The sequence below is a fragment of the Aplidium turbinatum genome, chromosome 3, assembly GCF_918807975.1.
Source record: "Aplidium turbinatum chromosome 3, kaAplTurb1.1, whole genome shotgun sequence".
In the NCBI taxonomy this organism is placed as follows: domain Eukaryota; kingdom Metazoa; phylum Chordata; class Ascidiacea; order Aplousobranchia; family Polyclinidae; genus Aplidium; species Aplidium turbinatum.
The window spans coordinates 37302533-37363480 of NC_137474.1; the positions used below are offsets into that span (position 1 = coordinate 37302533).

At 37.4% G+C, this 60948-nt stretch overlaps 2 protein-coding genes across 4 annotated transcripts; one reads left to right on the plus strand and one right to left on the minus strand.

Moving 5' to 3' along the window:
• Positions 1-11176: 11176 nt before the first annotated feature.
• On the minus strand, positions 11177-27055 carry LOC145765983 (cullin-5-like). The gene is made up of 17 exons (XM_082577634.1): positions 26982-27055; positions 25039-25134; positions 24231-24344; positions 22849-23013; positions 22261-22402; positions 21307-21452; positions 20781-20943; positions 20151-20281; positions 19300-19472; positions 18674-18806; positions 17103-17237; positions 16570-16681; positions 15737-15909; positions 15262-15423; positions 14203-14321; positions 13724-13847; positions 11177-13329 (listed from the first exon to the last, which is right to left on the minus strand). Exons 1-17 carry the CDS (start codon positions 26994-26996, stop codon positions 13135-13137), a joined length of 2298 nt encoding a protein of 765 aa, XP_082433760.1. The 5' UTR covers positions 26997-27055; the 3' UTR covers positions 11177-13134.
• Positions 27056-40967: 13912 nt separating this feature from the next.
• Positions 40968-58278, plus strand: LOC145766296 (uncharacterized). 3 transcript variants are annotated; one of them, XM_082577973.1, is made up of 18 exons: positions 40968-41270; positions 42390-42584; positions 43082-43260; positions 44076-44188; positions 44492-44631; positions 45754-45843; positions 46490-46606; positions 49538-49624; positions 49945-50076; positions 50731-51386; positions 52104-52167; positions 52639-52798; positions 53136-53265; positions 53720-53804; positions 54088-54122; positions 54996-55135; positions 56339-56421; positions 56534-58278. In XM_082577973.1, the coding sequence occupies exons 1-18, from the start codon at positions 41103-41105 to the stop codon at positions 56591-56593; spliced, it is 2634 nt and encodes an 877-aa protein (XP_082434099.1). In that variant the 5' UTR covers positions 40968-41102; the 3' UTR covers positions 56594-58278. The 3 variants fall into 3 exon arrangements, 2 of the variants coding, with proteins under 2 accessions (XP_082434099.1, XP_082434100.1); XM_082577974.1 differs by lacking the exon at positions 56534-58278 and having other exon boundaries at positions 56278-56399; XR_014288703.1 differs by lacking the exons at positions 54996-55135; positions 56339-56421; positions 56534-58278 and having other exon boundaries at positions 53645-53804; positions 54088-54105.
• The last annotated feature ends 2670 nt before the right edge of the window (positions 58279-60948 follow it).

Genomic DNA, 60948 nt, shown 5'->3' on the forward strand with positions numbered 1-60948 from the left:
GAATGTAGAACTTGGTCCAAGGAAAGGGTAGCGAAACTTTTTGATTGATTGGGTAAAAGAGTAAATTATAGACTTTACGAGACCGTTGTATGATGTAGCCTATATCGGTTGCAAGTCTTACGGTTTATTACGTGTAATTAGCCTAGTAGTTGCCCATCAAGTTAACCAAGGTCCGCAAGTAGGCTACACTTAAGCTATCTACTGAAACAAAAACATGAGCAGGCTTCCTTTCTGCTAAAGAAATTATCAGCCTACAATTGCTAAAACACAACTTTCATTACAAAAACAGAAAGATCTGCATGGAAATCCTTTGTTCGTTCCACCACCTCCTCCTCCAGAGGAAGAGTGTAAGTTGTAAGACAATTCTTCTTGTGTTTGATGCTCTGTCTAAATCACTCCACTAAACAATTTGACCCGCAACCTTTCTATTGAAGGGATAAAAGCAAAAGTTGGTCATCAAAGCACGGATAAAATAGTTGGAACAAGTAATTGCGCCTAAAGATTCACCATAAAGCTTTAGTTCGATTAAAGTTTAGTAAGATTAATTTGTGGCTTAGCATCAGCCAATATTAGGCTATTCCACAACAATAAAATTTTGTAACCAAAACTTCTGGTAAAACATTAAAGTTTATTGTTGTTAAATTTGCCAGTTTTTAACTCCAGTTGCAACTCAACATTAAATCACATTTTTAGCTACAAAATATCGTGTAGGGTAGGCTGTCCAACCTATAACTTTAACATAAAACACATCGGATCGACAACGTTCTCTAAAGCTCCGGAACTTGTAGGTTTGGTGTAGACATTAAACCATAAGCTAGCTTAGCAAACATTACTTTGCAGGCCTACTGTATAAACTAATTTACAATAATTAAGTTTAATGAGCTGTATTTTTAGTAAGAAATGGAGATGACAATACTAAAGTGATAGAAGATGCCTTGTTTTTGCACGACCAGGATGCGTTGTCCAAAGCAATAGCTGACCTTACTAACCTAATCTGATGCAAACATAAAACAATGAATCATCGAAATACGTAGTGGCATAACTAGGCCTAAAGGTTTGTGCCAGAGAAGACGCACTGTCGCGAAAGTGGACTTACTGACAACAGTTTTGAAAAAAAAATGTATTTTTTATGCAAAATATGAGCTCAATTAAGATGTTTCACTTCCCAGACAGTTACTTTACTCTGTACAATTCTTACCCCACTAGATAATGATTTGTACTGTATGCTTCTTTGGATTCAGATTACGTTGTTTTTCCAGTGCTGGCCTACGTAATGTTTGGATTCTTTGATTGCCTCCCGCGCCTTTGCATTCCAGACGAGAGCTGGAGGCCTTTATTTTCAGTGGCTGTTTTTAATTTTTTTATTATTTTGACTCAGTTGCAAGACGATCGTATGATTCTCGTTTTTTTTCTACCAGTTCTGGTTGTATCCTTTGCTCTATCTGCAGTGTTGTACGTTGACGCCGTCAATTTGACGGCGTCATTTGACGGCGTCAACTTTTTGTTGACGCTGAGGCTAGCGCCGTCAATTTATTTTTCAGTTGACGGAAGTGATAGCGCCGTCAACTATTTTGCCGATTTTAAGCGTCAAGCGCTATGCGTCATTTTTTATTTTCATGGAAAAAAAATGAAAATTCTCGTTTCACAATTAGAGTTTCACATATGGTTTCACAATGTATTCTGGCCAGCGCGACTCATCCGAATTACCGGCTTTTGCGTTGGTTGGAATGGCTCCCTGGAATACACGCGGAAAAAGTTCGCAAAATGGTGATCAGTCTAGAGCCATTTTTATTTTGACCTAAAAAAAAATTTTTTGACTTTATTTTTATCAAATTTTGACTTTATTTTGACCTAACGAAATTGCTTATTTGTAAAGGTCACATTTCTTCTTTGAATTGATACTAGTTATCCAAACATAATATTTTGTCGATTTCAGACCCAAACGTAATATTTTGTCGAAAAGTCAAGGTTTTTATGGATTATAAAAAGTGCGTCGTGTTTTTCGGCGATAGGAAAATCTCCACAAATCTGTCTAAATTTTGCTGAAGACAATTTAGCTTGGCTATTCCTAAAATCCAAACTGTTGATTTTCGAAAAGACTACGTTTGTGAAGATGGAGCTTTTTATAAAAAATATTTAAATACGTAACAATGAATAAACAATGGGCAATTTGCGATAAAAGGTACTGCTGATCCGTCAGCATTGTGACATATTTCCTGCTTTTATGGGTTAATATGGTTTAATTGTGTCGCAGTTCCTGATTTACAATGCTTCCACGAGGATTTTGACAAAAATTACTTTCAAGAAACACAAAAAGTTTGTCAAAAGCCATAATTTGACAAATTTTGACTTTATTGAAAATTTTGACTTTATTGTCAATTTTGACTTTATTTTGACCTATAAACTTCTTAGAAATAGTCCCCTAGGTGCTAAAAATAACTTTATTCTTGGATTCGTGGATAGACGAGGTCCTTAAAAATTTTTGACTTTATTGACTTTTGCGGGCCCTAGTGATCACCCATGTATTGAGAACGAGAGATCAGAGACAGAAAGCGAAAAATCCATGATCGGCTTCGCGGAACGTTGAAGATAAGGTACTCTTCCCAAATAAGGCCCGTGCCTAAATAAGGCCCACCCTTTCATATCTGGAAAACCAAAGCAAGCAAGGAACAGCTGTAGTAATCTAATTGGCTGCGATAATCATGTGAATGAACAGAAAAGTAATTTGGTTTCCTAGAAGAAACCACATGCCAGCAGAGTTAGTTGTAAATTTCTGAAAGCTATCTTGCAGGAGTAAAATTTTGTTTAGTTCTTAATCTATTGGCGTGTTTCGTAAGTGGTGTTTGTTTTCTACCTTTGTTAGAGGTTTAGAATATGCTAAAGGGTCTAAAGTTTCAACATGTATTGACGTATTGACCTTTCTTGGATAGTGTATTTAGATAGTTTACGTTAAACTGATTGTGAAGAGTTGCCCTAACAAGGCCCATAAAAATCAGCCATGGGCCTTATTAGGGCAGGTACCTTTGGCATTCAATTGTGGGCTGTTAAGGAGAAAGATAGTGCAGTTGATACTCCCTTACTGGCAGCTAACAAGCACAACTTCTGATCAAAACACCACCACCATGTGGTTAGGGCACAAAATAACTTACCTGTTTCGCGAAAATTGGGTTTCGCTTTTATTAGGATTTGGAATTTTTCCATTTGATAACAAGACTACTACTGACCATGTCTTTGCTCCAAGTGGCGTTACCAACATTGACCATACAGTCGGTGACCAATCTCAGCTGCCATCACCGAGTCATGACATGTTTTCACAGCCACCAACAAGTTGTGGGATGTCTCTACAACCGTAACCGTCAACAAGTCATGATTGTCTCCACAAATATCAACAAGTTGTAAGATGTCTCAACAACCGTTAACAAGTCATGAGATGTCTCCACAAATATAAACAAGTTATGGGATCTCTCCTCAACCATCAACAAGTCATGGGATTTCAACACAGCCCCCCATGGGCCATATCAACACGTCATAGCATTATGGCTACACCATCAGCAAATATCCTAAGCAAGAAGCGGGGGCAAAGAAAAAGGAGCATTAATTATCGAGCAACAACTGTATCGAAGTCTCTGTTTGACACGTATAGAAAAGGGAGAGAAAAGGCAAAACGAAAAGGGAAACAGTAAATATGCAAAGTCGTCCAAGTGTAGGAGATTGGTGTTGCTCGGTAGGCCTATGTGACATGAGGCAACGTGAAAGTTGTAAAATATGATAGGCAAACATGAAGACTGTGTTGGTTTAACAAAAGATGATGATGAATTTATATGCCCTGATTGTGATATGTAAATGTTTTACTGTTGAAAAAGAATTTCATTGAAGAAATTTATTTGAACTTGTAATTGAAAAAAAACTTGTTTGCGCGAACTCACAATTGATTGGAAAAGAACTTACATGAACTCACTACGTGAAGTCTAACATTTCTTTCTGTGATAAACAATGGTAACTAGGCTACATTGTTTTTGGGATTTTTCACTGTTTTGATGGTGTGTATTGTTTTTTTCCCTCAATTTATGGTTCAAAAAATTGAGTTTAGAAGGCTGGCCTTATTAAGGCAATGGTGCCCTTTTAAGGCCCACTCAGAAGCAATTAGCAAATCAACTATAACTTTAAAACTGTGGTCAATATGTTATTGAAATCATTCTAAAAAAGTGCTTTAATGATGTTAAAACACAATAAAACATACATTGGTACCCGATTTTTTCATTTTATGATCAAATTGCGACAAAATCAAAAAGGCGGGCCTTATTAGGGAAGGGTACCTTACTTTATTTCAAGAGCTTTATGCCTCTGAAAAGAGCGATGTTGGTGCAGTGAACCTGGTTAAAAGATTTATACATGCTAAACTATCACAGCACGTTAGGAACAGTGATACCTTTCCGAGTAAACGTTTTCAATTTATTTTTGAAATACAACACACCAATACCAACCAGCGCTGCTGTGGAACGCATGTTTTCACTTGGAAAGGACAATAGCCTAGGCTATGCGTCCCAAACGCAGCAAATTGTCAGACAAACGTTTTGAAATGCTTGCTTTTTCTGTAAGGAAATAACTAATAGGCTAAGCAGCTAATTACAATACAGTCTCAAAACATAATATCTGCTCTTTATTTTTAGCTATTGTTAGCCTAAACTTGGTTGAAATATTTCCGTTTTATGAGACGCTGGCAAAAAATAGCGCTAGAAATTAGCGCTGACGCCGTCAATTTCTTTAAGAGCTTACGCAGTACTTTACACCGTAAAGTTTTTAGGCAATTCGCGCTGACGCCGTCAATTTATTTCAATGACGCGTACAACACTGTCTATCCGAAATAAAAGTTTCACCGTCGATGATTAGACGAGTAGGGCTTTTGGATGCAAATAAAGGTCTTATGCACTGATTACTCCTTGCCACTACAACCCAGAGGTGTCGTCTTTTTAGCCTACCAGACGACCTTCATAAATATGAGCGGGTAGCTTAGTCTTTATAGCGTCCGCTACAGTACCAAATAAATTGTCTTCGTTCGGCTCTAGGCTGCCAGAAAAGACGGTTCTTCTCTTCAGTTACGCCTCTGAATAAAGAATTGCCACACTTTAATATTCTGCTGGAGTTGTTATTGATTTTATTTTCTGCTTTGTTTTTCAACTTAGTTTCAAATACTTTTCACTGTGTTGTATCTTATATTATTTGTTGACATCGTAAGCTGAAAACAAAGTGTTAACTTTTCACTCTCGGTTTGTTTTTGTTGCGTCGGCTTGAAGACATTATCCCCGCCACCAGTGGCGGCTCGTCATGAGGGACTGCAGCCCCCCCAACATTTTTGTGCATATGTGAATTATATTACATATAGGGGACCGTTCAAATATTACGTATCGAGTATTACGTAACGCTATCGAGGGGGAGGGTTTATGAAAAGCGTTACGTTAGCGTCACATCGGGGGGGAGGGGGTTCAAGCAAAACGTTACGTAACGCTTACGAGTACGGTAGTTTATTTGTGCTGGCTGGTATCGTCGTTTGGATACTAAATTGAGCTGAAATCATATCCAACAGCACCTATTCAGCACCAACAAAATCTCTATCAAGCATCAACTACGGTACTGTAATTCCATACAGGTTCTAAGTCAGTGGTTCCCAACCTTTTTTTTGTCACGGACCCCTTCAGACAAATTATTAATTCTGCGGACCCCTACCTAAATTTTGCCTGAAACTCAATTAACATACTATTGACCTGTAGTGGGCAAAGTTGTTCAAAGAAAGAGCCACTTGCGGATAAACCATAAATACCGGCGAGCTGCAAAATCAGTTGACACAAAATAACATAACAGCAATAAAAACAATGATTGTTTATCCATATCAGTTTTGTACTTGACTCGTTATAATCTCTGAAAATTTGGACGATAAGTTGTTAATCCTGTGCGAATTAATTCTTCCAAGCGTGCATTTGTCAAGGTTGCGCGATGTTTTGATTTTACGAAGTTAGAAATTCTTAGAAAAATGAATAAGTAAATTCTGGTGTACTTCTAAGCTTCAACTAATCGCTGCTTAGCGACTTTATGAAACTTCCAATTGTTGTGTGCTGAACGCAAAATGAGCCGGGAGAGGCACAATTTTGCTTTTGCAACGTCACAATTCCATTGTCTAACAATGGCTACAGTAAAAGAGAGACTCCTTTTTGATCTTGTATTGGGTGCAAATTAAATTTTGAAGAAAGTGTAGGCCTAAGTAACAAATTTTAATTCTTACCAAATGATTTTCGCGCCCCTGTTAATGTGGCGCCCATGGCTCGAGCCATGCCTGCCATACCCTAGGTACGCCACTGCTTGGTTGACAGCTCGAGATATTTATAATACATATTTATAAAGCATAATCTTAATTTTTTTGTAATATTACGATTCAATACAAGAGCCACAAAATTTATGCTGACGAGCCACATGCGGCTCGCGAGCCGCAATTTGCCCACCGTTGAGTATGCTACTCAACTACTGTACTGTGTCATATTGCATTGCCGCTATGACTCCTGCGGCAAAGATAAGGTTAAACAGTTGCTCAAATAAAAGGAATGAATTGTTCAAGAAATGTCAGCAGTATTTGAATATTAAGGTGACCCAAAGTGTCATGCCGAAACTTTTTCAACGTAAGCAAATTTAATGAGAGGGCTGTTGTTGCCTTTCCTGAATAAAACGACTGAACTGTGGTTGAGTTTTTGACAATGCAACACGCATGTCATCTTCAACGTCCAGGTGATTTCGATGTTTAGTTTTTATTGTAACAAGAGCTGAGAATCCTGCCTCGCAAAGGTAAGATGTACGGTAGTAGATGTATTGTGGTAGATGTAGTTTAAGGTCAATGTACACACTGTAGGCAGCAGCATAGATTTATTTTAATGCATACCCGTACAGTTTATTCTTGCGGGCTTTAGCTTGACACATTTGCATTTAAAGAGAGATATGAAAGTAAAAAGATCTTCGTTTTCATCAAGGTAATCACGGACCCTCAAATGCTTTCTCACGGACCCCCAAGGCGTCCGCGAACCCCAGGTTGGGAACCACTGTTCTAAGTGCTTAAAACCTCGCATTGCGAAATTGCAAGGCAGCATTCTTACATCACAAAGCTTCCAATATATAGAAACATTTTTGAAGCATTGATGATGATGGCGTATGAGCGATCTTTCCAGGCTAGATTGGAGGGCAGGAAATCTTCAGCCACTCGGCAGTCTCGTCGTCCAGGATTCTCAGACCATGCGCACCGTGTGGAGGCCGGTGGGTTAGGCAGTGGTGGATGACATGGTCTGCGGTCTGTTCCGTGGCACCACACTCGCATTCTGATGAAGGAGCCAGGCCCCATTTGTGCATGTCCGAACGAAAGCGGCCGACGCCAGTTCGCAGGCGGTTAAGCCTGACCCACGCAAGCCTTGCGAGGGACATCCCTGGTGGACGGGGATCGGCGTTGGGTATGAAGTCACGGAGCGTGGAGGTGTGATTTTGCCACTCCGTGTTCCACATGTGGTTCGTCCAGTGTGCCGCACTTAAACTAAGTTCTTCTGCGTTCTTAAGGAGTTGTTGTGCGGCAGGCACAAAGGGGCGTCTTGATTTCAAGCGCTGCTTTATAGGTGGTGGTCTCTTGAGTGTTGCATGGAGGAGATGGTCGGGGTCCAAAGCGCGGCGAGCGAGAGAAATCGTGGCTCCTTTACGGCGTAGCTCAGCGGGTTGGATGCCTGCTAGGATGGGTAGGCAGTCCGTTGGAGTGGGACGCAGGCATCCAGTCACAGTACGCAGTGCGTCGTTAATGGCGGTATCAATCTGGTGGGTGTGAGAACTACGACACCAGACCGGCGCGCAGTACTCAGCGGTGGAATGAACAAGGGCTAGGGTAGCTGTACGAAGAAGCATTGATGACCCCATTCGAAGATGCTTAGCTTTCCTTGCGGTTTCTTTTGCGCTTTTGTGATGTTTCTTTCAATGCATAACCAAACAATGAAAGGTTTGGATCGAAACATTTTGCACGGTGGGCTACTAAACGTTTTCAGTAGGTACATAACGTTTTAATTCCAAAAAAAGAATATAGCTAAAATTTCATGTCTCAAACGTAAGCTTTAGGTGCATACAAACCAAGATATTTTATCAGCACGTGTTTCCACGTCATAATTTTGATATAAACTGGCAAAACGGGCTTTGTAATGGAAAAGCGTCACGTGGGGGAGGGGGGGTTGACAAAAACGTTACGTTGGCGTCACATGGGGGAGGGGGGGGTCAAAAATTCGGAAAAGCAGCGTTACGTAATATTTGAACGCTCCCTAGATACTTTTGCCATGTTTTTTTAATTTATTTTGCTTGAAGAATTAAAAAACTCTTAATATTAATTTTTTTTTGTACAGTAGAATTCGCCTATAACGGCACCCCTAGAGGATTTGCAAAAACTGACGTTATAGCCGAATTGACGTTATAGACGAACTACCGCAAACTATACCAAAACTGTCTTTTGATTTAAAGAAAGAGGTGTATAATCCAGTCAGGTTTACTGTATAGCCTACCACCAAACTGACAAAAGTCACGCAGAAAATACAGTAAACAAAGAAATTGTTTAAAAAAAGTAACCCACAGCGAAAGGTACAGGAAATTTGCGCAATACAGCTCGTTACATACAGTAGTAGAAAAGTTCATTATTTGTTAGCAAAAAAGGCATTGATCTTCAGCTGTTTCGGTTTTGACACAGTCGTTTGAATGTAAAGGTATGCGTGTGAACATCAAAAAGACAAAGGTCGTAATAAGCGGAACGGAAGGGGAAATCACAATGAGCAAAATTGACCCATGTGGCGTCTGCGGAAGAAGAGTGATGGCAAATTCTGTTACATGTACGAAATGCAAGAAATGGGTGCATGGAAGATGTGCAAAGATGAAGAGAGTGACATGCAGATCTGGAGATGGTTTTGAATGTGAAAGATGCAAGAAGATTGAGGAAGGAATGATTGGTCCTGTTGAAAAGCTGAATGACGAAGTTGAATCAGTAAATGCCTTTTGCTATCTAGGAGATAGATTGAATGCCAGTGGTGGTTGTGAAGCGGCAGTGACTGCAAGAGGAAGGTTTGGTTGGGTGAAATTCAGAGAGTGTCGAGAGTTGTTATGTGGTAGAAGATTTCCGTTGAAAATGAGAGGAAGAATTTATATTAGTTGTGTGAGATCTGCAATGCTGTACGGAAGTGAGACATGGTGCTTACGGGAAAACGAATTGGCGATTTTAAGAAGAACTGAGAGAGCGATGGTGAGAGCAATGTGTGGTGTAAAGCTGATGGACAAAAGGAATACCGAAGAACTTATGAGCTTGCTTGGGTTGAATGAGAGTGTTGATAAGTTGGCAAAAGCGAATGGAGTGAGGTGGTATGGGCATGTTTTGAGAAGGGATGAAGATGATGTTTTGAGAAGAGCGCTGGAGTTGCGAGTGGAGGGTCATAGAAAACAAGGAAGACCAAAGAAAACATGGAAAAAGCAAGTTGAGGAAGAAAGCAGCAAGGTGGGCTTGACAAGAGAGGACGCGCTAGACAGATCGATGTGGAGGCAGGGTGTGAAGACGATTGCGGCACTTGGAGGTGAATCCGGCCACCCTCGGTAACGGGGACATCACCGGATTAAAACTGGACTACTACTACTACTTCTCTACCACATAGGCTAGCGTTCAGCTTTTGCTAAATAATGTAGGATTTGCTCGCTATCGTCGTGACTTCGGATAGTTTTTCACGCGGGAAAAAAAGTTAATTCAGTTAATTAGTTTATACAGTACTGCACGTACAACTGTTGCTTTGAGTTATTTGAAGGTCAGCTGTAGAGCTGCTTTTTACAGGTGGTAGTTTTTCACGCGGGAAAAAAGTTAATTCAGTTAATTAAAGTCCCTGCTGCAAATGACGTAGCAAAATAAAGGGAAAACATTTTGCAAACAGCAGCGCAAACTGCATTAAAAGACTGACTGTTCGTGGTGAAGGTGATGGCTTAAAGTGACTTATAAACGAAAAAAAGACGTCTGGGGACCAATAAAGGGTGCTGTTACATGCGAATTGACGCTATAGGCGATGCTGTGGCCGAGTGGTTAGCGCGTGGCCGGCAGCAGTGGCCGAGTGGTTAGCGCGTTGGGCTCGCAGTCGAGAGCCTGCATGTTCGACTCCAGCCACTCGCACTTGCTGTTGTTTCTCTGGGCAAGAAACTTTACGATAATTGCCTCTACCCAGTGATCGATTTCGAGCAATGGGTAGTACCAAATTTAAGTCATAAGTAAAGTAGACAACAGGAAACAGACATTGCCGTCGGCTGCAGCGTGGGTCAGGTGTACGTCGGAAGGCGTATACCGATGCATAGCGCTCAAGTCCGCTTTCCCGCAATGCAGGATAAAGATAATAAACAAACAAAAGCTGTTGTAGCCGAACTACAATGTACGTAAAAGATAGGAATTCTGCCGGGACCAAGCGAAATGTGACGTAATAGGCGAATTGACGTTATAAACGAAGCCGTTATAGGCGAATTCTACTGTAAAAAAAAAATTTGTATTACAAAAATTAATTGGCAATTCTGGGTCTGCAAATTTTGCAGGTCCGGTGTTGCTTGTTCTTTTTTTTTATCAGAAAAAAGTTTTTTAGCATCATTGAACAAGCGCTGTAGGGACTGCAAATAGAACAGACCCTGGTCAGGGATTCCAACTTTGGTTCTCGTAAATCTTTAGGGTAAGCGTGTGGAAGCTATCGGTGATTAGGTAAAGGGATCGTAGGTTACTTTACTTGATCTGTGTTTTGAGAAGTCACTGAGACAGACTAGTTTTGATGTGAAGTAAAGCCAGTTACTGTAATTGATTTGATTGATTGATATGATTGATTAAATATTATTTTTAATCATTTCAGACCAGTAGAAGCATGAGATGTATTGTTCACGCTTGTCTTGAAAAGAATTATTAGGCTGTGATATTTTCAAGTAGCCTAAGAATTATCGGTAGGCATGATTTAGATGTTAACTGTATCCATTTTGGTGCTGTTTCGCAATTCGCCCTGTTGGTCAACTGGATGGTGACGTCATCAACGCCACACACGTTGGAATGGACTATTACAAAGGAGAAAGTACAGAGTGGCAATGCACTGAAAAACACCTGAAGGAAATTGTCTCCCATTTATTCATTTGTTGTTCAATTTCAACAAATTTGCTATCGTTGGAAAGCACAAGCATAGATCTAACCAACTAAGTTAATACCAAGTCCCACAATAGTACTAGCTCCATCTGGTGGCCACCTAAACTTGACCAAATTCAAGCCATTATCAAAAGTTTACTTTAAATGATAAATACATTAAACGACAGCCAATTAAAAGAACATGTTACTGTGTACTGTGTTACTAACCCTAACTCAGTGCATTTATAACTCAGTCCGGTACAGGTTTATAATTATTTGTATTAGGTTACTGGTTGATGCAGCCCCCCATGTTTTAAGACCACGAGCCGCCACTGCCCGCCACAAAAGTTTCTTTCAAGCTGTTATCAGTGAAGCTACAATCGCACTACTGTATCTATGCTTGATAATTTGGAAGGACAGTGAGGTTGATAACTTTAAAAATATTTAGGCTGCTGTGGAGCATACTAGCCTGCTATCTATGTATTGACATTGACAACTATGTGAATGAAAACAACTGTAGGAAGACTTGAGCATTAAGGACATAAATATTCAAGAATTTGGTTGAATAAAAAACATTTTAAAGCATAGAAAGCATTGAAAAATTCAGAGGTTTACGACTTAGCGTTGTCTGCATACTAAAACAAAGTGTGTTTCAGGAATAGAAACAGTTATTTTAGGATAGCACGAGACTTTACACTCAATAAATATACTGGACGAAGACCACCCACTCAAGGCAACCTGCAGATTATTGGCAATAACAATCCGTGAATTCACTTCCGTGAATAAAAATATTTACATTCAAAAGTTTTTAAATTGCAACAAACGTTGAAGGAAAGCTTCAAAAAACATAATTTAAACACAGATAGCTTTTGCTTATTGCTTTTCCAGTTCGCCACGAGGTCGATCCGCCATCAACATTGAAAAACAATATATGCCAAACAACGTATATTAAGAAATAAAGTAAAACTTGATTGGCATCCACGCATCGCACACCCAGACAGCAAAATCGGTTATTTTTACATTGATTCAACGTCTGCAGACGTTAAATCAATGTAAAAATGACTGATTTTGCTGTCTGGGCAAAGAATTAAAGAACGTTTACACTTATCCAAAGCCAACCTGTGGTTGATTGGTTTAACAAAGTGCGAAGAAAGCTTAAAAATACGCAATTCAAGCAAAAATAACTTAATGGATCGTCATGCACTGAAAGAGAAAATTTTCCAGCAGCGTGAGAAAAGTTGCACAGCAGCACTGAAGATGATGACGTAGAACGCCAAACGAGAGTTGGAAAAAACCTGAGGCAAAGTTTGCTGCTCGAAGTTGCAGCGACTACTTTAGCAAGTGATAATCATATCACGTAAGCAAGACCCATAGTGCGGGAAGGAAGACACAAAGATTGGCTTCCTTGCCTTCCCATTCATTTCACCTTAAGCTTCATCAGCAACCTACAGACATTGGCCTGGTTGCGACAGAGATTTCACGTTTATCGAATAACACTGTTGAAGATTTTCTGTATCATTTACGTTTAACACTTCAGCTGATGCTACGATGAAACGGTTGCTAGAACATTTCTGTAAACCTAAAACGCACCTCGCAAAACGCTAGGTTCAGCTACAAATGTAGGCACGTACACCCAGATACCAAAGTTGCCATTTTTTACATCGTTTGAACGTCGTCAGACATTGAAAACGGTGAAAATGGCAAACTTCAGCGAACTGGGTTTAAGCAGTCTTAAGCTTATGTTCCGAACAAGTTATTTTTGAAAAAGTGTTTTCTCCCGATAAGTTGAAACTGCATAATGTCCCAAACAGCAAAATCCGTTATTTTTGACGGATTGACAAACATGACGGATTTCGCTGTGTGGTGTTCTGGTATCAACTCAACATCACTGATATTGTTAAAATTGAATCAAAAATATAAAAAAACGACAAGTTCTGCCTCTCAGGCACCGATGTTGACGATTAAGTAGTGTAAATAAACGTGTTTAAATCGCCTTCATCACGAGCAATATATTTCCTTTCAATAAGCCATTCAATTTGCTGTTTAATGAGTTTTTTCTGAGGTAAGAACATGTTCTTTAACATTTCAACAAGTTCGGTTTGAAGCTGAGCGTTTCCAATTCGTTTGCGCATCTTCATGATCTTGATGATGGCCTCCTGTGCAAAACGTTTAATGCAGTTTGCATCGAAATAACGTTAACTATTGTTACAATCACACAGGTCAGACATACGACGCGACGCAAATGAACGCAGCTAAATCCGTCATTTTTACATTGATTCTACGTCTGCAGATGTTTCGTTTCGCGCACCATGACAATGCGCATCTTCAGAGCAAATAACATACAAAGTGTCATGGTGCGCGAAACGTCAGTAAAGCAATAAACCAACCTGTTTGTGTTTATTGTTGCTTTTACTTTCAATTTCATTAGTAGAACGTTGCAACTAGTGCTAGAAACGATCCTGATGAACACCCAAACTTTTCAGTATTCACTATTCAGTCTTGAAAATTGATAACAAAAGCAAAAAGCTTTCTTCGATTCAAAGACTCTACCTGTGTGCGTAAGATCCTCAGCTGTGTGATGCCTTCGTTGTCATCCTCACGTGACTTGTCGCTGGCTAACTGCAAGCGACCAATCAGATTCACTTTTCCACGCTTGAGTGCGTTCCCGCCTTTCCTGTTTGCATAACAACGAAGTAATTGGTGTTGCATGTGTGCCACAACAAAGCATGTTGACGAAAAGTTCGTTGAAATAGTCGAGAAATTTCAATACGCGCCGCCAAAAACGATGAAATATTTTGAAAGCTTGAAAAAAACGTAGCAACAAAATCCCTCGAAGTGATAAAAAATCAATTCTCCATTGCAAATACAGGTTAAAACGTTGATACCCGAAAATAAATTGCTCAACTGCCTTTATTTTAAGGTTATTTTTCATTGGAAACGTTTACGCATCCATTTACTGGAGGGCAGACAGCAGGTACAATAAAATCAAAAATATAAGACTTAAAAACAAAAATTCACATAAAACTTACACTAATCCAAACTTGTGATTGATTGTAAACGTTGTGAAGTTGGTGAAATCTTTCGGTGACGTAACATTTGGTTCGTAGAGCAAAACCTGCCGCTTCAACTTCGAATTTGCCACCAGCGACTGCGAAAACAATGTAGTCAGAGAAAAGCAAATCCACATTCTCATCAATCGTCATCTTCAAATTTTGTATCACCACTCAACTTTTCCTATATAGAACTTTGATGCGACAGCTAGTTCAACAATTTTTCTTCACCGAGCATTACGGCGTCATCGATTGATATGACATTGACGCGTCGACGACGTATTGATGTGATATGACGTCATATCGCAGACGATACTGAAACCTTTCCGAATTGCTGAACACGAAAAAATTCCGTACTTGAAATACATTTAAATCAAAGAGTTTTCTGCATCAAACCATAAATGCCGCAACCACCCGTTTTAGCATAATTCATCGGGCCTTCAGAAATTGGCCAATACCGGTAACTTTGAATTCATATAAACATCGTTGCAGGTAACCCAGAGTTTCTCAAACAATTAAAGTGGGTCGCGTCCCAAATGTGAGTAGTCAAAATTTTGCTGATGTTTCGTAAAAGGTTGTATCTACAGTTACTTTTATCCAAACGTACATTTAATTTAGATTACATAATTTTCACAAATAAAATGGCAACACTTGTTGTGTCAGTAACTTTCAGACATTAAGTTAAGCCAAAGGCATCGATGCATTATATTACCTCAAACAGTATCACATTGTTTAATTACAGAAATTTCAACTGTTTTAGTTCATAGCGCTTTTTAGCCCCACTGTAGGTAAGCAAACCAGGTTAGCGGTTCTTCTAGGCGGGGTTGACCTGACCAAGGTATTTTTCTAAAATGTGAGGGTTGTACTGTGCCGTTGAGCCAAAATCTCGAAAACAAAGGTTTTTTTAAAAAAAATGCTCTTTTTGGTTGCTTTAACGTGCGCTAACTCAAAATATTTGGGTCGCAGTCATTTCTACACACATTGTGACTTAAACGATATGGGTGGCAGAATAAACAAAACGAAAAACGCTCAACTCACCCATAAGCTTCTTCTTAGCTCGGTGTCGGGAAGCTGAGTGGCCAGCCTCAAGCTCTCAAACGAAAGTGACTCTTTTGGACGCGCGTTCCAAACGTAGAGGATCGACATCTGGCAGGTCGTAAGCTCCAAATCGTACTGGCCAACTTCGGTCTTGAACGTCACCTGACACAAAAAGAAAGTGAATCACAGGCAAAAGAATTACGATATTCAAAGAACGTGATCGGCTGAAATAGGAAGGTTGCATTACGGGACGCGAAGCTCCGCTTTTCCGGCCACATTAGAACGGAAAAGCTTCGCGTCGCAATATTTTTATGCTTCGCTACAAGCTTGTTTCCATTATATTTTTAACAATAACAACTTTTCTCATAAAAATTACAAGTTTTATTAAACAAATGAAAGTTCAGCTTTTCCGAATTGTCTTTGTACAAGTGATATTATCATTTTTAGTAACTTTTGGAAGAAGCTGAGATCTTACAATTCCGTTGGACATCAAATGGTTCCAGTTGAGCTTTCTTCCAGTGTGTTGGCTCTTGTAAAACTCTTCCACTTCTGGGATCAGATCCTCCAAAAGAGGAGGAAGAGACACAGGCAACTTTTCCGTTCTTCTCAACCAAGCTCCAGCATTTAAAATCTTGATGTTGACAATATCTAAAACAGAGAACGTGTTTGAATAATTGGAAACACTTTCACTAAAATTGAAGTAATGTTGACCCAGAGAGCAAAATCCGTCATTTTTACATTGAATTAACAGACGTTAAATCAACGTAAAAATGTCAAATTTTTGCTGTCTAAGTATAAAATAAAGTTGTAGAACAGAAACCGTCACAATTTGTTCGCATGATGCGAAGTACTTGAAGATAGCAGTTAACGGCAGCGAGCAGAAATGAAAAAGGAGATACTGTAGATATGATACTTCGATGTTTGGATGCAATAAAAATGACACTAAAAATGTTAACCGAGATGAAAGAGAGCTGTGAAGGTTTAAAAGATGTGAAATCGACGCAATTTCGAGTTTTCCTGATTTTAAACATCTTCTTAGGGTGCTTGAAGTGTTTGTAAATATATCTCACACTATTGAACGTACCATAACCACGACAATGATATACTGAAAACAAAACAGTAGACAGGAGAGAGTAAAGAAAGTAATTCGATACTGTACTTAAAATAGCATTGAGTAAAAACAAAAACTTGTAACAAAAAAGAATGAAAGATTAGTGAAAAATTAGCAAAACGAGCACAAAGTTTGAGAGAACGAGTAGAAAATTGTATCAAATTATCGTGTTTGAAGATTGGACCCATGTCCACCACCTGCTAGCTTGTCCTTCCTGGATTCTCTGAAAAGTTGATTCAAATCTTGGCTGACTTTGATGTCTTGGAACATTCTAGCTAGCTTGTTCACTACATCGGCTGGCATCCCGACCTGTTGAAGCGCAAATAAATTGTTAGACATTTCAAAACAGACTGCACTGCGAGTACTTCGATGTTTCAGACTGTTTTGGACACATTAGAAGAAGTAGCTGATTGGAGAATGTAACGTTGATTGGGATGGCGCAAGACAAACGAGCTAAAGAACGACAAAAAATAAAAATAATATCAAGCAAACCACAGGAATGAAAAACACGCCGGAATTACTAATAAATCAAGAGAGCAAAACGAAAGAAGTTCAAAACAGATCAAGCATGGTCAATCGGTTGAAGAAAAATATGCAGGTGCAGATAAGTCGCATGATAAACGCAGCATTAAACGTAGCATTGTTGATAATTTTACAATGATTCTACGGTTGTAGACGAAAAATCTACGTCAAAAAACTGAGACGAATAATCCGAAGCAAGCTTAGTTACCTCGCGCAACGCCTCGACCACAAATTCTTCCTTCTCGCTGTCGTAGGAAGTGCCGAGAATCAGTCTCCTGGTCAAGTGAGCTTTGTGGTAACGCATGAAGACGTCCTTATTACGCACGTACTTCAACAAGAGCATCTTAAACATGAGGTATGTGTGATTTATTTTTAGATTGGGCTAGGAAATCCTTTACCATATACTCCAAACCCAACTTACCATGGAGTAAAACTTGACCGACAGTTGACCTACAGACCCCACATCGAGTCACTCCGTGCCAAAGTTACCTCGAGAAATAACCTCTTGAGAAGCCTTGCAGGAACAGGATGGGGAGCCCGAGCATCAACCTTGCGTACAAGTGCACTAGCCTTGGTCTACAGCTCAGCCGAATATGCCACAGCTGTGTGGAACCGTAGCAGACACACAAAAAAGATGGACATATGCATTAACGACACCTTGCGCATCATCACTGGCTGTCTCCGCCCAACACCTACTGCTTATCTGCCAACTTTGGCTGGCATTGCTCCTGCTCATGTCCGTAGGGAAGAAGCCTCTCACAAACTGGCTTTGCATGCAAGACTCGATCCTCAACACCTTCTCCACAGTCACTCCCACAGATATGGACCAGTCAGACCCCAACGCCTGTCATCAAGGCGCCTATTCCATCGATATGCTACACAGCTTGTGGATAAGAACTTCAGCTGCATGGAGACATGGGCCCAGGAATGGAACGAGCTGCCACATATCCCTCCCCAGTTTTCAGTTATACCAGCACTCTCCATCCCTCCTGGAGCAGACTTCTCAAGAAAGGCATGGGTCACATGGAACAGGATCAGATGTGACGTTGGCTGCACTGGAGCTAATCTATTTAGGTGGGGGTTGCATAATACGCCGATATGTGTCTGCGGAGCGGTAGAACAAACAATGCAACACATACTCCACGAATGCCCCATCTTACGGCCCCCAAGTGGAATCATTGGTATTCGCAAACTGGACCCAACTACCGTATCATGGCTGCACGATGAGGCATTGCCAATCTAAGCTACTACAAGTCAAACGAGAGAAGAAGAAGAAGATTTTTAGATAGAATAGAAATTGTCGTCTCAGAAGTCAATTTTGTAGTGGTCGAAATTCTCTGCATCAACACTGAATAGAAAAAATATCAGAATCTGCCCCGAGCAAGCTTTAATTTCAGCAGGAGCTGATACCAGAACTTACAGTTTGAATCCAGTTGTAACCAGATTGAACAGGTTCGACGGTTGTCAAGCCAAGCAAAGTTAAGTAATTCTAAACTGAACATTTTTATGCAATTCTTGTACACAAAATGCGATGAGATAAACAATACTTCTAGTGTATCATTGTTTTTTTTTTGGAAGTTGTAGCGTTAACAGGGGAATACAAAGAGTACTTGTAAAATCGGGAGGATTTTAGTTTCCAAAGGGCCAAGCGTATTCTTTGGAAATAATGCGTTTTTATTTGATATGTCTTGATTTGGGGCCCAAGGATCTCACTGGTACCGGCCCAAATTAATCTTTCAACGGCCCCTGCTTGCAAGATTCATAAAAGTTTCAACTCACCACATTGGCTAACTTTTTGTCGATCTCTTCAGGCGTCAACTTCTTTGTCAAGGCTGTCTTTCTGAGCAACATGTCGCAGAAGTTGGCGAGCAGCTCTGGACATCTGGACTCGGTCTGAAGCTTGATCGGGTTTCTGTGGAAATGCAAGTTTAAAATTTTTTCTTCGCCTGTGCAATGTTGTACACTTTTGTGACGATCACTCAGTTGAATAGTTTTGACTTCTCTCAGCAGTCTAAACTAACGACAATCCACAAACCAAAAAAGAGATAGTTAGAGTTGGTGAGAAAAGACATCAGTGTAAGGAACCGGAATAGAATCAACCCCCAACAACCGGGAAGCATGGCGAAAGGAAAGACAAAACTGGCGGATCCCTGCTAGCGGGAACAAACACCAGGTCATTTACCAAAGGATAAACAGACGATAAATCCACAAACAAAACGTCATTGATATGGCAGTGCAAAGTCTGCGCTTGATACTGATAATAATCATCGTGCACAAACGGAGAAAGATTCTTTAAACTGTTACCAGAATAATTTTTCTTGCAATTCCTCGCAAACTGCTTGCGTCATCGTTTTACCGTCACGCAACGTACATTGCGTAACGCTACACAATATCAGACAACGTACACTTTCGCTTTGGTTTGCAGTTGGAGAGCAAACACAGAATGATCGTTGACAACGTGTTCAAACGCTTTGTCCCTGGATGTTAGAAAGCGATAGTCGTCGTCAAAAGACTCGTTCACCATCGTTGTGAAGTGGTTGTAGAGTTTCAACAGAAGATCTATGTATTTTTCACAATCCTGTGAAGACGATAATCATGAAATGAATAATAAAAATAAAGTGGCTGTTCCAACTGACAAAAGTTGCCGTTTTTACAACGTCTAGCGACGTTAAAACGATGTAAAAAAGGCAAATTTTGTCGGCAGGAGTAGTCATTTTAACAAGTTACGTAGAACTTTAGATCAAGTTTTCCGTCAGAACATAGCAAATAAAAGCGATTTGTTTTGTTGATTTAACGTCTGCAGACGTAAAATCAGTGCAAGAAATCTGGTCTTACTTGCTGGGACCACGTGATCAAATAAACAGTATTTTTTAATTCGTTGCATCGCGTTCAATGCCTTTGATAGGCATGGGTTTGGGAAGGTCTCGTCTATAACAACGTTTAATTCAAAGAACAATTGACCGTAATAATGGTGCAAATACAGTTACTGTCGTTAAAAAACCTGGCTTAATTCGCTCCTCAGAAAGCAAATCAGTCGTCTTTTAGATTGATTCAACGTCAACAGAAGCGTCAATGTAAAAATGACTGATTTTGCTGTCAGGGGAATGACTGCCTTTTCCTTTTGTTAGTTTTGTTACTGTATTTCTTTTTCTCAATATCATTTTTTTTTGCATTCTGACAAAGAAAAATAAATTGAATTGAATTGAATTGACTGCTTACCAGGCTAGTAAAATGAAGAAAGTAGCCAAAAACATACCGTAGAAACGACGTCAGAAAACTGTTTCATTTCCGAAAGACCTTGTTGAATAATGTGCTCCTGCATACACTCCAACATCGGTTCTATGCCGCGAGGCAATCGGTTGAACAAACTCAGCATCAAGTTCAATTCTGCAAAATAAACTTGAGCAGGGAACCGAATAGACGAATGAGGAAATTATGCCAAAAGCACCTAAGCGAAAGCCGTCCTTTTTACATTGATTCAACTTCTGCAGTCGTTGAATCAATACGAAAAGAACTGATTCTGTTAGCTGGACACTTTTGTTCGGAAACAGTTTTTAAAATATGATAAATTACTTGAAAAACCTATATCTGTTTTAGACTATTACTAGAATTAGTAATGTTTTAAACGTATTCTTATGTTCCAAGCACTAAGTGACTGATATGTTGGAAGATTGCTATTTTTGATTAATTACTTAAGGCTGTCTACAAAGCTTGAAACCAATGTCGCTTTCTTATCAAAACCAAGTGAAGCTTGTGATCATAAGGGAAACTTTTTGACAGATGACACAAAGCATGTTCGTTATGAAATAAAAACGATGCAACACGTCACTTTACGTCAAAAATACATAAAAACGATAGTTCTTCCACAAATTTTCAAACCACGTACCTTTGGATTCATTATTTCTTATCATTATTCTGCACTCAGAGGTAATGACTTCTGAAAACTGAGCTACCAAGACATTAACGCACTCTTCCACAAGAGAGGGTACTGAGGAAGACTCGAGATATCTCGTGGCACGGTTCGTTTCTTCTGTGAGTTTCTGATGCGCCTGGCAGTGAATAATAATTTGCACTTTGAAGATTGCAGAATGCAGTGATTTCAAAACCAAACGCTTTGAACAGTTTTTTGCAGTCATTATATTAGTTACTATTTGATAGGTGTAAAAATTGACTAAATATTGTTCCGAGAGGGCAATTTCCTTAGAATACTATTGTCGTGTGAACACAGAAAATGTAACAAACTGCACAATATTTCTATGAAATAAAGTAGATTTATATTTTCTTCAATTCTGTAGTTTTCTGACAGAATTCTTATTGCGACAAATACATCTGCTAGCGTAAGTAAGTTAAAAATTTAACCTTTCTGTAGTCAGAATGTCCTAAATCACTTGCACACAGTAAAAAAAACTTACGTATTTCATGTATTCTCGCACGCCGTGTTCGGCTAGAAAGCTTTCAGCTTCCAACTGATAATAATTTTTAGTGCATTGAATGTAGGTTGATTCAAAATGTTGGCGATAAATTTGAAGGGTATCGTTCTCACTATAACAAAGATTAACTGAAAGAAACAAAGCAATGTTATAAAGATACTTGTATGTTGTACTTGCAAGTTGCAACCACGGTATACGAACAAGACTTCGCAACGGTAGTCGCCACTCAGCACTATATAAATTCAAAGTAAAAAATACTATTCTTATTATTGTTTTCCAAGCGTAGAAACCGAAAGAGTTTTCAAACCTATGAAACACTGATTATTTTTTCATTGATAATAATAAAGGTTCGGACGGTGGCCTAACTGTATTGGAGGCTTAATTCTGACAATTTCGTTTAAGGTACGACCACCAAGACAGTCCAAGTGAAGATTCGACCCTTAGTTGAAGTGCTGCTGTGCAAGGCCTGTACACTACTTCAGTTGCAAGGAAAAACATCTTAATAAGCGCCTAATTAAGATGCCTAGGTTACAACAAAAGATAAAACATCGTAGCTGGATGTTACAATTTTTAGTTTACAAAAATTATATTCGTTGAGCTATTAGTATTAGAGAGCAAATAAAATTTATTCAAAACGTTAAAAATAGCTGTGCTCTTTCAAAAAGGGTTTATACGAATGAGCAGTCAGTAGCCTATCCTTTACGCCTACCGGACCCATTTTGCATCACAGCAACATCATAGTAGTCGATATTCACAAGTAACATAAACAAACACTGTATACTCAGCTTCACAGTAAAATTATGTAAATAAAATAAAATTAAACAATAAATAAGAATAAGAGTATCAACAAATAATTCTCAGGTTGACGTTATTACAACGTCCTTGAAAAATACCTAAGTTTAACCGTAAAATATCAAAATAAATCTGTAATCATACCAAACGACTGACGGACGCCTATGATAAGCTGGGGGTCGAGAACAGCACCACCTCTTTCTTGCTCAATTAAATCCATAGTTTTGTCCTTGAGGACTTCTTGAATATCTTCAAAAATATTTTCATTCCATGTGGCAAGCATCATCTGAAAAAGCGAGCCTACAGATGAGTCGACATTTTGAGGGTGCCCGGACACAAACTAATTTTTTTTTCAATACTTAGCTATCTACGGTATGTAGTCTACCGATAGTTCTGTCTTATTTAAAACTTATTACGTAGAGTATATTAGATGCTTTGACATCCAAAGAAAAAAAACTGAACAAATGATTAGATTATATATACTTCATTCTACAATACATTACAACATCATAATATCCATGCATTTAAATAATCCAATGAATAGACATTTCAAATGCCTTCTTTTATCTTGGTTCAAATATACAATTTTGTAAGCTTTAAAAATATTGGAACCGACGCATGAATCCATAAAATAATCAGAAACATCAAGAAATATCAAAAATGTTTGTGCTTGATTAAAATAAGAAAATAGACGAAGCAAAACTATAGTTTTGACTTTTGATTGAATCTCACCTTTCGTACATGACAGTAATTGTGTTCAGAATCCATGTTACCGTAGTCCTTGTTTAGAGTCTTTTCAAATGGTTTCGGAAAATAAGTACATTGATCAAAAAACTTTTGCCATTCGACTATGTATGCCCGCAACAAAGCATTTCCTTCATGATGAGTTTTCACACGCTTAAAAAAACATGAATACAATGTAACGTTCAAGAAGGGGTCAAGAACCAAGATAGTGATAGACGAGTACCCTTTCACTGCTCTGTCTCTTAGCAGAGTAGCCTACACAACAAAATATATCACTAAGGTACATGCTCGATTGCTTGCACATGGCAGATTTTTTATTAAAAGGTACCGGCCCCATATGGGAAAATATTTTTGCTAGTACCAATCCAGTAATGACAAAAAAGAAAATATTTCAGCAAGGATCAGTTCAAACTGAAAAAATTTAAATACCATCGACACTCCTCATGGTTCTCTTACAAGTGAAACAGAATAGAGTTCAAAGAAACATTAAATATAAGTTGATGGGAAGATGCTATATCCTTCAGCCAAGAATATGTTTTGTACATCAATTACTTTGCATACGTTTTAAGCTTAGCCAACATTTCTGTCATTGAAAAAAATATTATTAAAAAATACCATGGCACTGTTTGAGTAAGATACTGATTAAGCCTCCTCCATGTCAAAGGGAATTTTTTAAAAATAAATTATATATATATACAATACCAGCATTACTGATAGCTAATGAAATTGGTTGATCTTAACAAAAAATAAAGAGCCCAAAATGTAGATACTAAACTCATGGCAGGAAACGTTTCGAAAACTATACTGTGTTCATCTTCAGTGTTATCAATGTAAGCTGTATGTTAAGCTGCTTGCTTACATTTATAGCACTGAAGATGAAGACAGTATAGCCTAGGCTATATAGTTTTCAAACGTTTGCTGAACACCAGTTTAGTTTCTAAATTTTGAGTTCTTTATATTTTAATTAAACTTAAAGATTAACCAGGCAATCCAATCATTTTGCTCCTAAATTGGTTGATCTCATTATCAAATACAATTTCGGCAATAAGGTGACTTTCTTCAACCATAGACAGATAAAACTAAGCAACCACACAGCATTTAACATCATACATGATTAAAGTGAACATAAAGCTATAAACTACGAACGTTTTCGGCCATACACACGTTAGCCCTTTTCAAGTAACGAAAAGGGCTAACATGTGTATGGCCGAAAACGTTCGTAGTTTATAATTCATGTTCACTTTAATGTATAATGTTAAATGCCGTGTGGTTGCTTGGTTCTATCTGTCTTATTACTAAAGTAGTTAAACCATTGAGTATAGACTAAAGATTACACAGAATAAAAAGTTAAGAAAACAAACTATTAATACTTGCTGAGCCTCTTTAACAAACTGGGATATAATTTTTTGCAATGCAGTATGGACGTCATTGACACCGTCTACATGATCCCACAAACATACAGTGTTTACATCCCAGAATAGATCCTACAAAAACACATAACTACATAATGAAACTTGCAGAAAGCAGGCACAACAAAAAATGTTTTTCCTGCACAAAATACACAGTGGATAAATAGTATCTTCTTCAATTATTTTTTATAAACCAATAACAATAATCCTGTTATTTTACACAACATGAATCAGTGATGGGACATGTAGAGTTGTAGACACTAGACACCAAGTCAGTTGTTCAAGGCACTGATGGGTGATGGCCTCAGATGAATAGTTGGTCTAACTTTTCCTTGTGTACCGGTATATGACTTACGAATAATAATTATTTCAGCTTTGTAATTTAATGGGCTATTAAAATTGAACAATCTACAAATAATTATAATTTTACTAAGTTTAATTTTTTTAAATAAAGTAAACAATATCACACCAAATCAGAAGAATTTAATTTTAATTAAAATTTTAATTTAATAATAAAATTTAATAAAATAAAATATAAAATTAAATAAAATATAATATAAATTTAATAAAATTTTAATTAATATTAATTTAAATTTTAATTTTTTTCTTTGCTTTTAAACCATCATGAACCTAATATTTAGCCTTTTCATTGCTGTTTTTAAAAATCAAAGTCATTTTTCGATCTGAGCAAGCCAACTTATCTAGGTTGCCACCCTTTAAAGTTATAAAACATTGAGGTTATGACGCATTATATAGGCAACAATCTCACCTGCCATTCTTGCTTAGTCACCGATTGCTGACTCAACAATTTCAGAATAACAGGTTGCATTAAGGGCCATTTCTTACTGAATGTTTGCTGATGAGGCTGAGAAAAAAGTTTGAAAATAATTTACATGATATATAGATAAAATACAAGCCATTTTTTTTTAAATATATTAGTTCCTGCTTATTAAGCTCATGAATAATAGGTCCATTCGCTTATTAAGCCCAATTTGATCCAGTCTAGAATTACTGAATAATGAATAGGGGTGGCAAAAAATCGTCTTCTCAAATTCGTCCGGTCCCGGGGTGGGCTTAATAAGTGGGGAGTGCTGAATGTATTTATATGTGACACATATGACATACATTCACAGCCATAGTTTCCTTGTACTTAAGACAGACTTTATAAAAAAAAGACTGCTGTGTTGCCTACTGATTATGGTAACTATCATACTGGGAATGTTCTCTTGGCACAAATAAACAAAGGCTAAAATAAGAAGAACAACTTATGTATGTCATCTAAATGGAGCATTTGGAAGCAATATCATTACAAAATAGTAGCTGTTGCGTAGCAACCAAATTGCAAAAAAAAAACTAGTTTTATTTTATAAACATAATAATTAAGATAAAATTGCTGAAAAAAATTCTTGACTTTCAATAGAGATTCTTGAAACACTTTTTTTGTTAAAAAATAATCTTGATGAAAGGTTTTGAACATGAAATAACACTTTTCACAAAGAAGCTGAGTTTACAACAAAATAAAATCAGGATGAGGCAGTCAGTCATCTTAAGTTAAGTGACATGTTTTGCATTCTGAAATTAAGTTGCAAAACTGCCTTCATATAGTTTTTACTAGGTTAGCCTAGCCCTAGAATAATAAATACAGTAAATTAATTATACATTATACTGCGTAAGTTTGATAATTATACAATGTATAATATACATACCCTCAGTGGCGTACGCAGGGGGGGGCATTGGGCCATGCCCCCCCCCCCCCCCCCCCCCTTAAAATGTTTTAGTAGTTAACGACGTAGATTAAGGCATTTAATATGTTTTGCATTGCTCTGTCAAAGCAATTACTGTAACAATGTTGTTTTATAGACTAAGCCAATACGAAATACATGGCCCAATCCACCTACCCCACCCCAGGTATGCCAATGTAGCATAGTGTTCTGTAAGCCTATTATAGTGATTAGCGAGAGAGAAATGGATAAAGTCTAAACTAAAACTATACTGAGATATCATGAAGACGTCTGAGATATCAATGGCCAGTGGCATAGCCAAAGGGGGGGGGTTGGGCCTTGGGGGTTACAACCCCACTTTGGCACGCGTGTGACGTCGCGATATTGAGAATGATGCTTTCAGTTTCTTTATGCTTGGGAATGATGGTTTCAGTCTAAAAAAAACTTGCCTAATTTTAAACAAAACTGCATTAAAAGAGCGAGTTTTGCCAATACCAAACACTCAAACATCTCAGCCAGAAATTAACAACAAGAAAACATAGAGACTTAGCTTTATTTTCGAAAAATGCCGAAGAAAACATGATCTTATCCTTTTGCTATGCCACCTGACAGCACCATTTTACAGGAATATTCATACCCACATTTTTGTTGAAAATGCTCTCAGAATGCACCAAATTCAAAGTAATGTTTCAAAATTTTCTGGGGGAGGCGGCCCAGACTCCCCGCCGCTGGGTGTCGTCTTAAGCAAAAACGCCATCAGGCTTTGCCCGCCGGTCGTCAAAACCCTCCCTTTCAAAATTCCTGGCTACGCTACTCTCAATGGCCCCCCCTTGAGAAAATCCTGCGTACGCCACTGCATACCCTGTGAATATCCAAATGCACATTGTGCAAAAGTAAAGATGATAGATTTTGTTTTGGTCATACTTATTGAACTATAATAGAATATAATCACTTCCTAATTGTTCGACAAATAATATGAAGCATTTCTTACCGTAAGCATTGCCATACTGAAATACTAATGATTAGCCTTTAGAAGCAATATTTTCAGATTTTATTTTGCTTTACTTTTAGTGAAAACCTGAAGAAAACAAAGTATGTTACACTTGCATAATACATTAATACAAAAATGATGTATCGAACACAGTAGCCTGTATTGTATAGTGTATAGTATATGTATAGTCCAGGGGTGGGGAACCTTTTTAGTATTGCGGGCCACATAAAATGAGAAATAACACAGGCGTGCCACTAAAAGTTTTGTTCAATCTTTCTGGAACATTCTGCTTTCATCACCAATCTTTCTTTTCTTTCCAGAAGCCATTATACAACATAAAATTTTGCTAATTTAAGAAGTAGGCTACTAACTCTGCAAAACACTTTTCACAAATGGCAAAACTGACCAATTAACAATAGCCTACACATTGTTGTTACAAATGGCCTTTTATGATGGATTACTAGTCATGGAAAACGATTTGTAATATACCGAGAATGAAGAACCTACTCTTTTTTGAGCTGTTGTTTCAATATATTTTGGGTAAAGAAATTTTGACGCAGGCCACATGGAACAGTCACGCAGGCCGCAGGTTCCCCACCCCTGATATAGTCCATGCATGAATATCCAGATTTTTTAAGCACGTCTGAAAATCATATTTTTTAACTTAAACGAGTACAGTAGAATTCGCCTATAGTGACACCTGAAGGTGCCGCGGAAAAAGTGTCACTATAGACCAGGGGTGGGGAACCTGCGGCCCAAATGCGGCCTGCGTGACTGTTCCATGTGGCCCGCGTCAAAATTTCTTTACCCAAAATATATTGAAACAACAGCTCAAAAAAGAGTAGGCTTTGCATTCTCCTCGGTATATTGCGAATGGCCTACTATGACTAGTTAATCCATCATAGAAGGCCATTAGTAACAACAATGTGTACATCAAAATGTGACCGTCACAATGTGACCAGTTATTGTTAATCGGACACTTATGGCATTCGTGAAAGCTGTTTTGCAGAATAGCCTACTTTTCAAATTAGCAAAATTTTACGTTGTATAATAGCTTCTGGAAAGAAAAGAAAGATTGGTGATGAAGGCAGAATGTTCCAGAAAAATTGGCCAAAATTTCGAAATTTTTAGTGGCCCGCCTGTGTTATTTCTCATTTTATGTGGCCCGCAATACTAAAAAGGTCCCCCACCCCTGCTATAGACGAAGTCAAAGTAAAATGGCCGCAGATGACTACAGTAGAACCCGCATATAACAGACCAGTCGGGACCAGCGAAATTTGTCCGTTATATGCGATATCCGTTATGTACGACAAAAGATTTGTGCTAGATCGACAAACTACACAATGACAATCAACCTGGCTTATGCAGAGAGAACTGAGATCACAACTCACAAGAACAAAAGCCTGGAGCTAGCCTAGCAGCCACTTTGCCTATGCTTTTATTACATCACAACTATGAAGCCTGCTCATAAACCTTTTTCATCATCTTGCTTGCGCATGGATAAAGTATATATTATTGCATCACAAACTAACGAGTGTCTTTATACAGAAATTTTTGAGCCCAAGGGACAGAAATGTGGTGTCACTGTAAGCAAAGTGTCCTTATACACGAAGTCACTATAGGCAAAGTCATTTCTATGCAAAACATATGGTTTGCAAACGGGACTTTGCAACAGGTCTTACTATAGGCCAGAGGTCGGCAACCTGCGGCTCCGGAGCCACATGCGGCTCTTTCAGCCCTCTGCTCTGGCCCCCGTGACTTTAAGCACTGCGAGCTTGGACAATACAAAAAAATTTGTTGTAAATTAATAACTGCTCCAGGCTATAGTTTAAACTAGTTTTGTTGAAAATTATGACTTACAAATCCGTTTAGTATGTTTTTTTCACTAAGATTTAATGCTTTTATCTTGCTAAGGAAAAAACCATTTAGGACTGTTAGGAATAATGGCGGCTCCTCACGACTTACAATGCATGTATTGTATGGGGACAGATTCTGATTTGCCCGCCCCGTCTGTGAAACGATAAAGAGCATATTGTTACGTGATTTACTGCACAATTAATGTTAGCATTATCTTATACCTGGCAGTGTCACAGTGCAGTTTGTAGTAGCCTGTAGTATTTTGTAAGCAGTTAAGAGTGTCAGATACTCTTTGTTAAATATGTAAATCGCCATTACTTATTAATCAGTAACTTTGGCAAATTTGCCAAATTATTGCCAGTATACCAGCGTTATCTTTACTAGTAAGCCTAGTTTCCGTAGTCTAGAGCAGCATCTAACTGAAAATCTTTTATTTAGTAAAGAGTTTAAAAACGATATTACAACAAAACAGTATAGTCTTGTATCGATTATATAATTAGCAATGAAAAAGTGTAAGAAGAGAAAAGTTGCAAACGAAAAAAGAATGTTCAACCCCTCATGGACAGATTCATTTGCTTTCATTGCTAGCGAAACTTGCAAAATTGAAAGAAATTCTACATGAAGTGTAGGCTATAATTACCTTTGGTTTTAGTGGCCAAATCGACAGTTACATGTTATGGCTCCGTATATGTCTTAATTTGAAGAAACTTGGGAACATTGGCTCTTTTAATGCTAAAGGTTGCCGACCTCTGCTTTAGGCAAAGTGTCACTATAGCCAAAGTCACTATAGGCGAATTCTACTGTATTTCTTTTTTATTAGAAAGATATTTTCATACTCTAAAGCCTGTAATAATGTGGTGGTATCGTTTTGAGAAAATCAGTGTATTTTGTGATTGCCATTTTACGGTCGAATTCCATCCAAATGGTTTAACTTCAAACGCACGAAAATGGCGGAATTATTATCATTCCAGTTAGGAAGCCATTTTCTCTTTTTTTTAAAAGGAAATTTTTTCTTAAAGTGACATAGTCAGCGCAAAAGGATACAATTCGTCCAAGTTGTGAAATCATTATTCATAAATGAACTTTTAATTTTTTTTCTGTCAAATCCTTTTCAATTGCAAAATATTTGCAAATTTGTGAGGGTTGAACTTGCCACCAAGGTCAGAAACTCATGGACTATATAATGCATTGCATTATACAAAAAATGAAGAAATGTACTTAGACCAAGTAATAGTACCAAAGCGAAGCCTATATAGCTTCATATATCTTTGCTATTAGGCTCAAACATGATATATCTCCCTATACCCTGCCAGTTCTTTTTTCATGTATTAACAAATGGTTGAATGTGGGAATTGTTGCCAAACTGTAAATCTTATGTGGAACTTTAATCCTGGCTGTTGTTTGCAGTCTAGTTATTGGCCTTGACAGAATAACTTAGACTCAGTCACTGAACTTCAGTGCTGTCACAATCGAAAACTGAAGTGAAAAATTCAGTGACTGAAGGCAACAAATTGAAGTTTCTGCTTGTTGCCTGCAGATTATTCTATTCACATAGGTGTCACTGAATGAACAGCTACTCCAGTTAAGTGTGCTGCTCAACTGAAAGCTACGGTACATACTAACAATTGAACAATGATGGATTGATAGTCATCTTTTGGTCACCAGGACAAGACCCACCAGGACAAGAAACAATAACTTAAACTGGATATCAAACCTCAATCGTCTTAGGCTACTGTGTGATGTGCAGTCTAACCATAGAAAGAGCTCAACAACTGCTCTCCTGGGCCACATTGAAACAGGCTTTTGCCTGAGGATGGGTTTCTTTTATGTCCGGTTTTCTTTCTCCATCCTATTATTATTATTATGACTGCTCATCCACATCAATATTGGAACTGGCAAATTCAATCCACAACACTTTTCATTAGGCTGTCATTCATTACTACATGTGTGCTTCTCTCTGTTTTTGTTTTATTTTTTGCTATTTGTTTTTTTTTTGGGGTTTCGTGGCCGTGCTAACTACTAATATATAGTCTAGTACATAATTTTTCATTCAGGCACGTTTTAAACCTTTCAAGGTTTTGCCACCTTTTCCCATTCTTTAACGTGCTGATAGGTTTATATTGATATTTGTAGTTAGTATCTTTTTTGTCCAGGACGCGTTAATGACGAAAAATAAAATGATTGATTGATATAAATAGTAGGCCTAGCTCTGACTTGTGTTCTAAATTACAAACTGGTCTGAAATTAGCAACACTTTTCTAATGACAACCAACACCTTTTTTAGAAATATTCTTTGCATAAGTTTGCAAAAAAAAATATATTTCTTCTTTGGAACTTATCCTTACAATCGCATTCTTATTCAGATTGATACCTATTTCTAATAGCTATTGTTCATTTGACTTAATTATCAATACAATGTCAACAAAAAACAATAGCCTAGTAACAGCCATCTGCAAAATAACAATTAAAACTTTAAAATGTAGCTAAATTTCTTTGAACTAAGAAAGTAAAACTTAACATGGCTTGATCTTGTCTGACCAAATAAATAATCAGGGTTGTCAGACAGCTTTTGAGAAAAAGAGCCAAACAATGTCGAAAAAAGGGCCAAACTGGGTAAAAAAGAGCCAAATTGTTCAATAATGTTAATAACGTTACTAATAAAACATAATAACGTTAACAACGTCAATAACGTTACAACATCACAACAACACAGTCTACACTCTAGCCTACATTCTACAAGAACGATTTCCAAATCTTCATCTTCTACAGTGTTTCCACTCGAATCTTCGGCATTGGCATAAACATTGTCAGCTAATCACTGTCTAAAAAATCGTAATAACACTTTTCAGACTCAATTTCCGAAAGACATTTATTTAAAAAGCTAGTTTGATAGTATGTGCCAACTGCTTCCAAAAAGAGCCAAATATTGAAAACAAAGGACCAAGGGGCCAAACAATTTTTTTGGGGGCCAACTACCTCTAAAAAGGGCCAAATTTCACAAATTTGGCCCCAAAAGGGCCAATCTGGCAAGCCTGTAAATAATAATAATGAGTGTTGAGCTCAGTGCTTCCACTTCTGACAATTGATAAATCCTCTTCAGTTTCCTTTTTTGTCCTGAAAAATCCCTTTTTTCTCGGTCGGAAATCCTTCAAAATTTCCTACATAGGCGAGGTTATTTTTGACGTTATAAAACTTAAAAAAGGTGCTAATACAACTTTAAAGGTATTATAATCTCAGTTAAAGCTATTTCAATCTCGATTTTTTTTCAGTAGCACCGGTATGTCGAAGAAACGTTGTTTTATTAGAACAGTAGGCAGCACAAAAGCAGCACATATTTTACAATAACATGGTTTACTTCCTTTGTTCACTGTACAGCCAAAAAACTGCTTGTCAGTTAGGCGGTTCTGGGACATTTACCAGCTGGAGTCGTGGACATCATTTACCACTCTCATCTTTCCTACCCGGACTCCAACTAACCTATCCCTAACACCGAAAATGTACAGGTCGTAAATGTCCAGTAATGAATTATCCATCCATTAACAAATTTATTTTTGTGTTTAGTTCAGTTTTCCTTGTTGCGCTAACTTAACACTATAGGCTAGGCTAGTAGCCTATGTCTTTTTTCTCCTTACTCAGGAACGTCTTCACAATCATCGGAGACTGATGAAAAACTTCAGGATACTAGGCCTATTCATGATACTGACTCAGTGTAACTGTGTACATTACCGGCATGTTGTATACACATAAACAGCCTAGCTAGCTCTATTATTATGACACCATAATAGGTTAGCATAACTAACTAAATTCTAAACCGGAAGGATATCACTAGCCTAAGCTTATCATACCTAACTGTACGTCGAAGCCAGGGATTGGTCGAAGCTCAGTGAACTTTGTCATTGCTACTCAAGTTCAATTGTAAATCAACGGATTACCTAATTTTAACTAAAAGAATTGAGACGTTCAAAAGGTCCAATTTCCAAAATGGCGAGAATAGAAATTAGGCTACAGAAAGGCGAGAATGGGAAAGAGTGAGAGGGAGGGGGTTCCGGATGGCGAGTGACGACGAAAACCTGCTGATCATCGTTATTCCAGTCGTTTTTAGAACTTTTGAATAGGAATACAGTCAAACTTCGATACTATGCCACCCTTCGGGACCAAGAGAAAGTGGCATAGTAGCGAGGGTGGCATAGTAGCGAGAGTTTGTAAAAACAGCCTTGTGACGTGACCATGTAATGCCACGTTGTGTTGTACGCAGTGTTGGACGCGATAACTCATTTTTCAGTTAAGCGATAACGATAATCGATAAACGAAAAATGCCTAAAGCGATAACGATAAACGATAAATCAAAAAAAGTTAAGCGATAACGATAAACGATAAATTATCGCCGATAATGTCCGATAACGATAATTCATTTTTTCTTGATTAGCGCTAAATCGAACATAATACACTGTAAAGGGACAAAACTTTTTGTAAGTTATGCATGAATAGAGTCGCAAAAGCGGCAGTAGGTATCGAATCTTTAACCTCTTGATCCAGAATCAAACCACTGAGGTAACCACCGTGCTTATAATTATACCTTCAGATACCAGTTGGATGCTTTTATCAATTGAGTTACACTGCCGCTTACGTGCAGTAGGCAAAATAATTAAATCAAATGAAAATATCATAAAAAATTTCAAACTTTGTATTTTGCTTTCTGCAGGGCTGTTTACAGCAAAGTCAGCAATAATTGAAAAAATTCCAAAAAACGCAAAATGCTTGAAAATTTATCAGTAATCTTAAGCGTTATTGGTAGTAAAAATGTGCATACACTGTGAAATCCATCAAGCTTGTGAAATTTGATAACGTATTTGCCTAACGTCTTATATATAGGACGGCTTTTTTCTCAAAAAGTACAAACACAATTAGGAAAAAAATAATTGTGATATGTTTTTTAGGTCATAATTATGCAATATTTAAATTTTCCGAAATTTTTTTTAAGTAGGCCTACTTTCACTTTCGGCACAAATGGGTTAACTTTTTAAGTTAAATGGCACTTACGCATTTGGTTATTATTTTTGGATTAAAGTTATATCGCCAAGCTAAAAAAAAATCGATCTTACAGTCTATAACCGATCTTGTGTTGTTATTGTGTGTGAATTTTGTCTTTTAAACTGAGTTTGTGACGTAACCGCACGTCTCAAGGCAAGTTCTTGCAATTTTAGTTAATCTACTCATCTAAAGATTTAATGCACTTAAAACAGTAAGTTTCATGCTTTGACGAGAGAGATTTTATTTTTTTACGACAATTACTAAAAACTAACACTTCTAACGAAAAAAGAAAACACAAGAATAAAATAGTTGATCGTGAGGTGGCGCAAAAGACCATGTTTCTGATGTAAAAGCGACCTCGTATTGCGATACTTTCACAAACCACTTACCAATTTCTGTCGCTTCGCTTCAAAGGAATCTGTACCGCCTGTGCGCTTACATTTTAATTGTAAAATTCACTCACGATTGCCGATTGCAGCAAAACAACAAGAGACTTGTTGCATGCATTTTATTGCATTGCAATTTGCAACTCTAGAAATTATTGTGTTGTCAGGGCCGTCGCTGCAGGGGGGCGTGCCCCCTCCCCTGACAACGACCTGTGCATACACACTTCAGGCACTGAAGAAGAACTGGTTTTAATTTTAGTTTCATTAACTAGGTGGCTAGTAAAAATATTACTTTTCTTGGTCTTTCCACTTGTGCGTTGATCCGAAATAAAATTTATCGACGATTAATTATCGGCGATAATCAAATATTGCCTTTGGCCAGTGGCGGCTCGTCATAAGGGACTGCGGGACTGCAGCCCCCCCAATATTTTTGTGTATATGTGAATTATATTACATATAGATCGTTTTGCCATGCTTTTTTTAAATTTATTTCGCTTAAAGAATTAAAAAACTCTTAATATTAATTTTTTTTTTGTAATAAAAAAAAAAATTGTATTACAAACATTAATTGGCAACTCTGGGTCTGCAAATTTTGCAGGTCCGGTGTTGCTTGTTCGTTTTTTTATGACGTAGGTTTTTCAGAAAACAGTTTTCTAGCATCACCGAACAAGCGCTGTAGGGACTGCAAATAGAACAGACCCTGGTCAGGGATTCCAACTTTGGTTCTCGTAAATCTTTAGGGTAAGCGTGTGGAAGCTATCGGTGATTAGGTAAAGGGATCGTAGGTTACTTTACTTGATCTGTGTTTTGAGAAGTCACTAAGACAAACTAGTTTTGATGTGAAGTAAAGCCAATTACTGTAATTATTGGTGCTCTTTCACAATTCGCCTTGTTGATCAACTCAATTAGATGATGACGTCATTAACGCCACACAGGTTGAAATAGACTATTATAAAGGAGGAAGTACGGGGGATGGAAATGCACTGAAAAACACCTAAAGGAAATTGTCTCCCATTTATTCATTTGTTGTTCAACTTGAACAAATTTGCTATCGTTGGAAAGCACAAGCCTAGATCTAACCAACTAAGTTAATACCAAGTCCCATAATAGTACTAGCTCCATCTGATGGCCACCTAAACTTGACCAAATTCAAGCCATTATCAAAAGTTTACTTTAAATGATAAAAACATTAAACGACAACCAATTAAAAGAACATGTTACTGTGTTACTAACCCTAACTCAGTGCAATTATAACTCAGTCCGGTACAGGTTTATAATTATTTATATTAGGTTAGCCTACTGGTTGATGCAGCCCCCCCTCCCATGTTTTGAGACCACGAGCCGCCACTGCCTTTGGCGATAACGATAAACGATAACTGAAAAAATAATTGAGCGATGACGATAAGCGATAAAAATTTATTGCCGATAATTATCGCCGATAAATTATCGCCGATAATGCCCATCACTGATGGTTGTACGATTATAATTGTACGAGGAAATCCAATCTGAGCCGGATGATGTTAATCTGCTCGAGATCTGGGAAGCGCTGCCTGCCGAGGAAAATAAGCACGAGAACAAAGAGATCAAGCTGTCTGACTTTCTTGAAGCTGATGAGTGATGAGCGCCTCGAGACTGGTGGATCTTTCACACTGGAAGGGGATGTTGCGCAGCGAGGAGCCGGTTGAAAGCGAAGATGATGAGATAACTGTTGAGGAGGAAATCGTTTCGTTCGAGGATGCCCAGCGGGCACGAAGCACTGTCTAGAAGTTCATGCAGCAGCAGAGAAGCGGGAAGCCCAGTGTGATGCGATCGGCTAGCTAGATGACGAGGTGTACGAAATTCATCGAAAGAACATGCGCCAGCTGACGATTCCTCATAGTTTTGGGCTGAGTTACAGTAGCCTAGATAACTTGAGAGAATACATTATATGCACATACATTACATATACTTTTGCCGTTTTACAACCGTTTAATCGTTTCATTCGTACCGTTAATTGTTTCGTTAATACAGTAATTCTGTACTCTCATGTGGCATAGTAGCAAGGGTAAGGGGTGGCATAGTAAATATATTTTCTATTGAATTTAGCTGGTGACGATCAAAAGTGGTATAGTATCGAAGCGAGGGTGGCATAATAGCAAGGTGGCATAGTATCGAAGTTTGACTGTATTAATAAAATTTTCTTTAAAATTGCTAAAAACAACAATTCCCTCTTTAAGACAAAATTTCCTTGTAAAATTGTTAAAAATACTTAAAAAATCCTTCTTATCTTCATTTCCTTTTTTTATCCTTCGAAGCGTTGAAAAATCCCGATTTCGGAAATTCCGGATAAAATCCTTCAAAGTGGAAGCACTGGTTGAGCTTCCTGCCTTTGTGAATTGTGATTTGTGAGACCACTAACCAGTAGAGTTGCCAAAGGTTAATATAAAAAAGAGCCCAAGCTCATGCAAAAAGTAGCCCAATTTTTTGGGGGGGTTTTAAAATGGAGCCCAAATTGGAGCCTAAGCAAAGAAATAGGCTATAATACAAAATTCTTCCAGAGCGCTTGATCATCAGTCCTAAATTATAAGCGTTTTTCCAGGTCTTCACATCTTTCAGACAGATTGGCAACCATGCATTCACTCAACTGTTTATTAAAATAACTATAAACAAGTACCGGTACCACACCAAGTAACACAAAAAATGGTTTATTTAATTGCTTTTCGTGATGAGCTAACGCATCAAGAGTGTTCACCTCAAAACCATCAACAGTTTTGATGACCCACCAAGATCGATCAACATAAAAACTATCTTTTTTGTCTTTTTTTTTTTACTTATATAAATTGTTAAAAAAAAATTCACTAGCATTTTTTTTGTCATTTTTCTACATTTGTAAAAACTAAGGTGTTGCGACCATGCCATAACTGATTGTCTTGTTTTGGCATCATGCACGTTATAGCGTCCGTGTTTTGTCGCTTCTACCTTTTTCTAGACCCCTGCTATGTCTGACATATATTGTTTTTCGTTGTGATGGTCGGAAATAAAAACAAACTGAACTGATGTCCACTGCATTTTCATGAAAACCTGGATCACTTAAGTTGCCAAGATTGCCAGATATTAAAGCCTAAACATGCATATTTTTGAAAATTGGCATCTTCATATCAAATTGGTAACCCTGCCTAACCGAGGCCTCCTAAAACGCTGGTCCTCAATGAAATAACTACGAATTAGGTAAAAATCTTAAACATGATACAATTTTTACATAAAAACTTATATTATATTTTAAAAAAAAGTAGCCCAATTGGGCGCCAGCTAAATAAGCGCGCCCAACGGGAATTTTTGGCGCCTAAAGAAATCAAAAGTAGCCCAAATGGGCGTAAAAGCGCCCAATCTGGCAACCCTACTAACCAGTTGTTTGTTTGTTGTACTTTTTTGATTTGTGAAGTGTTGCCAGTAGTCCTCTACCCAAACGAATTTTTCACATCCAATTTCCGAAACGCAATTTGATTTGATTGATGGAATCTTTGTCCTCGATTCCTCGGACAGGTTCAGTTCAGTTGTTTGATATTTCTGACCGTCATACCAAAAACAATACACGTCAACATAGCAAAGGTGTAGAAAAAGGTAGAAACGACGAAACGCGAATGTTTTTTATGCCCTGCTACGGAAGAGCATTGCTAGCTTTGTAAATCGGGGTAGCCACTTTAACAAGTCGAAATTCTGCCACTGCGAATGACTACAATGCAACCGTCAACCAATCAGAACATGTTATAAGAGGCTACCGTCCAATTGTGATCCTTCTAGCACTCATCCAGAGAGTTGAAGCTTGTTTTGAAGTTTATTTGGTAATTACAGAAGAAAAAGAGCAATAGCAGTAGTGGGAATCGAACCGCGTCAATGAAATGACTACTTTCTAGCCCTAACCCTATCCTCTAAGCCAACCATCTGACAAAAAATCCATCACTTAATTTGCTTTCTGTCATCTTTATTTCGCCATTTTTTACGTCACTTAAACCGTAGCTTATGATTGGTTGGTGGTTTCATTCTAGTCAATTTCAGTGGCAGAATTTCGACTTGTTAAAGTGGCTACCGTAAATCGGTGTTGTAGATTTTCTAACTCGTATATCAAAGCGTTAATGACCTCTGAGTGTTTCGCTCGTTCAATGTATTTACAACATTATAACCGTACAATGCTTGTTGTTTGATTTTCAATTATTTTATTTGTAGCCTATGTGTGTGCTGGCGTGTTTCTATGGACCTCTATCTTCTGGTTTGAACCAAATAAATAAATAAAATAAAAAAATAAAATATCGTGGTTGAGATCGAAATAAGTGATAGGTTAAAAGAAAACTGGCACCTTCGGAAAAAATTACGATAAAAATAAAAATATAAAAAGAAATTACAAACAAAAACAACAACATATTTCCAGGATATAGCTTTATCAGCCCATATAACTTTTAGCTGATATTTTCAAGAATTGTAGCTACCGTACTTGGTTTAAAAAATTCTATTTAACCTGCTTGAGCCGAAATTTCATACCGAAGATATGGGGAAAGCCATTGTAAGCAATTTGCCTTGCTTTAACCAAACAAGCATCCTGATGATTCCAAGAGCCATCGCTCCTTATCACTGCTGTGTGTCCGTTACAAGATCATGGAACGCCTTCTAGCCTATTGGCCTGACTCAACCCTGTGATTGGTTGACAGCTGCCTAAAGAACAAGTTAGATTCCGTCACAGACGTTGTTGACGTACAGTAACTTACCACTCACCAAGTACTCAAGCTAACAAATGACATCGAAAACAGTTTGAGAAGGGTAATATAAGGCAGGAGCGGTTTTGGTTGACCTTAGCCTATTGCTGCCTACTGTGTGGCATCAAGTCTTAACGCTTAGCCTATAAGGTTTCCAAAAAGTACCTGATAAGCATGTGGCTGCGGAGATTCAGATTGAATTTGGACAAAACCACCGTAACACCATCCCACTTAAACAACAGAGAATCCAAACGGCAACTATCTGTCCACCTCAACGGTACCGTAACAGAAAACTGTAAGGGATCCCCCCCCCCAGCCTACCTGCGGAGCCGGGACTGGCTGTGGAGAAACAAATTGCTGCACCAGCTTACACAGCGAGCTCTATTAGATGAAGATGGCTTTGCTCGTAGTAGAAATGGCTTTGCCCGCACTTGAAATAGCTTTGCCCGTGGTAGGATTTGTTTGTGGGGTTTTCTTTGCCTGCCTTGCTCTTCTTTACTATGAGCTTAACGCATCAAGACGTGTTCCCCTCACGACCATCAGCACTCTTGATAACGCACCATGGCCGATCTTCATAGCAACTGTTCATACAAATCTTAAATATATTAGCTAAAGCTATTTGGGCTAATAAAGCTATAGCAGAGTCACTATATAGTGACTCTGGCTATAGCCTAAATATATGTTGTTTATTTATTTTTTTTTGTAACAGTTTCTTTTTTTTCCTCTTTATATCTTAAAATTTTCTGAAGGTGTTGCGACGACCGTGCCAAATTTCTCAACTCAATAACTTACTTCGGTCACAAGCACGTTTTAACGTTCGCGTTTTGTCGCTTCTACCTTTTTCTGGACCTTTGCTATGTTGAAGTGTATTGTTTTTGATATGATGGTCAGAAATAAAAAAATAACTGAACTGACTGAAAAATCATTTCTTTTGGTTCAGTCAGTTGGTTCTTGGAACAACTTAATTTAGAGCCTCCACGTGACCACTGACCACGTCATAAATCTCACAAACTCTTTTTTGCCATGTTACAGATCTCTATGCTTCAAAGAGTCTGGAGTAAACGTTGGGATAAGACAAGACCAAAGCAGTTGACAGTAGAGTAGAGTTACCCCGCAAAGATTTGGTGAAGCTCAATCGTCTTCGTACTGGAGTGGAACGTTTTAATTATAAGCCAATATGTTTCATTAGGGTCTTCTGAATAGTCATCCTGTGTATGTGGATCAACCTCCCAAACCGCACATCATATCATTCATCACTGTCCCATTTATGAACTTTAAAATGCCAATCTTTTAGCGCTTGATAGCTACACAATCCAATACCTGGATGAAATAACGTGACTGCTACCACCTCATACTCAAGAAGACCAGTTGCATTTTAGGAACGGATTTCTTACGAATAGCCTACATACGTAAAAATAAATAAAATATAAAAGTGCAAGTATTTTCAAAGCTAGAAAAAAGTGATAGCAGGTTTGGAATCAGAAAATGTATCTAGAAAAGTTTTTTGTATCTCTGATTCAAAAAATTAGTTAAAATTTGTTGACCAGTAATAATCAGGTTTAGATTTAAAAAGCTCATTTGCACTACAAGTGTTCGAGTGATTCAGGACCAAAATATCGTAATTATACAAACCACGGACGCTACAGATTGCAGAACCTAGTTTTAATTTTAGATTGTGGTTGCAGTGGTGCAAGTTTTGGAAGCAACAGTCTTAAACTTTTTTAGTATTTCAAGTCTATTTTTAAAAAATTAAGTTTGACTTTTTTTAAAATATTCTTAACAATGAAACTTCAATTATTTCAAAATATGGATTACGGGTTACCATAAGACAACTACAGTAGGCTATGTTTGAAAGCATGTAGGGTAGGTTTACTTTTGCCTCTTTTTGTTGGCAAGCCAATGGACAGTTACAACATTGACAATTTTTCTGATTAAATTGAAACCTACTTCTAACTACATAGCTTGTCATTGTATGTTCAGGCTGTTTGAACTATTCTATTTTGTCTAGTTTTGCATATAAATGATATTTTGTGATTGACGAGAACTCATTTGATAAGATTTGGCTATGACTTTAAAACCACCTTCAAAAAACTATAAAAATTAAAAAGGTCAAATCAAATATGGACAAATATGATAACCTTGGATTGGTTGGTGAAGGGTCTTATGGCATGGTTATGAAATGCAGAAACAAAGAAACTGGCCAGATTGTTGCAATAAAGAAATTTTTTGAAAGTGAAGATGATAAAGTGGTGAGAAAGATTGCCATGCGAGAAGTTAGAATGCTCCGGGTAATGCTTTATGCTAGCTTTATTTAGGCTAGTAAATTAGTGTTGTGTAGGCTACATCAGAGTGTGATCAATTACAGAACTTCAAGTTCAAGTACATTAACACCTTAAAAATTTTGATCACTTTACTTCCAAATGTAATAAATCACACATTTCAATTAGAAAAATTAAATGTTTTAATGTTTATCAATGATTTTTTTTACCATTTGATTTTATCAAACAAGTAGAGTCGTTTTTGATAAAGATTTGGTTGCAATGTAAAAGTCCCGTTTGAAACCCAACTAGTGACTCAACCAAAGTACTGATATCATCCATACAACTTACCAATACAAATGTACCGTAATTGTAATTTGGATTAAAGTTTTTTTGAAAGTATAATTACACAAAACTAAAAAGTCTCAAACATAATTACAATAACATGAAAATTATGTAATTAATTAGCTTGTATTCAATTGCAACCAACACTGGTATGGTATACAGATATTTTTTTCTAAAACAATTCCTTCTTTTAGCCTAGCCACTAGTTACACTAATTATCGTACGTAATGTTTCAATTTCAAAATACTTTTGCCTGTATCTATAAATACATTCCATGCTATGTGCTTACCTCAATGATAAAATTGCACTAGAAATACAGACGAAATCGGTTAATTGTATCATCTATTTGTCAAACGTTTTGATATGATTATCCGATGATACGCTGTAAATGAGCGGTATTGCTGGGAATTTGCATGTGCTAACTATAAGCTGCAATGTACATTACAACTGATACAATTCGACCAACTGTTTACAACTTTGGTTAAACCTGAAAGAGCTCTTTAGTTCTGCCCTACACAACACAATATTGTCAGGATTGTTCCAGAGCATGTATGATCAAAGCATTTTCCTGCAAAAAGCAGCAATTGGAAGTCTTTAATCTTACCAATCTCTGTGTTGTCACAATGCGAATTTTAACCACTGGTGTGTTTGTTTCAAGCACGCTGTTTGTAGCTCCACAGCTGCTGCATAGTTATGTGTATGGAATGTGGCTTACGAAAATAGAAGTGTGGAAGAAAAAGTCACTCATATGTTTGTTTTAAAATCACATTTATAATTAATTAGACTTTTGCATTTTGGCAACAGAAATTACGTCATGAAAATCTTGTAAATTTGATTGAAGTATTTCGAAGAAAAAAGAGGCTGTTCCTGGTGTTTGAATTTGTTGATCACACAATTCTTGATGAAATTGAGAAATCTCCAGATGGTTTGAGTGAAATGACAATCAGGAAAACTCTTTGGCAAATTCTAAGAGGTCTTGAATTCTGCCATAGCCACAATGTAAGTATGCATTTATGAATTAAAATAATCTTTAAAGAAAATTGCAAACGTTTTTCTTAACTCTGTAGAACTCCCCCAATAAAAAATGCAATTTTCAGTATAATGTGTTTTTTTAAAAGGTATAGTAGTAGTACAGCCAACACAGAATATTTAGCTGTATATATAATTGGTTGCAAATTTGCAACATTGGGCTATAACAAGTCGATTGAAAGCATTTTTGTTTTATTTTCTTCACAAATATCCATTTCTCTTTCCCAAAGTTAAGTAGGTACTTTCGAAAAATCTTTGTTGCATATCTGCAACATAAGGGGGTTAAACATGTCAAGCTACTGATGCTGATGCAAGTGATATAGATGTTGAGTTTTCTATCATCAAATTTACTTCCTACTCACAAAAAGCCTATTTTACCCTTTCTAGAATCATCAGAAGGTTCTTATTCAAATAGAATCTGAGTTGAGTCTTCAATGTTTTCAATCTTTTTTTTTATTTATTTATAGATAATTCATAGGGATATCAAGCCAGAAAATATTCTTACCTCAACAGATGGTATCATCAAGCTCTGTGACTTTGGATTTGCTCGAACCTTAGCATCAACTGCCGAAATTTACACTGATTATGTAGCCACACGTTGGTACCGAGCCCCTGAGCTATTAGTTGGGGACACTAAATATGGAAGGTAGTGTTCACACATATTTAGAACATTATTGGGATTGAAAGATCAAACTAAAAACTTCACATTCATTCACAGAGTCTTTTATCTAGAGACAATATTTACCTAAGATTGTCAAATAGGATTTCACAGCAACCATTATTTTTCTACCATTTAGGATATTCTGAACTTTATCAGGCAGTCTCCTTATGTATGATAAGTATAAAATAAAACATTTATATTTAAGATGAAAGGTTTGGATTTCTGTTTGTGAGCAACTTCTTGTAGAAATTCATTGAGCAGTTACTTATCAAACATTTGAAGTTAATAATTTGTGACGTGACTGTCCAGTCTGTTGTAAGTTACAATGTTTTTGCTCACTGTCAGTTTTTGAATACAAAGATATTGATAAACTAAAGTCATGCTGACTGTTGAAAGGTCAAAATAAATCTGGTTATCATTTTCAAAATTTTATGGTAGCCCAGCCTGCAGTCGCTAGAAGAACGCAAGAAAATATTTTAAAATCAGATGGATGCCTGATGTGCAATCTTATTTTGTATGTAATATTAGATATATTGAATACTGCCAGTTATTGATTTAAAATTTGCCCGTAAAGTCTGCTGCCATACTCAAAGTAGAGATGTCAGGCAAGGTAAAGCTAAAGTTCTTAGCAGCATCAGAAGCATAGTAGAACACACTTAAGGGGATTCTGAAATTATTATTCATTAAAAACATTGATTATTATAATATCTTATGCATTAGTTAACAGGGCTGAGAAAATACAGTCTGTGTAATGCATGGAGCCTAATTCATGATTTTGATATCTTATGTGGCCATCACAGAGCAGTGGATGTTTGGGCTATAGGCTGTTTAGTTGGAGAAATGTTGCAAGGTGATCCTTTATTTCCGGGAAAGTCAGATATAGATCAGTTGAGCCGGATTCTCAATTGTGTTGGTAAGATTCAGTTAAGTGCGAGTTGCATCCAAGATGTAAAGACATTTGTTCATTTTGAAACTTTATAAGTAAATCGACAGTTTTCAAATTATAGTGTGGACTGTGAAGTCGTGTCAGATATATCCCATGCTGCCATTTTTAAGAATTGATTACAGCATCAAAATTTTTTCAATGTTACCCATCTCTTAACAGTCTTGTTAACAAGCTTAATATCTGTGTCTTGTGTTCATTAAAAGTATTTGTAAGCTGTGATCATTACATTCATTTTCATTTTAATAAAATAACAAATCATTTGTTGATCAGGTGATTTGTGTCCAAGGCACCGGGAAATATTCCAAAGGAACCCACTTTTTCTTGGCATAAAACTCCCAGAAGTAAAAATTATTCAGCCTCTCGAAAAAAAGTTCCCGTACGTTTCTGATGAAGTTCTGGACTTAATGAAGGTGGTAGCTGAAGATATGTTTTAGCACTGCATGTGTAAAAGTACATCTACCATTTGTAGGCTTAGTTGCCTTCAACATCACCTTGTTCTTTCCTCATGTTGAGGGTCACTTGCAATGTACTACTGCTAACAATTTTGAGCTTTTTGTGAAGCACTTTCATAATATAATATCGTCTAATTTGTGCAGTTTTTTTGACTAAATCCTTTTTCCTATTTTTTTGTGTTGTGTCTTTGTTTCCTTTTCTATGTAATGAATTTTGCTTAATTGTGTCTTCAAAATATTTCAATTTTCTTCTTTTGGCTATCTAAGACATTTTTGATTTGAGTTAAATTTAGATAATAATTCATCGTTAGTGACCTTTCGTTTTCATGAAATTTTGAAAACCCACCTGTATATTCAGAGCTCGAAAGCATTAATTCGTTTTTCCATTCTGTGTTTGTGATACGGTTCATGTTTCAGAATTGTATGAGAGAGTTGAACAGATAACATTTTTTGACATGTTGCTGAATTTTGATTGATTAAAACTTTGTTATTTTTCCGAATGTGGTCCTGGCAATTTCTGAATGTCATTGGCACATCTTCCTTCTTGGATTATGTCCAAGATAAAAGTTTTTACTTGTATATGATATATATATATATATTTTTATTAACAACTGTAATTAATTCTACAGTGCTGGAATGTCTTATAATTTTGTAGTATCATTGGTTTAATTTTTGTACCATTAATTTTCGTATTGATTTTTTTACCAATTGAATTAACATTGTCTAAAATTTCTTGAAGATCTTCTTGTGATTCAGCTACCAGAACGGTAGCATCAGCATAGCGTAACTTTGTTAGAGAATAGTTACGGTACTTTATTAACATTTATTTAAAATTTTTATACATTTGCATGTGACTATCCTTAAAAACTTTAACAAATTACGCTAGACCACAATCCAGTGTTGGTTTTGAATGCATTCAGTCGCTAAAGTTCTGGGCATGCGGTTCATATTTTTGTGATGGTAGCATACAATTGCAGCTCTTTGCAATTCAAAAAAAACAAAAAACACGAAAATCTAACGTCTCAGGGCCTCAAAAATGTTTGGTCAATTTAAGTCAGTTACATTTTTTGTTTATTTTAGGAATGCCTCTGTCTAGACCCAAACGAACGCCCGTCTGCCTCTCTGTTGCTGCAACACGATTTTTTTAACGAAGAAGATTTTGTAAACAAAGTAAGTGGGATGTAGCACGTTTGTCATAGACATTTGTCAGCATCTTATTGTTAACCTATATATCAATGGGGTCTGCTACTATTCGGTGAGTCCGATTCGGTGAGTTCCTAACCTCTAACCCTAACCCCTAACTCTAAAACGGCAATGATAATTAGGCTACGGTACCCGATAATTAAAAAAAAAAATTGAAAAAATCCCCCGTTAAGGGATCGGACTCACCGAATCGGACTCACCGAAACGGGCCATTCCGATATCAATGACACTTTAAACTTTTCATCAACAGGATTCACAAAACTAATTAAGTATTGTTGCTTCACGAAAAAACGTTTACATGAAGTGATAAGTAAGTTTTTCATTTTAAATATGAAAATATCTTCAATGATTTACACAACAACAAGATTATCTTATTATTGTCTCATTGATAATAGTGATTACCGATATAATTGAAGGCCTTCTTCTTCCTTGGGTAGTGTGCTGCGTATGTTTAATATTTAACTGTGATTTTGCTAATGCTGCCTACATTGCATACACAATCAGTCCTTTTGTACATTGATTCAACGTCTGCAGACTGATTTGCTGGCTGCGTAGCTCTGTACCCTATGATAATAAACGTGTACACTTCTTTAATGTCATTGTCTTGACTCAGGTTATTCCTGATTTACGCGCCAAGTTGACCCATGACAACGCAACTAATCTGCTCGCGAGAAAAGAGGCCAGTGAAAAGAGAGCACAGGAGAAAGAAAAGAAACAAAGAAAACAAAATGTAACTCTTTACTCCAAGAAACCACATATTTATTATATCTAAAACTAAAAGACAATATTGGCCAACTCAATTGGGTACGATTCAAAATAAGACGAGCTCACTGACCTAGTCATTATTGCTCTAGTGTTGGTAGGCCTGGGATCGATTCCAAGTCGGGTCATACCAACTAAGGTGTACCTTAAAAAAAAGTTGGAGAATTTATGCTCTCACCCCCTACATTTGTGCCATTTGATCTAAAAACAATGTCTGTTAAATTTGAGACAGATCCATTGATATTTAGAAGTCAACCTGGAACTTTGAATTTTTATACTATAATGTCATGGGTGGACACTGGACATGTACCGTACAAAGTAAATTGTGACAATACAATTAATATGCACAAAATTCTTTGCAAAGAATGATTTTTAAAACTATAGTATAAACCTATTTAGGTAGCCTACTTTCCTGTTATCACCCCACCACATCTGCTTTTTGACTACTCCGGCTCAGAGCCTCTGGCTCGAACCCCCTACATAGGGTTAAGGGGCTGATATGTAAAAAAACGTTAGAACAACCAAAGAAGATTTATTGAGGTATAGGAGTAATGGGTGGTGGGGCGATAACAGGAATGTACTCTACCCCTAATAATGAATAATGTTGCAGAGTTTAATATCAACCACATGTCGATTCATCGCAGGCGAGAAGAACATCGTGCACAGGTGGTACATCATTTACATAAAGAGTTTACGGGAGATGGGGCACTTATTGTCCACTGGGATGGAAAGTTAATGAAAGATTTAACAACAAACGAGTATGTTGACTACCTCCCAGTTCTTGTTTCTGGTGGAGGAGAGATTCAGCTCCTTGGTGTCCCAAAGATGGGGTCAGGAACAGCAGAAGCACAAGCTTCAGCTGTATTGTCTTGTCTTAATGACTGGGGTATTTGTGACCGTGTCCAGGGTCTAGATGCTTACCGTGAATTCCTTAAGTTTTCCATCATTTTTCTTGGAGAATCTCCAGACTGAGGGGTTCATTTCATGGCCCCAGGGGCAATGCACTATACCAGGTGGATGGCAAAGGTCATTAATGTGATGAAACTCTGGTTATTTCGTGTTCAATTCCAGTTAACCAACAAGGAGCTTCAAGACACTCGTGACTTAGCTCTTTTTGCTGTCCTGGTTCATCTCAAAGCTTGGAACACTGCCCAGGTAGCTGTGGCTGCTCCATGGAATGATCTCCAACTTTTGAGTGAACTTTTTAATTACCCACACCACAAGGAAATCGCCACTGCTACAAGCAAGAAGATGGCAAACCATACCTGGTACCTGTCAGAAGAGTTGGTGGGTCTGGCATCCTTTGACCCCTCTGTCCCATATACTCAACCAAGAAAGAGATGGTTTTCGTCTTCAGGAGGAAGGTAGTGATTATATTTTGAAGCGGCCAAAGGTGGATGTTACATCTTCGGGTAGTTTGGAACGGAATGGCCCGTTTCGGTGAGTCCGATCCCTTAACGGGGCATTTTTTCAATTTTTTTTTTAAATTATCGGGTACCGTAGAATAATTATCATTGCCGTTGTAGGGTTAGAGGTTAGGAACTCACCGAATCGGACTCACCGAATAGTAGCAGACCCAGTTTGGAATCCTTTGTGACTTCCAACACTAGAAGCCTTTTTATGAAATTAAAGATTGAGACTGATTTCATAGAAGACCTGGATACAGAAAGTTGGAATGTCTGCCCCAGTTTCAAGTCAGCACAGGCCAAGTTGAAAAACCTTGCAGTGGCGAATGACCATGCAGAACGTGAGGTTGCCATCCAGGAATTCAATGGGTATTTGACAAAGGGGGAAGAACAACTCCAATTCCTCCTTCAAGTCATTTCTGAACATCGAATAAGTTCCCCGATACCAGGAAGGAAGCCTTGATGGTGGCAACCAAACTAGCAACAAAGAGTAGACTGGCATCTATGCAACCCCTGCCCACAAGCAGATAATATCTATTCCTATAGGGGGGCCTGCCTGGGGCCTTGGTGTCATCTAAAAATGATAATATTGTCGAGAAAGATCAACCTTAATTGTACAATCCAAGATATGTGTAAATCTATTGTGTTAATGGCAAATATTTAGGCTACTCAATGCTAATATTGGTGAAACTTCAAACTCAGAGGTTGACCTCTAAACCTTGTTCGATTTGTCTGAAACTTTATAGGATTTGTTTTTAGGTAAAATGGCACAAATGTAGGGGGTGAGTGCTTCAACTTTCCAAATTTTTTTTTACCTATGTAGCTAAGGTACACCCTAATACCAACGATTTTGAAAACTGTACCTATTGTGTTCTTTTTTGCATAACCTACAGAAGGAAAGTCGGGTAACAATATGGTGACATCGTAAATGTGATACAAGGTTGAATAAGGTACTGTTGCTAAAAGCCCTTAGCTGTAGCTGTTGTAGAGCAACAAAAATAAACCTTATCATAAGTAGTCAAATTCAATTAAGCTCAGTGTGAATGAAGTCGCCCATTGGCTATTTCATACTACTTTGGTCCGAGACAACCCAGACAGTAAAATCCGTCATTTTTACATTGATTTAACGTCTGCAGACGTTGAAGCAATTTAAAAATGACCGATTTTGCTGTCTGGAAAGTAGCTTTTTGAGCACTTGCAATTTAAAGCATGAATTATAGTGAGAAGTAGAAGGGAGAAAAATGCTGCTGCGTTTTGTTTTAGACTTTCGTCATTCTAAGCAATGGTTTTATACATTTCAGCTACATTTACAAAGTATGTTTCTCGGCAGACGAGTGTTGCACGAACTCAACGATAGACACGTGTTTTGCCCATGAGGCTGGGCTCATCAGTACCGCACCACTAGTTCTTGCCACATAGTTCTCATCCGCTGCTTTTGTCAGTCAATTGAATTCTTAGTATATTTTTGTTCAGAATTATATTAAATTGTTCAGGAGGAGGTTTCAAATAATTCTTTCGAAAATAAAAGCTCTTCAACCGAGGATGGAAGCAAGAAACCATCAGACACCACCGATATTAAGGTAACGGAATTTTGGATACTGTATTAAAATTAACTTGTTCTGAACAACAAAATTTCTTTACGGTGTGACTAATTAAAAATTATTTTTTCGAAGTGGATTTTATAGAAGCCTAAGGCGTTAAAGCGCAAATATGGTCCGTTTTTTTATGCAAACTTAAATCTGCACCTCACACGAAAATTCTATACCCCTCTTGTAACCCTGCACTAGTCAAAGCGGATAGTTTAACTTCCAGCAACTACATTTTCATTGACTCTTGTCACAGTACTGTTTGTTGTTTTTATAAAAACTACATTTATCTTTTTTGTCTGACATCTATTCAGGACAATTCTCCTAAACAACCTGAAGAAATTTCTTCTCCTAATAAAAATAGCTCAACAAAGCCGGCCATGAACACTGTTACACATAGTCTTACTTTAATGGATACCAACGCGCAGTCGAAAGGGTCGGATCAGGTATTTTTGTTCTTTTGACCAGTAAAGGTATTTTTGAAGTCAGTGACATTAACTTTTTGTTATTTTGTTATATAACTTACTGTTATTTTTATATTAAGTTATTTTGCCCTTAACTACCTCATTAGACTACAAGCTGCCCAATAGAGATTTTTTCATCCTATGAGCTTTTGGGGCTCAGGATCTATCTTTTTAATACCCCAGATTTACGATGCTCCCGGACTACACTGGAAGGATATACAAGAGAGGAGCCAGTCTTTGGTTTCATCATCCAAGGCATGCATAGTTGCATACCTTCCACTGTGTTACGTTGTTGGTGTACTTTTGACCAGCCAAGTGTGCTAAGATTAACTATAATCTCTTGATCGTGTAGCGTTTCTTTGGCCAGCTGATTGTTTTTCTTTGACACATTGTGCCATTTATTGTATATCAGACATAGACATTAGAGTTAGACAAAGGCATGTTTAATAAAAGTTCTTAAAAAATAAAATTTAACGAATCGACGAATTAGACGAATAAAACGACTTCTTCCCGAACTAACGTAAATGTGACGATTTATGTCGTTTTTTTTTCTGCTTTCTTTTACAATAAATGTAAACATTGTTCTATACTTTCACTGCCTCAATCACAGTAGCCCCTTGCAATGTATTGATTCAGGGCGTGAAACCTTCTGTGAGTGTCACCAATGAATTCCATCTCTCTGGTCCTTTTACGCACGGATGGGAGTCATGTCCAGCCTCCACCACCGAAGTTCAGAAGCAATCCAACCAAAGCATGAACAAGACCACGGAAGAAAGCTTGGGACCATCCTTTGATAGTTTCATTGATGATTCCTCGCCTTCCATGAGCACGATAATTCTAGAACCATCTCTTGCAAAAAAGCCTGCTTCCAACTCGAATCTTGACGCAAAATCGTCAGAACTAACTGAGCCATTGCAAACAAACTTTGAACTCGTGAATTCAAAATCAAAAGACTCAGAAGTTGAGATAGACCCAACGTTTTCGGATAATTTAACCCAGAAACAAACACAGATGGACATAGATAGAACGGACAATCTGCTGCCTGATGTTGAGAAGTCATCCACCTCAAAAGATATTCCTCCAAATGAGCATGAAATCCAAGACGAAGAGAGGAGAAGACCTTCAAAAGATGTGGAATGTTTTTCTCGTCAGAGCACAATTCCTCCCATCTCAAAGCTCCAAAACTCACGGATGAGCTTAGCTCCGGATCCAGTTCTATCCATCAGCAACTCATTGTCATCCTCTCCAATAAACAAAATGGATAATCTATTAAGGGCTTCTCCAATTCACAGGTATTTTTTATCTGTTTACAGTTTGTCATTGATGCGCCATGCTTGCATCCAGGCAGCAAAATCTGTCATTTTACATTGATTCAACGTTTGCAGACGTTGAATCAATGTAAGAATAACGGAATTTTTTATCTGGGACTTCAGTGTGACCAGAATGACCAAAAATACGATGTTGTAGCATTAAATAACGTGTTAGCTGACATAATTTTTGTATGTAATTACTAATCTACCACTGTAGATTTAAATTAACTAGTTAGCAACTTTACTTCTTGACTTGAGCTCTTGCTACGCGAGTGCAGTGGCACCAATTTGCCTCATCGCTTTAAAATGTTATTCTTTCTTTTTTGGAAGCCACACCGAAACAATGGTAGTTGTAGTGTTTTCAAATGAGTTGGCCGACTGTTAATCTGTCTGATTGGATTGATAAAATAAGAGCTTTTCCTAGCCTTGTAAGGTATTTGTAGACAATTTCTAACTACTTTTCGATAATGATTTTTCGTGTCACAACACTTAAACTTTACTGAGATACTGAAATACATGCACAGAAAGAACAGAGTTATTGATCGGACAAAACTCAAGATTTTACAACAATATTTCCCAAACATTGCCAATCAAAAGAAAAATTTTGAAACTATACAACGATTTCATGTTTTGACTTTATAAAATGATTGCATTACGTACATACTTGAGACAACGTTGAAAGAAAGTAATTATTTCCAGAGGAGCGGAGAAAGTCAAGAAAGGCCTCACTTTGACTTCGAAGATAAATGATCACAGCCAACAGGTTCCATCATCTTAAGATAACAATCCTTTTGTTCTCTTCATTTGTTCAACTTATTACACTTTTCGTAAATTATGCTGCAAGACAGTAAGTTGGCAGCTATCCAAAATAGTCCTTTCCCGTTTTTTGGTCATAAATATACATACAAAGAAGACTTGCTTTGCATAATCGGGAATTGCCAGTAATCGCCTATATTGGTTATAGGTTTTGATTTGTTACTAAACTGCAATTTACTGAAAAGTATTTCATAAACGTATTCAGAAACTTGTAAGTAAACTTCATTTATTTCCTTCGTGGTGCATTCATATCGAGCAGAGCTTTGCTTATGCATCCTGAAACATTGAAGAAATTCAGCCACCTAGTCTTTCTGCATTGATTTAACCGCTGCAGACGTTCAATCAACATAAAAAGGACTGATTTTGTGAACGTTTCAGATGCCAGGCAGTAATTTTCGATTATAGATCATTTTTATAGGTCTTCTTTGACCACAACATGTTCCCCGATAAGACACCCCACTTTGAAAAGATGATGATCTCCATGTCTGGTGCAACATCCATGACTCATCCAGCTATGAAGAAGAGCATCACTTCTCCCTCCACGCAAGGAGCTCTTGGTAGTCCATTGGGAAGCATTGGTGAGAGAAGAGTGTTTTGAAAAGAGTAACATTTGGAAAAAATTCTTTGTCAGATCAAAGAAGCATCATAACTTAGCGTAACGCTTATATGTTTGAAGAGTAATTAATCTTCGAAAACCTAACTTTTAAAGTGTTTTGTTAAACTCCACAAAACACAGTCGCATTTTGAGAGTCGAGCAGACGTTCTGACCACTTGGCATCGCAGCTGAAAATAGCCGGGGAAGGTCAGTTGTTTTTTTTGAATTTGTCGGAAATTGCACGAAAATAAATATACTGTTACCCTTCCATTTGAAGCTATTATATATCATCAACTCATCAAATTCATTCTGGGATACAGGACTTGGCAGTATTCAACACATGCGCCAAGTCAGGGAAGACAAATCCAACAACCTCCCTCCATGGACCTCGTTCATTAACGATGACAAGGCTGCTGGAACTCAATCCCCGTTCAACAGTGGAAACCAAAAGTTAGCATCATGTGCACAGCCTTGTGGGATAAACACGTATTTGCATCTGATTGGGACGTTTGTGTGTTAGAATATTTGCTATATGTAGCATAAATTGAGAAAAACAAGATAATAAAGATCATGAGTATTTAACATCATTGGCTATAGTTTGTTCTCGTGTTGTAGAGATAGGCTATTCAACACTTCAGTGCCAAGTCAAGGGTTTCTTATTCGATTACAATCGGTCAGTTTACACACCTGCATATTATAAAACTCAAAGCCTTTCTTACAGAATGATTTTTGGTGGTCACAGATTCTCTTATTCAGCCTCATCTTGTGTTTCGAACCAATTTAACTATTTTGTAACCTCCAACCTTCATTTGTCAGTTTTGTTATTAAGAAATCTTGAAAAAAAAGTAATTCCTCTCGTTTGGTTTTGCTGAGCTTTTATAAGTTGATCGCCCTTCCTCTTCAGCTTTGACAATAAGGTCCACAAACAGTTGGAAGATATGGGAAGAACAAGAGATGAGTTTTCGAAGCAGCACAGACACGATAGTAAAGTAAGTGCCATTGCTTGAGTAAACGAAAATTGCTATGAAAAGTAGCTTCTGTCATCTTTTTTTGCCTTTTTAACCTCTCTATTGTTTTGTTGTCCTTTTTCACTATCTCTGACTGGTTTTATTGGTGGTTGCATTATATTTTTGTCAAGAACTAGTTTAGACTTTCAGCGACTAAACCGGCAACCGCTAGATTATGCTGATAGAGTAGGGGTGTAGCTTGTAAAATGGACTAAAAATGCGTTATTTAACTTGAGGTATTGACAACCTGCATTTACTGTTGCAGCATCGTCATCAGGCCATTGAGGAAAAACAAGTCAGGTTCGTTTCATTTTTCTACTGACTTGATCTAAAGTATTTCTGTGCTGTTTTTTTAAGGTGTAGGGACTGTATCAATTTATTTAACTTATTATCTTCTATTTCAATCTCGAGCACATCTTAACTTTTACATTTTGTCGCTTCGTCATTTTTCTGAACCTGTTATGTTGGCATGTGTTGTTTTTACTGTGATGACCAGAAATAAAAACAAATTGAAGTGAACCCTATCATCCCCTGAAAGCATTGAACAAATGCAGCAACTGCCCAAGCAATGCTTCACTTTTGCACTGGCCCAATGAAACTACAAGAATTTTTTCTACCTCAGTGCTTCAATTCATGGCGATCTATATACACAGGCCTTGACAACGTGCGAACTGGAAGCCTGACTGGAGGCCGATATTATTTTGATTTTCAACTCCAAACTGAATTGCTTTATATCCGTTTGAAAAAATACTTTTGAGAACTCAAATTGCCAAAGCGTGATCACTGAATCTCAAATCACTGCTAAACTTCTAATATTACGTCACAAATAATGTGAAATCTCTCAATTACCAGTGTTGCCAGACGCTTTTTGGATATCCAACACACGTGCCAAAAGCTAGTCCGTTATTTCAATGGTAACAATAACACAAAAGTAACTCAAAATCACACAAAATATACTGGAAGACCATAGTTGTTAACTAATGCTGAAACTATCAACTTATACTAGCGATTGTGGCTAATAACAGATTGGACTTCAGTCAAATTTGAAACTGCACGTTAACATGGCCTGTGTACAGTAATACTACAGTATAAAGGTCGCCATGCCTTAATTCTACGTTACGTTTATTTATCTGTAAGTTGTTGCTTTTTTATTTGATCGTTGTGTGTCTTCAGGAAACTATCTAATGCGACGCAAAATGAAAAAGAACTCAAGCACGACTCAAGAGCAACAAAGCTTCCAGATCTAGGAACAAAGAACTCGATCAGTCAAGAACGGGAGCCTTTCCCGATGTTGAAGCTTCCTGGACCGGATGGTTAGTCGTTTGTTTATATTGGCAACCTTTAACCGATGATAAACAAAGAACTATCCAAACTATACAGTTGACTTAATAACAATCACTTGACACTTAACTTGAGTAAAATTAAACAATAAAAAGACTAAACTCTCCAGTATGCAAATTAAATGTAACAGTAATTATCCAGGTTGACTATACGCGCTATTTAGGAGTCACAATAGACAAGTTCAACTGGAATAAGCACATTCATAACCTTTTGAAAAAACTATCATCTTATGCAGGCGTACTGAGTAAACTTAAGCAATTTATTCCCTTAAAACTTCTCATAAATATTTATTGTTGCATTGCACACTCTCACCTACAATTATGGAATTATCAACTGGGGATACGCACCCAAAAATATCTGAGAAGGATCCAAATTATGTAAAATAAGGTCATTAAAATCGTCACATAGAAGCATTCGCAATGAAAACGAAATTGCTACCGCTCTATCAAGATAATGATATACTAAATGTAAATTCTACTCATAAGCTAGAAATAAGCAACTTTATGTTCAAGTTTTACAATAACAAGCTACTGGAGAACTTCAATGATTTCTTCACACATGCATCATCTATGCATTCGTATGACACCTGACGCTTAGGTTCCAATTCGCTTTACACTCAATAAGCAAATACCCAATTAGTTTAAAAAAGTTAAAAATGCATGGAAATTAAGGTATGGACAATTTACTCCTGAATATAAAAGAACGTTATGGCAAAAGGCTATGAACTGTTCAGCAAAACCCGGAAGCAAAACTTGCAAAAAACACTTCCTCAGTAAACAAGAGTTGTGGAAGCGACAACTACCCACCTAATTTTTTCCCATGCCATTATTTTCCTTTTTAACTTTTCTTGTGTCCACATTAATTTCTTTTTTTTTCTTTTTCTTATTGTTTCATTTTACAATTTAAGTGACGTAATATTTCTTTTCGTAGGCTTATATCTGTTTGTATTAGAGAGTGCAGACTCGACGACCTCTCACGCTTACACAGGGCTACAGTATTTCGCACTCTCTCATTGAGTGCACACTGCACACTGTATGTTTTCATTTTTTTTACGTTTTATTTGCATCCGAACAAAAACAAATGACCGACTGACTGACTATTTGATCTTAAATAGTAATCAAGCAACCTGATCTTGCGCGGTGATTGATAATTTCCACTTTGTGATGCATCTTCAGCTCAGAAGCCAAAGAAGTCCACCTTTGTTTCCATTCCCGCTCTGGATCATGGAGGAGTGCTGAAATTCCAGCAGAAAAGCCGGGTATGTTAATGCTGTGCGCAAATGTGAAGAGTATGGGATTTACTTTCGTGTTTTGGGTATTACATTGGCAAGCTTTTTATTACTTCTCGACTTTTTTTTTGCTGCATTGCAGAGTCCATCTCCAGAAAGGAACCCAGAATCAAATCTTCCATCTGTTCATTCAAAGCACTGACTTTGCCGTCGCCACACAACTGCGCGCTCTGATCGACACGTTCTGCTGTTGAGACATTCAACCTTCTGAATTTCTGATGAACACTTAAGATTCGCCCAGGGATATCTAAAGAGATATTTTTTTTTAGATATCCCTGGATTTGCCTTTGCTTACTCAATATCAAACTTCTGTTGCTGAAATCCTATGTCGTTTTACGAGATTTATGATAAAAGTATTGCTACAAAGTATTTTAATAAGATTTTGTCTTCAGTGTTGGCTGCTGCTTCAACAATACTTAAATTGGAGTCAGGGATCTCTGAAGAACGGGATGACTCACTTGTTTTTGCCCAGGACACTAGTAGGGTAGATTTTCAAAACCCTGCAAACTTGTTAATGTTTTTTTTAATTACTGTTCTAAGAGGTCAATACATAACGCTGATCCACTCTTTTTGATGTTTTAAGGGCAACTTAACCCACTTCGTCAGACCACATTTTAGAGATTATTACAAGTAGCCTATATGACCAATAAGCGGTAGCAAAGTGGGCTTCAAAAGGATATAGGAATACGATTTGCAAAGATAGTGATGTAACAGTGAATGCGTGAAAGGGAAAGTTTCTTTAAATGCCGGTAGGGCCACTATACTAAAACTATACGATGTTGATTTGATAATGACGTTTAACACATCCAACTATTTTGGTGCAATAGGCCACATTTCTTTAATAAAAATAGTAAGGAGGTGTGGATACTGGATAGCCTGAACATAGCAATGCTGGGACATTTCCGAAAAGGCACAAACAGTTATTGTAACTATTCACTGTTTTGTATCTATTATAATAAAATTACATATCAATCATGAAGATTCATGACTTGCTTGCAAAAACATACCACTACCGACCTCTAAGAATCACATTCATAATTCTCAAAATCGTGTGTTTTTTTTACCCTACTAGTGCCCACTAAAACACGGAAAATTCTCAAGTGAGTCATCCCGTTCTTCAGAGATCCCTGATTGGAGTTAGGTCAAGCTTTGAGAGGAGAGCGAGCTGGTTTATGCACTAACAGATTGTAGTCTTCAAGCAACCTGTACCGTTCATTCCATATTCACGTTTCATGTAGCAATAAGCATGTTTTCAAAGAGTTGTGGGCTCGTAGACACAAGAAGGTTATTCAGCAGCATATAGCCAGTAAACAGAGAGGAGATTGTAAACTCCACCCCCCCCCCCCCCTACTTCTATCAGGCTTGTGATTTGAACGTTGCAATTTCAATGCAGTGGTACAGCCCGTATGACAATTTGCCACGCTCGCTACGGCAAAAGCGACTAAGCTCATTGTTGTTGGTGTGCTTGAACAGTCTCACTGAACGACAATGCGCCAATGGTGCTCGCTCAGTGATACAATATAAAGTGATATTAAATTAAACGTAATAGTTAATCTTGTTTGTTGCAACGTTTTGAGGCCATGCCCAGTTCATTCTAGATTCTATCGATGCACAATTAAACATAGCCTGCTTTATCATTTTTACTAACGGAGCACCCAAAGTCCAATACACTTTTGTTATTTTACCAAACTTTCAGTTTAAAAATCTATCGGCGCTTACGTTTGAGGCTGCCCTCAGCACTAGCTTTTGCGCAGTGACTGGTCGTATTTTGTATTAATTTAATGGTATGTTAGATTTAATGAACAAAATATATTTTTTTACACACTTTGTGACAGCGATGTAGTAGGATGTGTGTTAGGAAAGAAATTCTTTTGAAAGGCACAGATGTAGAGTGAAGTTGTTTGATCTTGGCACCGAACCTGGGAAACATAAGCCTTTATGACAGCGAGGATTCGCAACGCTGCGATACGATTTCGCTTCAGATGACAAAAAGCAATACAACTCACGCACAGAAATACTTGCCTGCTAGCTAATTGAAACTCTTGTCATATGTTTTTTTTTGTCCATGTAAGCTATTCCAGCCAATAAGAAGCCAACACGCTTACGTCGTTTCAACGTTGCCAAACGGCATATACTCGATAACTTGCTGGCTGGGACTTTACGGCAATAACTAAACAGACTATATCACCAACAAGATTTATTTTGGATAAAAAAAAAATTTTCTGCAAGGTAAAGTTGTTGTTATTGCTGAAATTCTAATAAGATGCTGCTAATCAAATTGAGACAAGGTTCAATATTTCACTGTAAATTCCAATTTACCTATAGCCTACTTTTCTTTTTGACTGTTTGTTCCAGATTACCTTTCTTAGAAAAAAATTTGGTTGCTTCGAAGCAATAAAATTAGTCCTGATTCAAAATAGCATTGGCTGGAAAATGGCCAATGATGTTGAAAAAGCTCAGTGTGTACTAACTACCCTATTACTCTTAATTACTGTATTTGTCGCTTTGATCATCATAAATAAACTGAAATGAATTAGCTAACTGTTCGGTTGAATTTGGTCGTAGGCCTAATCTGCAACACTATCTCAACGGTGTCACTGAGTTTTCAAATTTGTTACCGCAGGTCAAACACTTTTCGACTTTACAAACATAAGTTACCGTACTTGGCGTATTTGACTCGACTCAGGATAACGAGTAGTGACGTTCTCTGGATGACAATGGATCACATTGCTTGGTTTGGTTTTGAATTTTCATTCTCGGACTGACAAAGCTTTTGATAAGCTATTCTTGGTAATTTCGCATACTCGTAGGTAGCTGCTGCTGTAGTGTCGACATCCTGTGGTGATAAAGATAGCCCCAGCGCCAGAGAATAGTCCGACCACTCAGCAAGTAGGCCTACTTTCCAGCTACTCTCCAAGTCAGCAAATTAAATTTTCATCCAGCACAGGACTTGCTTAGTCATCGCTTGCTAAACTGAATTTGCTGACTTGTTACATGCCAAGTATCGGCTTGGTAAGTTTTTACTTGCTTAGGTTCATCATTTATCAATTTTAGCTACTTGCTGAAATGTTGCTAACTCAGTTGTCATTTGCTCAATTAAGTTCTCTTGCCAGAGAATCAAACGAAGAAGCAATTCCAGAATATTTAATATTTCCATAACAGAAATATAGAGTCCAAAATGTAGATACCAAACTCATTTTCAGCAAACTTTTCAAAAACTAAACCGTTTTTATCCTTAGTGCAATTGAAAATCAGTGGCGTATATTCAGGGTGTTCAAGGTGTGCACTGCACACCCCAAGAAATCCAGAAAAAAAGAAAATTTCCATCGGTTGTCGATGTTCTTTACTTTCATGATATTCTAACATCTTGCTGCATGCTGATTGCTTTCTTTTCAATTGCAAAACTCTTCCCCTTCTAATTTTAATACTCCAACGTTTGAGGTCATTGCCTTTAATTTTTTTCGGTCATTACCTTTAAGCTGGGTGTGCACTGACAGCTTTGCGAGTGCTATTTAAAATAAACAATTAAGAAAAATGACGTCACAAGGCAGCGAAAACAGCAATGGTTTTAGGTCAGCCAGGCTGTGCACTCGCTGATCTGCACACCTTGGCGCGTCATTGGGGGAATCCCAGGCAATAGCAAGTTTCAGCTTGTTGGATTAGAGTTTGAGGTGATCAGCGTTGGAAACAACTTTTGCTAGAACTGAAGCAAAAGCAAGCTTTCTACGACGATGTAATTCAAAAATTTATTGCACAAACAAGAAGAATCGAATTATGCTATAGATGAATTTTCCTTCTGTAGTCGAGGTGTGAAACATTTTCGTTTTTACTAAGTAGTACGGCGGATAAAAGTACAGCCGACCAACATAGCAATCGACTTTCTTTTCTTGTTTATTATCGAGTTGCTTTGCTATTGTTTTTTGTTTTAACTTTCACCTGTTTGTTTTTAATTCGCTTGTACATTTCTCAAGGTGTTGCGACCGTGTCTAATCCTTGCATGAAGTAAATCATTTCCATCTCGAGCACGCTTTAACTTTCGCGTTTTTTCAGACTCCTGCTGTGTTATGGCAAGGCAAGTAATATTGTTCGTTTTGATGGTTTAGTTCATATTTATGGTTTAGTTCATATTTAGTTCCCGCGCTTTTCAAAGCAAGCAGCAAAAATTTCTCTCTCCAGGCCCAAATCAAAAAATGGATTCATAAAAATAATTAAGGCCTGGAGAAAAGCTAATTCTAGAAGAACCAAGCAGAAAATTTGATTGTAGTCATATCAACACCAAAACTATCAAAATCAACCAGGAAGTTGCAGAGATAATTAAACTTGAAAAGACCTTCAGTTAGGCTGGCTAACAAGTCAGCAGTCATTGTTTGTTTGTTTTTTTGCATTTACGAAGATAATCACAGCTGCCAGTAAAATCCTCAAGTTTAGAAGACAAAGTAAGTTAAAAGGACTCATTTTTGACTTTCTTACATTTTTTAAACCCAGCCATTATTTTTC

What these genes read in the sequence shown, in the direction of transcription:
- LOC145765983 (XM_082577634.1), bottom strand. An exon ending in TTTCTGACGTCGTTTCTACG is followed by an intron (nt 19,473 to 20,150) that starts GTATGTTTTTGG and finishes TCGTCTTCACAG; the next exon opens with GATTGTGAAAAATACATAGA. An exon ending in CTGCAAACCAAAGCGAAAGT is followed by an intron (nt 18,807 to 19,299) that starts GTACGTTGTCTG and finishes GCATTTCCACAG; the next exon opens with AAACCCGATCAAGCTTCAGA.
- LOC145766296 (XM_082577973.1), top strand. Translation starts at nt 41,103, where the DNA reads ATGGACAAATATGATAACCTTGGATTGGTTGGTGAAGGGTCTTATGGC. An exon ending in AATTCTGCCATAGCCACAAT is followed by an intron (nt 42,585 to 43,081) that starts GTAAGTATGCAT and finishes ATTTATTTATAG; the next exon opens with ATAATTCATAGGGATATCAA. An exon ending in AGGGCTTCTCCAATTCACAG is followed by an intron (nt 51,387 to 52,103) that starts GTATTTTTTATC and finishes AATTATTTCCAG; the next exon opens with AGGAGCGGAGAAAGTCAAGA.